The sequence below is a fragment of the Fringilla coelebs genome (assembly GCF_963513975.1).
Source record: "Fringilla coelebs genome assembly, chromosome: 4".
Lineage (NCBI taxonomy): Eukaryota > Metazoa > Chordata > Aves > Passeriformes > Fringillidae > Fringilla > Fringilla coelebs.
Window position 1 is genome coordinate 18536780 of NC_140032.1, and position 60948 is coordinate 18597727.

Here is a 60948-nt window from a genome sequence, read left to right on the forward strand (position 1 = left end):
CGCAGCCGCCGCCTCCCGCTCGGCCGCGGGTCGGGTCCCCTGCCGGCGGCTGCGCCCCTCTCCCCGGCATTTCCTCGAGGCGCGGGGAGCAGCCGGGCCCGCCCGCCGCTCTTCCTCGCTGCCCGGCGCCCCGGCCCGCGGCCCCGCCGCCGCCTCACCTCGCTCAGCAGCCCCTGCCAGTCGCTCTCGCTGCGGTGGGAGCTCATGGCTTCGGCGGGCCGCTGCGCCGGTGAGCGGCTCCTCTCGGCCCGGCCTTCGCCGAGCAACCCGCGGGAGAGGCGGGGACTGCGGCCACCTCTGCCGGCCCGCCCTGCCCCCCGAGCGCCGCCGGGACCGACCGCCGCCGCCGCACGGCCGAGCTGCCGGCGGGGCCGGGCCGCGGGGCAGAGCGGTGGGGCCCGAGCGGCACCTGCCGAGGGCTGTGCGGGAGTGTCCGGGGTGCGTGTCCCAGAGAAGGGTCCTCCTCTCCTTACGTGCGCCTCCTGCAAAACAGCTCGGCACTGCTGCCATCCCAGGCCCTGGACAGCCAGACTTCTCTGAGGACTGGTCCATAAGGGAAGCGGCATCAGGGAGGCTTTAGTATTATATATGTGTGTAACAAAATTACGTACACGCCTGTGTTGGATGTGTATTGTAAACCACAGCGGGAGGACAAGGCAACAACTTTCTCAAAACATGATAGTGGAACACCGCCCACTTTTGGCACAGATCTCCGCCGTTGCTCGGTTCACGGAGGTGAAAATAACCTCATGACCCAGGACCTGATCTGACTTCTTCATTTCCCGGTTAGCACAGACGCTCCTCCGTCAGCACTGAACCCAAGCACGGCGCCCGCACAGCGCTGCTCACCCTTCCTGATGGCTCTGCTCCCGCCGTGCCCTCCGCAGCTCCCACGGGACAACATCCCCACAGACCTGGTCTACCGTGAGGCACAGCGTGTGCCATCTTTATTGTACTCCTAACACGGCGAGTATCCCCAGGACAGGTTTTCCAGGCAGAGTCCAAGCGTAATTGCATGCCGTATTCAAGCAGCTTAACCCACAAGTACTCTTTGTTTTAAATAACACCACAAACAGCACAAGACAACTTGATAAAATATGGATGCCTTGTTCCTTACCACAATTTACCCATTGTTAAGATTTGTTTGTGGTTTGGTGTCTAGGAACAATGTCCTTCTGTTCTCTAACATGGCTTGGAGAGCCCCATTTGACAGCTTCACATCCCTTTGAGTGCATGATGCCTTGGCCTTGCCATTGAGAACATTTCTGTTCCAGGTGCTTAATTAATGGCTTATACAGAAGGAAACATCTAAACTCAACAGGAACTCTCTCTGAATGGAAGATTATTAATTTTAATAAATGCCTGTGGTTATCTCCAAATTAAAAAGGAAAAAAAAAATGTCCAGGAGAGCAGCTAGCTTGAGTATGGAACTTCAGTTCGATAGTTGCAAAGTTCATACATTTCACCTGCAAATTATTAATTTAGACATTTTCTCCAAATTTTGAACCATTTTCTCTTATATTAACCATTCCTCATCTCTAGGCATTCTGTAACTTTAATGCTGTAGAGGGTACATTTGTCTTTGCCATTTGTCCATATTTTTCTGTGGTTACATTGTCATGTGTGTGATATATTCCCATCCTGCATCTCCTTGCAGGCTTCTCAGCAAACTGTTTCTGAAAACAACACCTTATTTGCACAGACAAATAGCAAATAATGAAAATTAAATTAACAAGAACTATAATTTAAATCACTGCTTAAAAGAATTCTTAATTATATTAGAAACTCAAACATTTTCTTAGTCTTGTTAATAGTTAAAGTTATAAAACTGCTAGTGCAGATGAACCAAACAGAATCTTCTTCCCAGTTCTGCTTCTCATTTACTGAATTTCACTCCTTTGTTTTCTTGGTTGTGTAGCATGCTGGACTTAGAATACTCTTGCAGAAAGAGCACTGCTTTAAGAAAGATAACCCTTCAAAAGTCTTCATTTTTGAGGGATGTCACTCATTTTAATCCCAAATATGCTCGCACTCCTCACAAACATTGGGTTTTAATTTTTATTGATGATAAGTATTCAAATGAGAAGTAAATATTCAAGAAAGGTTATTAAAACAAAAGGAACTCTCAATGTTTTCAGCTCTTATGATTTTATCAAAAGGCTGATGAGAGCTGGTGTTTTTCAGAAAGCCCAAGCTCTTGTATGAGAATAACCACTTTCTTTTGAAGTAAAAGTAAGATGCAAGGGAAAAAATTAAAAATAAGCTGAAATGTGCCTTGAGTACATTTGATAGGATCAGAAAGAAAATAAAAGGACCCAAATATGTATTTTTTACTAGTCCCTTTCAGTTTCTGATATCAAAACTTTTGTCAGTTTCTTTCGCTTTTCTGTTCCTCTTTACCTTACTTACCCGTGGTTACTGCAAAACCCCAGTTTAACAGTCCCAGTTGGAAGCAGGCTATTTCTCCAGCCTCTAGGCAGGAACAGATTGAGATATGGGTCCTGTTGTAACTCAGGCAACCAAGTTAAGATGACAGGAAAGAAATACTATCACCCTAGTTTATAAATAGGAAACTGAAGAGAGTAGTGATTGCCTTGCCCAAGAAAACTGAAGTTTCAAACAAAACCAGTAAACAAAATTGCAGGTTTCATGAGCACTAGTCTGCTGTTTTAATTGCAAAACTAACAGGGTGTCTTGGTTTTTTTCCTGCCTGCTGCAGTAACTGCTTTTGCACCATTGCCTTGCTGGTATTAGAAGAACACAGTGAATGCCTGAGACAAAAAATCATCTCTCAACCTTCCTCTTCAGCTACCATCCCGTTGTCTTTGTCTCTAGATCTGTTATCTTCTCTGCTTTCTTCCTCTATACATTCACTAGATAAACTTATCTGCTTCTAGTGTTTCATCTTCCTTCTCTGCAATTCTGCTTTGTGATCAATCTTTCCCTTAGTATCTTGATTTCATCTGTCTTTTCACCAGATTACCCTCCACTTCTCTAAGCATTTTCTACATTTCATTAAGAAAGCTCCAAACTTTCTGAAAAACTTTTTTTGGCCTGGACAAATTACACATTCAGAATCAGATCTAAGCTACTGTGTCTCATTGATGCAAGTACTCAGGTAAACATATGTAAGAGATTTAAACAACAGTTTTCATTTGTAGGAGATTTAATCAACATTTCTAAAACACAGCGTTCAGAAATTAGCATCTGTGTCATAAATTAAGAAAGAAAATAGCCTGGGTTTGTATCCACGGGTAAGCAAATGAAGGGATTGCTTCAAATTTTGCAGCCTCTTTTTGTCAACATTTGTCTGCTGCACTAACGCCATCATTATGTCTATGTCCAACTGTAAGGAAATATATGAATAAAAACCCAGTGTAAATCCTTAAGATCTGGACAGGCTACATAATTGAAATGTAATGAAAACATGTAGTGCTTGTCTCCTGAAGGATGATTCGATCTGACTCTCCATGGCTGTTTCAGGGTTCCATTTAATCAGGGTTTAAATACCTCTTAATGAGAATATAACCTATCAAAGATAAAACATTCATTTTAGTAATCTTGGTAATTTATATTGGCATAATTCTATTTCATGTTCTTGCTAATCTGATGATAACCACATGCTCAAAACTTCATGCACACATTTTGGAGGAAGTATACTGTGTTTGTTGGGGTTACCATTATGTTTAGCTTTTGCCTATTCCCTTATTTGTTTTCTTTCCTTTACTTTTGCCTTTCCTTTTTTTTAGAGGCTGCTTTTTGTCCATTTATATTCCAGCTGCACCTTCTCAATTTTCTCGGGTTCATTGCCGGTTTCACTATCCTGTATCAGCTCTTCTACTTCACCATGCATGATCTGTCAGCAGGACAATATGATCTGCAGATCAGAAGCAGTTTAGCAGTTATTAATTTGTGTTGAATCCTTTTGTGGCCAGTCAAGTCCGTGAAGGACACATCTTAGGCAAACAACAAAGATCACTAAAATGATGGTGTTTCTCTTTTCCTTTTCAATGGTTTTAGACCTTCAATATATTGCTTTCCTTTGTGAATTAGATGCTTCCTGTAGCATTAAAATTGGAGGCAGTCTTTGTTTTCTTATTATGTTTTTCCTTTTTTAAGCTATCTTATGACGGTTAGTTGGTGCAACTGAATACTGGAATTCAGAGTAGAGTATCTGTCTCTTCTAGACAGAGAGATGAGAGAAGAGAATTTTGGGGAAGAGACAGAACAGACTATGAGCTGTACAAACCAACTCCAGGATGAAACTTGGTGTTGAGGTCTGGCCAAAGAAGTGGGGAAAACCAAGGCAAAGCAGCGGTTAAGAGCAGGGAGTACAGGTAACGGGCAGGATGCCCATGGAAAGAATTGAGGGGAAAGTTGTAAGATAGTGAGGCAGAGGAGAGACTGCAAATTTGGAAACAAAATTATTTTAGAAATGAACAAGTACAAAAGAAGTGTCCTAACTTTTAGATTTTCTGAATGACTGAAAATCTAAAGTCAAGAGTGTTCTGTTGTACAGATTTTCTAGTAGTAATATTTTATGCACAAGTTCATATGCAAGTGCTTTGAATAATTTTGTTTTAAAGCCTGATTTCTCCAAAGCCCAGTGATGTTGCAGCATCTAGCTCTTAGGCAGACTTCTGTCTAGAGAAACCTCTGGCATCCAAACACCAAAGTCTTCATTGGAAAACAGCTGATTCGGTTCTTCCTAGCTTGCCTAGGGTAGAAATGGTTTGGGTGGTGGGCACAGGTGTTAAAGCAGGTAATCAGCCCCTAAAAATTGCTAGCAAACACTCATTGCACGGAACTGTTAAGTTCAAGCACTCTCTTTTGTGCACATACATAACTTGACACCAAGTCTTCAATGGAGTCTCCAGAAACACCAGGCTGTGGATGAGGCTCTATAAGATGCTGGTGGCATCAAACCCAACTTGGACAAGAAGGCTCTAAGTTCTCTATAAGCATCTATAAAATTAATAGGTTTGATCCAGGCTGTACTGGAAAAGTTTGGCACTGTTTTCTGTCCTAGTAATAGCAAATAACCATGTAGGGTTTAATAACAAGTTATGGACCAGTAGAATTTGTGGCTCTTCCTACACCATAAGAATAACTCAGTAGGAACTAAAAGATAGCAGTAAAGAAAACAAGTATAAGATCTCAGAGCCTGTTTTAAGGCTTGTCATTACAGTTGAATAGAGTTAGTGTAAATGAATTCTGTTTTCCCAGAGGCATCAAATTCCTCTTGTCAAGACAGTCTCTCAAGAGAGACTTGAAAGTCTCTCACTGCCCTCCTGCATTATTATTATTTTCCTTAAAATTTTCTTGCTATTGATGTAACTAAAAATTGAGTATAAGATCAGAGAAAATATTTTGTCAAGGGACTCAGACAGGCACAACTGATGGATACTAAGGAAACATGTACTGCATTTTATTTTCCTCTGAATGCACTACAAAAATATGAAAAATAGTTCATTTTACTAAAAATCCAGGTGGTAAATTCACGCTACTTTGTGCTACTATGAAATTGAAGAGTGACCCAGTACTGCCATCAAATCTATGAGGGATTTTTCAGACCTGTAGGTTCAATTTTCAACTGGTGGGGTATGTCAAATACCTGAAAACTGTCAGAACATTGTAGTTACGTTTATTGCTGTGACCATACCAGACTCTTCAGCACGAAGACCGTCACTTTGTGTATGTGGTCAATACTCAGCAGACTGTAAGCAAAGAACAAAATGGGATACATAAAGTTCAGCCAGCTTGATCCTGTTCTTTCTAGTCAATTTAGAGAGAATAAAGAAAGCCCACTGGCAACGAGCAAAAACTGGAATTGAAACAGAACTTACTGAGAATATCATAGCAAAATCATTTTTCATTTGAAAATGTCTGGATAAAACCCAAAATTTCTCAGCTTTTGTGTGAAGTTTCTCTTGGTTCTTGAGGAAATTTCCCATCAAACCCTGACTGTATGCTTTTGAATGGCAATGGCACTGAGCTAAGTTTACCTGGTTTATGTTCAAATTACACAGACTTTTGGGACTTCAGCCTCAGCCTTTTTTAAGTGAAGTTTGGTGAGCGTTCTCTTACCTCCCTGGAAACTTGTCCAGTTAGTAAAAGCAGTTGAATCAAGAAGCTGAAGCTTTATTTCTCATCCCAGGAAAGACCGTAGTGGAAAGGATATAACTTCTCTCTCTTCACATAAATACTTAGTTATAAAAGTACAACAGATTTAACAAGTAATTAAGGGGTCTGTTTATATACTCCAGTTTTGAATCAAATAGAAAGAAAGAGAACCTTCTAATTACCACAAGAACCATTGGCCCCTGCTTCTCTCTTGTATGGGGAGAAAAGAGTCTCTTTTCTGCATCTTTTCCTTTGTGAATTCTAATTGTTCAATGTCAGATAATTGCTCTTATACCTAGTACTACCAGGTGGCTTAAGAGCAGTTTGCAAGTATATGCTTCCCCTTTAACTGCTGTGGACAAGATGTAGATATGTAAAAGATGTAACATTACTCCAGAATTTCACTTGGCTTATCCATTTAACTGATTATATTGTGATCTTACTAAGTTATTATTCCAGTGAAAGTAGATCTATAAATTTAATTTGTTTATTACTGTTTGATCTACCTTTGAATTTCATACTTTTTTCCTTTTTGTTCTTGGTTTGTTACTGTTTATTTTAACTTTCACTGAGAATGGTTTTTTCTCCCTCATGCTTGTTGGTAACAATCAATTTAAAATATAATCTCCTGGTCCTACTGAGAGGTCATATGTGGATGCTATGTTTACTTATTCACTCTAACAAATCGTGGAGGCATCAAACAGTCAGTACCAGGAAGAACTCCATAAAACTAGATAAGGTAGTGGCTGAGGGCTCTGACTTGTATTCAGCAGTGGGCAGAAATCACAGGCTGAAATGTCCCTCCCTGGCCCTTGCCTTGTTCTCCAGAGGCAACTTGTAGTGACAAATAAAAATTATGAAACATCTTCTGAATCACAATTTAAGCCAAACATATTGAAATGAATGAAAAAATGGATTTCAATCAATTTGTACATGTCATGCATATCTCTGGTACTTTCTTTAGCCATCTGGTTTACATCTCCTATCTTTTAAAAGTGAGATTCCTGAAACCTGCCAGCAGGGCACAAGAAGTAGTTTTATGGGTGTGTAGTAGCAATTTGGTGTGGTATCCAAAAATAAAGAGACAAAGACACTGAGGTCTCAGCTGAATAAGTCAAACTCTACATGCTTTTGCCAAAAATATTTCCTGCACTAAGAGTTTCCTTTGGCACAGACCTCAAGGTTTAAATCAGTATTCTCATTTAGTAGAAGTATCTTTGTTTTTAGAAGTACATTTAAAGGGTGGAATAAATAAAATTAATTAATGCTTTCATTGTTGGAGGTGTGGTCCAAAAGCATCCCACTGTTCAAGCAACTTCAAGGCTAGAAGCTAAGTTCTGTGGTGGAGCTTTAAATGCTATGAGGTATCTAATTCCCATCAAAACTTAAAGATGTGTAGCCTTTCTCCTTTAAAAGGAGCTCATCTAACGGTGTGTATTGAGTTATGTGGTCCCTCATTTCATGTTTGAACCAATCTGTGTACACAGAGAATGAGTCTTTATTGGAACATTCCTATTTTAGGACCCTCCTATGAGCTTGCTGTTCTCAGTCATATTTGTACTCAATTCTAGGCTGTTCCTCAGTCTATTCCTAAAACAAGGAGAAAAAATTCGCTCAGTAAGAAGAAATCAAACACTGTTGTTAAAGTACTTGCTTGGACATTTTGCTGATGGAGAGTGAGCTCTGTACTTTTAATTCTGCATTGTGCATGGGTTTCACTAACAGCACAATGCCATTTTTTTCAGCTTTAGTGGTTGGGTAGATTCTGACACACCAGGAAAATGTATCTGTTTCAATTTGGTATTTAACAAGGTGCACAGATGGTGTTAAAAAGCAGGTAGAAGTGGTTAATCACCTGTGAATTTTAGGCATTTTTCTGCTGTCTATAGAGGACTTGAGAACTGCATTTACTGCATGGGTTTCTCCACCGTGATTTGCATTTTCATGGTTGTTTTCAATCAATCACCCCAGAGTGGTTTGCAAGTCTCTTCATTCCAAAGCAGTGAAGACCTGCCCATGTCCACACTCGTAGCACAACAAATGATTTGGGACCTGAATCGTGTGCTATTCGGCATTCGTGTTCAGGCAAATCCAGACCTCATCGCACCCTGAATTGTTTCATTTTACTGACACCATCTGTTTCTTGAGCCTCAACCAATTTGTATTCCATTTCAAAAGTTGTCCCCTATGCTCTGCTTTCTGACCTTGCAAATTGATCTCCTGTACAGTCTGTAACAAATACTTTCCTGAAATCTGGATGAATTATGTCAATGATTTCATCTTTATCAATTCAGCAGTGCTTTGAAATGACCCTAATACACATTTGTCATACATGATCCTCCTTTAGCAGAACCAGGCAGCTTTCCCTTTACTAAATCAAATTCCTAAATGAATTGTAATCCACCTTATAAATGTTTCCATTATCTTGCTCACTACTACAGTCAGTCTTACAAGTCTGTATTTCATTGGGTCTTCCCAGTGTCTCTTTTTGACAGCTACTGAAGACACTAAACCATGAAATGCCTTTCAGGTAAATATTAAGTGCTCCTTAAAAGAAGAAGAAAAAAATTAAAGTCTAGTAAGATGTACTCCTGGTGTTCAATAGTAGTTTTAGAGATTCACTTAAATGAATGGAGAATAAAGGAGGATTTCTTTATTGCTGGCAGTTAGTGGCAGTGATGGATCATGGCATAGACATTCTCAGTATGGCCAAACAATTTCAGTGCACAGAATTTTATATAGCTACAGCTAAAATTCAATGAACTGATTCAGAAGGTTCAGGATAAACTATAACAATAAGTTAAACCCTTAAATCGATTTGGTATTTTAAAAAGATAGGGAGCAGGAGATGTCATCTTCCTTCACAGATCTAACATTAACTGGAACTGTAAATCCAGAGCAGAGTCGGGGTGGATAAGAGTATATAATGTGTGATTTAAGACCCGTCCTGGAAATCAGTGAGGATCTGAGTACACCAACTCTAAAACATTATCAGAGCATTATAAGGGTCCATCCAGAAAGTTAGGAATATTTTTTTTTTTTAAGAATAAAGATACATTTCAGATCTTAAAGAGGCTATTTTTGAAGAGTGCAAGGCAAGATGAGAAAAGAAAATGACTGTGAAAGAAGAAGCAGAGTAGCAGAGGCATAGATAACCACTCATCCTACTATCCTCTCAAGATACGAGCTGAGGATGATTTCTATCAATGACTTCCAAATATAACATTATTCAGCTTTCATTTCGTTGTCAATCTAATTTGAATGTAAGTTATTTGGAGCACATGGCTCGTTTGCCTTTGTGTTTGTCTGTAAAGCGCTGCTCCCCCAAGCCAGGAGAAAAGAGAATTCTCGGATTAGAGGAGATAACGTCCTCATTGAAAGTCCTGTGTACAAATGCTTGTTTTCTAATCACCTCTTTGAAACCTACCCCTGTTACACCACACAGAGAAATTCTTCTTCAAAGTAAGAAGAATTGCAGCTTATTTTTTACTAACCCTTGAACAGCCCCTCTGCTTTATGAGCAATGGGAGAAACTCCTGCCAATTTACATTAGATTCTAGGGGAAAAAACCACCTGAATCCTAGGGTTTGGCTTTGGTGATGATGACCTGAAGTTCACAGAACTCTCAATATTGAGCAACATTCATGTCTGAGATGAAATCCTGAATTCTCACTGAAGTGAAATAGAATTTTTTCGTTGACCTTACAAAAGCCAAGGCTTCAATTCTTTTTGAGACAGGAGTTAATAAAGTTTTTGCATTCTGTGGTATGGTTACATGCAATTGAGTGCTATAAAAGATAGCCCACAAGTAATACAGAAAATACTATCCCTGGATCTGCAAGATCTAAGAGAAAAGAAAAAAAAAATGAAGCTTGTTATGTGCTGGCAAGTCCACCTTCTTTATCTTAACTCTAAATAAAAGCATAAGAGTTTAACTGAAGGACAATTAAAATCTGAAAACATGCTCTTTATTAGCCTACTGAGTAATTTTCTAGATTTCAGCTTCCCTTTCCCATCCTCTCCCTCTTTACAATGAATCTACTCTAAATCTCCCTGGTTTTTGTTGCATTGTATTTTTGTCCCCCTCTTTGTATTTATTTTTCTTTCTGCTCTTTCACTCTAGATGGGCCCTTTCTGTATCTGACTTTATTTTATGTGTCTGCCTGCCTTTGAGCAGGAACTAGTTCATAACTATAAAACTCCAGACTGGAGAGGCTTTCCCTGAATCCCCAGATCCACCACTGGCCAACCCATGGTTCCAATCTCATTCTCAAACAAGGACAGTGAGCGCCACCGTCTCTTGTTTAAGGCTGACAGTTATTTTTGGGCATAAGCTACATGTGCAGCTGGATCAGAAGCCATTGCAGAGCACTTGTGAGGCACTACAGCACATCCCACATGAGCTCCCAGTAACACAAGCCAAGGATAAAGTCAGACCACAAGAGTAACTACTGGCAGCAGACTGAGCCCCACGCTCACTGGGGTGTAAGCACAGGCTGTGTGTGACAAATATGGGTCTGCCAGGGTGGTCTTGGACCATCACCTTCCCAGGAGAGATACATAAGAGCTGGCTCCAGCAGGTCAACCTGTGTCTCTCAAAGAGAATTCACTCTGCTCTGTGTGAACAGAGGTCAGGAGTATGAGGCAGGACTTAAAAAAATGTCAACTAATGCCAGCACAAGAATTGACCAAACAAAATGAATACCTACCATAAAAAGCCAGGGATGTAAAAGGTATAGACTTGAGCTAAGCCAAGTGCATTGAACATCCAAGAATACAATGGGAACCAGTTGAACATTTGAAGACAAATACCGGCTCCACCTCAACAGAAAAAAAAAACCAAAACCAATAACAAAAACAAAAAACCTGCAAGAAATCAAGGAAAATTAAAGGGCTAAAAAGAAAAGGAAGCTATTAGTTGGGGGAAAGCCAGGGAGTGGTTCTTGCCTTCACACACCAGGATGAATATATTGGTATGTTGGTGGTGTGTTATGTTCTGGCTGTGGGAGCTGGACTGCCCTCTTTTCACAGCAGCAAGAGGTGTGTTCAAACATGCGATGCAAAGCGTGGCTAGTCCAAGAGCATGGAGCAGGTCAGCTAGAGGTGCTGGTGTGCAGCTACAGAATGGCTCAGTGGGGAATGCTGCTCACCAAGCAGCACAAGGCATGAAGGACAGGCATGATGCAGAGGAACAAGGAGAATAATGGTGGTTTTAATCCTTTAGAGACTAAAACACAGCCAAGCAGAGGCTGACAGGTAAAAGAATTAGCCTCTTAACAACTTACAAAGGGCGCAGAAACAACTTGGATGACACCAAGCTGACCTGAAAGCACATTCCTGTGGCAGAGTCAAAGCACTAAGGCATTACCTGCCAGCAAGCAAGTCTGAGTGCAGGCACTAAACAGCTCCCAAGCAACAGGAGAAAGCAGTACAGGAAAGCTGAGGAGAGGCAGATTCTCAGGAGAATGCTGGACACAAAGGTACTCAGCTCCCAGCCCATGTGGAGTGGTCCTGGCATGGAAAAGCAAGCTGCACACTACACACAGAATCAAGGGTTTTACATGAATCAAGATGTAAGTGAAAAATGGCAGGATTTTGTGAATTTTCAAGGGTCTAATTCATAATTTTTGGGCTCCAAGTGAGCAGCAGTAGTATTACCAGTTCTGTTAAACATTCCCTGCTCAAGGATCCATTCCACATATATCATACTTTTTCTGAATTTTACAAAAACTAAGCATGGTAGAAGACGACACGGGGAAAAGCAAATTATGATAAAAGGATGGAAAAACTTCATGAAGTTTAGCAGTCCACAGGATAGCATTTACCCTATGGCTATCTACATAAAGGCAAAGAGCTGTCCTGTCCCATGCAGGCTGCACCTGAGATGTTCTCCCACAGACATCTTGGGGCAGCAGGGCTGTGTTGGTGTGTGTCACCTGGACCATGGGTACCACGCCAGCAAGAGGCTGTGTGGCAGTGAACTCCTCTATTGCATCTCCTGTTGGGTTCATGCCTGCCAGTGCAGCTACCATTTGTCTTTTCATTTTAAGGTAGTGATTTAAATCCGTTCCCAGGTTTTATACTGGCATAATATTAGGGTGAGAGCAGTTAGTAACCAGTGGGGGAAAATACACTGCCACAATAAATAAATAAAAATGAGGTGTTCTGTTAGAGTATTGGGGCATTTCAAGCCTCAGGGGTTATTCACGTAAACGAATCTTGTGCTTATTCTGTCAGGGAACACAAATCAATAGCACATGAAAAAATAAGAACCAACAGTCTTAAAATCCCAGGAGAAAACAAACCACACAAATCAGATCCCATTATAGATTTCAGGACCATTCTCTTGATCAGAGAGAATTTTTCTTCCATAAATAAAGTTGTTAAAGGTGACCCCACGTTAGAGTGAGAGTTTTGAATTTACCTCCCAAAACATCTGAGGTGTTTGAAGCACTGTTTTTCATTTGGATCAAGCCCAGAAGGTCTGAAAATATGGTTTATTTGGAAAGCATGTGAAGGTTTGATTGATCCCAGAGCTCTGTTGGCATAAAGATTTATTGAGGTGCGCTTTCAGGAAAACATAGTTGACTGTCCAGTGCTGTCACCATGAGCACCACATTCCCCACAAAAACTAGCAGCTTCGCTGTGACTCTAAATAACTAGTACAGATTTTTTAAAAATTCTATAAAAAGTGATTGCAGTAAAGAGAAATCAGTCTTGATATCAATTTGATATCTTGATATCAATTTGGCAATCCAAATATCTGGTATTTCCCTGCTGCCCTGTCATCTGCTCACTAGAGTCACAACATGGAGGGGTTTCCTGCCTCTTTGTCTCTGAATCCTGAGTTTCTATTAGTTCACATTTTCCAAGTGTTAGAGGCATATGAAAGCAAGATGTTGAAACAGAGGAAGACTTTTCCTTGGTCACTTGAACCTTGGATTTCAAGTGTTCAAGTGAAACACTTGAACAAGAGACCTTAATTGCGTGAGACCAGTCTAAATTACCCACGTTGCTTCTAATAAGCATGGGTTACAAGTTTAGTTTGAATCAGAATGGCTTTCAGTCTATGAAAAGCATGCTTTGCATCTCACAGGTACGTGTAGTTCCATAGCAGAGAAATGCAGATTCTAACCCTATCTGCACTAGCCATATTGGTACCCAGGTACCTTACCTTGCTTATCTGTGTTTAGAGGTCCTTTTTTCAGCAAGAGAGCATCACTTTAGTCTTTCCACAGCTTGTTATGTTGTTTACAATCTTGCTCAGACTGCTGTTGAAAATGCTTTTTTCGTTTTCCCAGTATGAAGTTACAACATGCTGTTACTGTTTACAGCAAATAGGCTGGCATGACTGTGCAAGCTGAGGAAGAACACACGTGCAGTGGTAGATTTGCTATAATGCATTCACAGAAACTTGAATATTTACTATTTTTAATAGTTTTACTATCAAAATAGCTCATTTTTTTAAGGAAAGGAAAAAATTCTCAAAAGTATTTGTGGAAAATGTTATGAAAGTAAATAATTTGGGAATGTTACCTGCTGCCAATAATCTCTTAAGAACTGGCCTGATTTTAGTGACCTCTTAGACGAATACAATACTACCAAGTCTGTTTAGAGGTTGTATAAACTTTCCAGGAAAAAAAAAAAGGAAAAAGCACTAAAAATTAGTGCAAGGAGAAAATATAATTCTGATTAAATTACTTCCAATTTCACTTTTACCTATAGAACTCAGTCTGTCAGATTCTCTACAAAAGACATGGTCTAACCTCTAGGGAGCAGCCACACTTATGACCCAGAGCAGGAGGCTGCTCTCTGAAGATGTGAAATTGCTTCTAGGTATTTGAAGCCCACATGGTATTTTTTGTCCTGCCTTTAGTTCCTCCAGCATAGTTCGTGTATTCATGTATGTGAACTAAAACATGTTGCTCCCTCTTGGTAATACAAAAAACCTTGTCAACTAATGCATCAAAAGCACTTTTGTGTCTATCATAAAATCACAGAACTATAAAAACAAACTCTGGAGCTCATTTAGTCCAACACCTCGCTCAAAGCATGGGAAATGTCAAAGTTAGGTCAGGTTAACAAGGCTTTGGGAAGTCTAGGTCTGAGTGTTTCCAAGGACAGAGATCCTACAACCTCCTTGGGCAACACAGTGTTGCACCACAGTGAATGAATTTATTTCCTTCTGTCTGATGATAGAAAAAAGTGATGACCTGATGGGGTCCCTCCCAACCCTACCTGGTCTGTGATTCTATCTAACCAGAATGTCCATTACAGCAGCTTGTGCCTATTGCCTCTTGTTCTTTTGCTGTGTAATACTTAATCAGAAGAAAAATTGTACTCTGTTCTGTCTAGCTCTACACAGACCTACCCATATTACAAGGCAGGGAGAATGAAGATATTTTCTGGCCATTAGAGCTTCTCTTTGCAGGCTGCCTTAAATTAAATTACACTGTTGATTCTCCATCAACAAAAACAATGGCTGAATTCAGTGGTTTTATTGATGCATTACACTGGTTTCAGATACAGGATTTCCCATGCCACAAGGCTGCCTCTATAAGGATTAACAAGTCTTCATCTCTGTGGTAGAAACACTCTGGATTTTTCACGTTTATGAGAAATATGAGGAAGTAGTGATAGTCACTCTCTTTTACTTTTTCCTTAAAACATATGTGGCAAACCTGTAACCACTGAAATAGCCAGTTAACTGTTATAAATGCATTTATATTATTACATATAGGTAGAGTGTGTGGATGGGAGATTACTGTACAACCTTAGTCTAGGCTGGCTTGCTTAATTTTTGTCCTATTGAGTTACAAAGAGGGTCTGAATTATCATATTTTCTTTAAAAATTAACAATTTCATTAATCATAATTATTTTTTACACTCATAGGAAAATAATAAATTAGAGGATGACACTGATAATACTGGATGATTAGGAAATATGACAAAGGCTGCCACAATTTCTTATCTCTTCTGAGGTGCCTGCTTCTACCTAAGAGCAGTGGAAGAGGTCAGGGCAGCCCTCAGACTGCTTGGCTGGATACTCAAGGGACCTATTGGCATCCTGCTGATATTCCTCTCAGTCTAGCCCTGAGTGACTTGATCATGGACCTATGGACTTGGGGTAGAATAGAAAATGCAACTCAGGCCTTCAGCATCATGTCCTGAGGCCTAATCGTATGCCGAAGTTGAAGAGCTCCAAGTGTCCCTTTCAGCTCCAGTGCACTAGAAATACTCATGCACTCTCTAGAGGGACCGAGGGGGTCATAGCAGTGCTAAAGAAAAAATTATTTAAAGGCAGAGATCAGAAGCATTGCTCCTTTTCCCGTTGAAGTCATTAGTAATAGTAGCCCCTTTTCTCTAGATCTGGAATTTTTATACAACTACAGTTGGAGAAAGGAGACTTTCAGAGCACTTGCTTTCAGAGTCTTGCTTTCTGTAATGACAAGACTACATATGGAGTACAATGTTCTCAGCTGAGCTCTGGTTCAGATATTATTGACTGAGGTGAAATAGCACACATGTGGCAGCTAGATATTCACTTAAACATCACCCTGATCAGGAGTACACTGCAGATCAGACACCCTCCTATACCTTGAGACTCAGGGCCCAAATCCTATTAGTGGAGTGGTGCAATAGGGAGACAATCTTCTCCCCTGGCTCCTGTGTCATGATGAATAGAAGGGAGGAGTTCAGCCCACTGGTGGGGATATGGACCCACCGTGCAAAGCAGCTAGGATGGGCTTCCATGATTCAGTGAACATTTCTGTGAGCATTACACAAGATGTGCTGTGGGCTTGCTTTTCTTCTCTTTGTTCCATTGAGCACATGTGCTGTAATTTCTTCAGCATCTACGGGAGCAAACCCAGAGCTGCTGCAATGTAGGGAAAAGGGCAGAGTTGGGAAACCGTGGAGTGAGGCATCCTGTTAACTAGAAGGAGGGGCAGGGCTTAGGTCATGGACCTTGGCATGGTCATGGACCATGGTAGAGGCAGCTTGAGCATCATGAGGTCCCAGAGGGGAGGATGTACCCCTGCTTCATGGGTCATGAAGACCATAACAAATCACCAGTCCCTTGAGGACTCAGACTTGCCAGCACTGCATAAGCATACCATTAGTGCCTTTAACTCTGAGTGTCACTTATGTGCTAGGGCTCTTTCATGCTTCCCTTTCCTGTTTGCAGAGGCTTGTTTAATTTTGCTAACGACTCTGAATGAAGATAAGGCCCGTGTGTGTAATAACAGACTAAAATTAAACTTCAAACAAATTATCTGTTAGGGTTTAGGAAAATCTTATCTGGGGAGGAATTAATCCTTGCAGCTTGTTTTGGGGCTTTAGCAGGCCACCAGGGATTTGAAAGAGAACAATTTTTCAGGCTGGAATATACACAGCAACTGGAACAATGTGCATAATTCCGTGGATATGATAAAAGAGAAAAAATCCCAAAAAGGCATATAAACATCTGAAGTTCTGCTCCCCAGCCAGCATGAACTGACTGCAAACTAAATGCAGCTGCTGTAGATCATCAACTGTCACTGTCAAAGCCCTGGTCTCTTTGTGACTGATGTCCCTGCTTCCTTTGTCACTGTGTATGAGGACAATTCTGTGAGTCAGCTCTTATGCCCTAGTGCTCCCTGCTGCAGGGTTTGGAAAGCAGCCATTGCACCCTCCCAGGGACATCCGGTTGCTCTGGAAGATGATGTTGCTCAGTCCAGCATATTAATCAAAACACAGAGGGGGCATGAAGTGCCTGTGGGGGTTACTTTGCTGAAAAACTGCTCACGTGGCTCAGCCTGCTGTTGGGAATGGGATGAGAGGGTCCCATTCAAATGGGGCTGGCAGAGACTGGAAAAAGTTAGCCCCATTTGAATGCTACCACCCCATAAAGGCTTGAGGGATGTAGTCCCAGAAACAATTTCAGACTAATACTTTAGTTTTGAAGTTCACTATTGTCTGTCTGGCAGACGATAAAGACAAAGACAGGAAGACTTCTCAAAACATCTTCTTACCCTCATACCGCAGAGATACCTCAAATTTTCTTTTGCAAGAGGTTCTTGGTAGAGGTCTTTAATCATCTTTTTCCATTCATTTTTTCTTTCTTTCATCTTAGCTGTCCACACCAGTTGAAAAAAGAGGGCGAAAGAGCTGTAGGAAGAGGGAATAAGAGAGAAAAGGAGCTTTAACAGCCAGGAGGAAATAAATGGGTGGTCTTTGGAAGCATAAACTAGATCAATAGTGAGGAAAATCACAGAGGAGAATATCCAAGGTGTTTTTTTGTTTTCTTCAGGATATTTTTCTTGCAGTTCTGGGGCATATATTATGCAGGGTTCAGAGTGGAAAGCCCTCTCACAATTGCACAGCAGTACTAGAAGAGAAACTGCTAGAAAACATTGTCTTAAATTTTCCTTATCCTCAATCACACATGGGGTAAGATGCAAGTCTTAGGTGGAAATATGCCGTACCTGAACTCTGCAAAGGTTTTCATATGCTACTTATTCCACTACTGTTTTGGGAATATTTGACTACATTGCCATGCTGTCAGATTGTTATGGTTTGGGGTATGTAGAGCAACCAAATAAGTAATAGAATGGGCTAAACCTGCATCCTGAAACCCCAGAAGACTGAATGCACCCATTAGTCTAAAACATCTGACCGTATACCCCTTTACAAAGAGGAATATCTTACTTGACAGAAGGGAAAGCAGTCAGAAACCCAAAACACAGCAGGAAAGCATAAACAAATAAAGAGCAAAACATCTATTCCCTCTCTTTGATAGGTGGTTCCCCATCCATCTACTATTCCCCCTCCATGTAGAAAACACCTCTTTGGCCACTCTTCCTTCCCACCCACTCTTCCCTCCTCACAGAGGAGCAATAGTCAATTTAGCCGTAGTCCTTTGGTATTTGCAGGTCTGTTTCCCACCTGCAGAGCCCCAAGTCAGTTCTTGACCTACCATAATTATGCAATTTGTTTGGAAGTTAAACAGCTGAGACCTCACTGAAGTCCAGCTCTGCTGTACTCCCCAGCCAGCACCATCTCAGCAGTGGTACATGTCTGCATGGTTACTGCACCCTATCTCTAGGCCTGTACTGCATCAAGAGAGGAGCAGAGATGGCTGAGCACAATGTGTGGTCTGCCTGGTCAGAAACCACCTCTGTCTCCAGAACAGGGCTCCCTCCTCTACCTGAGCTGCTCATGGCCCTATCTTGCTTATCATAAATCTCAGTTGTCAACAGAGGAATTGAGAAATAGGGAAGGAAAGATCTTTGAAATAATATTTTAATTTCAAAGAGTCAGAAAGCAAAAAGGAGGAGCTCTTCTTTACTTCTGAATTCTCTGCCAAAGACACCAAATTTACAGACACTGAAGCGCAGTGGCACACCTGCATCAGTGTGCAGTGCAATGATGCCCTGCCCAAAAAAAAAAAATGTGCAGCATGGAGACCTGAGGATCTAACAGTCCAGAAGTGCTGTGTTGGTACAGTACTTTGCCTCAGCCATGAACCCCTGTCCAGTGGGCAAATTTCCCTGGTCTCCCATTCCTCTTGGTCCCCAGCAGTGCTGTGATCACACGGATCAAGCATGTTGCTCTTGGCGTTTATCTCACCTACCTAACCACTGGCCTGGAAGAAAACCACCGCAGTGTGCACCAGCTGAAGTTGTTCTTTCATGTTATTTCTTGAAAGATATTTAACAACCTGTTAGCAATCAATACCTGCATGGTGTTTCTCAGTAGGCAGCCCGGCAGGATGAGGCAGAAATCCCTAGCAACATGCAGTCATTTTTTAGTCCGGACTTTACCTGGGCACAGAGGTCACTGCTGGGCAGTCTCCAGTTCATGCAAAGGGAATATGTAATCTTGGCCACATTTCAAATGTGTCTGACCTGAAGAGTGAAAGACTAGAGACAAGAGGTTAAGTAGTTTGGAGTGCTGAACTCATGGTATAATAAACCAGCTCTTTTTTACCTTCAGTTTCCATCTATAACACCCATATAGGTCTTGACAACAAATGTCATATGTTTCATTGTAATGGATATTACTTGCAAAAGGCAAATATGTTTCCAAATGACTCAATTTGCTACCATGAGAGACAATGGTAATAATCTGGGGTTAAATACAGAGAGACAAAAGAAAGTTCTCTTGTTGGAGTAAATACAATCTCACTGCTTTGCATTCAGTTTTACAGGGCTCATGAATATCTTTGCTTTCTGTAACCTTGTACATTATTGAAAAAAATCTTTCATTTGCTTCTACTCTTTGCAATTTCTTCAGATATTCTATTTCCTTGCATCTGTAGAAACTGAGCTGTTTTTTGTGTGCTTGACAAACCATCAACATCTGCTTGTGAAAGATTTCGGAGAGAGAAGGAACAGTAAAAAACCAGAAGATAGAATCCTTTCCTAATAGTTTTTCTTTTGATTTTCAGACACTTCTGTAATAGGATGTACCCAATGGTGAATTTTTCTGAAAATATATTTAAACTGAGCAAATTCAGATTTGATTTGTTGACACTAGAGAACAAACTTGGTGAAAGAAGTAGTCTGTCTTGCTCATAAGCTACCTCAGACTGAAGCTGTATTTTGATTTGAGAGCACAAACAGAAATAAAGAATTATGCAGGATTCATTCCTCGTGCAGGTCAAGCCTGTAACTGGAGGGTTGCCTGTCACATTGAGGTGGCACATTTCAGTACCTACTCAAGATCATGCTGCAAAAAGCAGGGAGTGTGGAAAGGCACTGTGATCATTTGGGCATCTCCTTTCCCACACAAAATGGTTTGCAACTGTGCTGTGCCTTGGTTTCTCAGTGACAACAATTGCCAGGTTTTACCAAGCAAAGGAAGAGAAGGTCCAAATCCCATCCCTCAGGGTTTGCACCAAGTGGAACAATCTTCCTCCCAGTTAATCTTGCTGAATTGTTCAGGTAAATCAGGTGTTTCTGACAGAAATTTGCTTTGTACATAATAAGATAAAGGAACAGTTGCCACATGCTGGTGCCCTCTCCAGGTGGGAGGAGCTGCTCCCCAAGGAGCTCCCATTTCAATTTTCTGTTGCCAGGAAGAATTCAAATCCACTGCTTATAACATTCTGTCTTTTCCCCAAAGACCTTGGCACCCTCAGATGCTGCCTGTGTCAAATATTCTATTCTCATTTCCAAGTGTGGGCTCTGGGGATCACCAGGACTGGGATCCAGACCCTGCCTCCCCTTGGGATTGGGGAGGGTTGAGCTTTCCTATCACCCAAGCTGTTACAAATAATAGAGGGCCTGATAAGCATTCTCCTTAGCCCATGCGTGGGGATGTCAACAGCTGTCAACAACTCATGAGTTACCTCAGATAAAAGGGCTTGTGAAAGACCATTTTTTTTTCAGTTGTTATGACTCTAGATAATTTCTACAGTGTTTAGCTCAGTGTCAGTGTTCATGGATAGCTACAGATAGTTGGTGTTCTTCAGCCTAAAGGGTAAATCCTGAGCTAGCTGTCAGTGTGGACAAGTGAAGGTGAAATACAGCAGGGTACCCATAGATGAGCCTGAGATGTTTTTAGTGAAGACAAACTTCATGCCTTGGGCTGCACTTGGGAGCAGAAGTGACTCACCCTCTTCACTAAATTATACCACTATGTGGGGCATGCATCAGACTTCAGCAAGCTCCCAGTTATTCCAGAAATTAGTGTACTGTGCCAACTCATTACTTCCTAAATAGCTCCAGTGTCAGTGCTGAGTGGTGACTTAACTGACTGCTGACATTCACTAAGGTCACTAAGCTAGGTCTATACTTAGGAACACTTTGGTGCTGCAAATGACATGGAATTGATTTAATCTATGCAATGCCTTGTCTCTGATGATCCTTCCAATCACAGGTCTGACCAACATGGACAACAAAGGTAGAAGACAAAATTAATATTCAGCTCGCTAACTAAAACCTGGGGAGGCATCTCAGTAAAGCAAACACTAAAGACAGCACCCATAAGGAACTGAATAGCAGCTGAAAATGTGAACATTCCTGCATTTTTTCCTAAGGAATCTAGTGTGCCTCTACTGATGACTGCAGTTAATGTGCAGCATTTCTCACTGCAGAGAGCTGTTCTTGATTAGCACAGCTCTCTCTACAGTTCACATATTGCAAATGGATCCTTCCCTCTCAGTGCTCACTGAACTGGATCTCCCTGAAAAGGCCCAGTGCCTATGGCCAGATGACAAAGACATGTACAGTTCCATTTGGCAGCCTCGAGGCTCCAGCATCTTCGTAAACTCCCAAATTCAAAAGGCAATTCTCACCCCCTACCCCTACAGCTGTTAGCACATCAGCCAAGGCACAAGAAACTCTTTCTTCTCCTCTGCCCACCACACCAAAGGGTCGTGATTGGCTCCAGCTGGCCCTCATGGATAGTCTATCAACAATATCAAAAGACAAATTATCCTCAGCTGACCTGCAGATGTTGCTACCAGAGACCCTACAACAATAAAGATAAATATCTCAGCTGTCATTTAAGGGGAAATGGCATATGGTTCTTCAAGTCTGATGATTCAGACATAATGATCTCCCAGCAATTATGAAGATAGAGGCAAAGAAAGAAAATTGAAAGAAGATAAACTCTCTATTACCTTTCATTTTACCCCCAAATCTGTCTTCAACCCTGTCTGAGAAAAGCAAAGGGACCAATCACTATTTGTTACTAGCAAGGCAGCATAGGATTGGCAAGTGTGCCTGCACATATGTGCTTCCTGTTTTAAGCCAAGGGTGCCAGAAAGGTATTAAAGTGTCAGCTTGTTTTGTATTTCACTTTATTCTCTTGGCTTAGGTCAAGTACATCCTTAATGCACATTGAAAGAAGCCATGTGAGAGCCATGTGTCTCCTGCAAAGCTGGAGTGGGCTGGCTCAGGCACACCAGCTGCCCAAACCTCTGTAACTGCTCCATCATGTGGGGTGGGACTGGAATTCAGCATGGGTGCGAGCACAGCCCTCTCCACATAGTTGTCAGCCAGGATTTCTTCTTCATTTTCCAGCTCAAAAAGCAGTGAATGTTGTTGTTTGTTGGGGATTTTTTTAATTCTACCTGCACCCACCTTCAGCCAGCAATATGCTCCAATCTCATCCAGTCTGTTTTTGGGACAGAGAAGGAGAGCTGGCCAGGCTTTCACAGTCCCAGCTGTGTGGGGGTTTATAGGACAAGCTCCAGATATTACAAATCATAAAAATCAGGTGGTAGATATCCCTCTGATAGCTGCAGTGAGTTTGTGGGGAGTAACTGCAGAACTCTGTAGTTACTCACTTCATTAAGTCTTAATTGTAACGATTGCAAGGTGCAACCCAAGCACCATAATCAGATCCTGAGGTGACAGAGGCACAGATAATTGTAATAAGCCTTCCTCTGAAATGAAAGGCCTGCAGTTTTCTCCCCAGATGCTAATGGCACAAAGCAGAGTCAGAAAATGCTGTCAGCAGGAATCAGGAGAATATGGGGGTCCAAGGAGACCCCTGGGCTTCAGAGTTTGCAAATAGTAGGCAGATGCTATTAACCAGGGTTGCTGATTTAACTTCTGTTTCCTCTGCCTATTTCTAGCTTGCTCTCAGAAGCATCCCAAGTAAACCTACACCATCCTACCCTCATTGTTTTCCGTAAAACTCTGGAAAAAACTTTTTTCCATATTGGCAAGACCAAAAAGAAAGAAACAGAAGAGAGATAGTATCCACATGCAGCTCTCTCTGTCCATGTGCCAGCCCAGGCTCCATCCACATTGACCCTGCCAGCTTTAGGGGTGGTGAGTACTTACTTGACCCCTTGGCCTTTCATTCATGGGACTAAAATGAAGAATTAACTGTCAGGGCACACCTGCAACTGGAGGATGAGTCAGCCCCAAGGGGCTGCTGAGTCAGAAGAACTGAAACATCCACTGAAGTTGGAAAATGAGCATTCTTGTACAATCCAGTGCTAATGTCCAAGCAGGAAATAGAAATGAACTTTGGAATAGAAGTCAACAATTACCAATGAATAAAAATGGGAGGAATGCTACCAGAAGCCCTTCATTCTGGTGATGTCATGGTTCCCAAATGCCCTTCAGAAATGCAAATTGCCTACAATGTAATAAAAAGGGCATTTTCTAGAGTGTGCAGAGCTTGCATAGTTTAATTAAGCATAAACTAGGGTGACTCTTGAAAGGAAAATGATGTGGATTGCATTCTCTGGGTGACCTTGGAAAGGCATTTATAACTTTCTCTATACGGCAATTAAGTAAACTCACACTTCATATGCTATCACTCCCATCCATTCCTTTATTTAGAAAGATATTTTTTATTCTCTCAGATTCCCTGATCTCACATTGATTTATCTCTGTGCTTAGAAAATGTGATTTGTTTCCCTCAAGGTAACTAAACATTTGTCTGCAGCCTCACCATCTCTAGTTTTCTAATCTCTACTTCAATATTACTTATATTAAACTTCTGGCACCTGCTTTCCTTGCTTTCCACCAAATTCAATCTAGTCTACTTCACTGACATGGCAAAAGTGGAATAAGGAGATGCCTGCAGAAATTTCTCATCCAAACTTATCAAGACCAACCTAGTGGCCTTCTCTGATGGAGTGACTGTGTCAATGGACAAAGGCAGAACTACAGGTGCCATCTATCTGGACTTCTGTAAAGGCTTTGACATGGTTCCCCACTACAACCTTCTCTCTAAACTGGAAGGAGACAGATTCGATGAGAAGACTGTTTGGTGGATGAGGAATTGTTTGTATGATCCCATCCAGAGGGCTGTGGACAATGGGTCAATGTCTGGCTGGAGATCAGTGGGAAGCAGTGTCCCTCAGGAGTCTATCCTGGGACAAGTGCAGTTTAATATCTTCAATAATGACATAGGCAAAGCAATCGAATGCACCCTCTGCAGATTTGCCAACAACACCAAGCTGAGTGGTGCAGTTGACACAACTGAAGGACAGAATGTTACGCAGAGGGACCTGGACAAGCTCAAGATTAGCAGACTAAAGGAAACCCCATGAGGTTCAAGACCAAGTGCAAGATGCTGTACCTGGTTCATGGAAACCCCCAGAATCAATACAGGTGGGGGATGAAGGGATTGAGACCAGCCCTACAGAGAAGGACGTGGGGTCACTGGAGGTTGAAAAGCTGGACATGAGCCAATAGCCTAGAAAGCAAACTACATCCTGGGCTGCACAAAGTAATGTGGCCAGCAGGCTGAGCGAGGGGATTCTCTGCCTCTACTCTGCTCTGGTGAGACCCTACCAGCTATGTGCTTCCCAGCATGGGAAGGACATGGACCTATCGGAGCAAATCCAAAGGGAGAAGGACACTGACCTATTGGAGCAAATGCAAAGGGAGAAGGACATGGACCTATTGGAGCAAATGCAAAGGAGGGCTACAAAATGGTCAGAGGGCTGGAGCATGTCTCTTATGAAGACAATGAGAGAGTTGGTGTTGCGGGAGAAGAGAAGGCTCTGGGGAAAACCTCATTGTGTCCTTTCAGTACTTGAAGAAGGCTTATAGAAAAATGGGGACAGTTTTTGGTAGGGCCTGTAGCAACAGGACACAGGGTAATGGTCTTAAACTAAAAGAGCATAAATTCAGAGTAGATGGAATAAATTTTTTAAGATAAGGTGTAACACTGGAACAGGCTGCCCAGAGATGTGATGGATGCCCTCTCCTTGGAAACATTCAAGGTCAGGCTGGACAGGGCTCTGAGCAACTTGATGTAGTTGAAGATGTCCCTGCTAGTGATGTGCGTGTTGGACTCTTCATCACACAGTTCTGAGACAGGAATAGCAATGCCTTATGGGGGAGTAGGTACTGTGGGATAAATCAGGTTTTTGTGGTTGCTGTTTGAACTTCTTTCACAGTATCAGTCTCTGATTTTGTGGGGGATCTAACATTGTGTGGCCAGCTGGTTTTGTCAATTCCAGGGTCATTTTTGAAGTCCATTAGATCATCAAGCCTGCAGTTTCTCATAAAGGAGGCTGACTATATGGGGAAAACAAGAGTAATCAAGTGCCTGGCTTGCTAGGAAATAAAAAAAGAAACACAACCAGCCTTAGCTCAGCTCCATTGCAACTGAGATAGGGAGTGAAAAAGAAATCCCAGTAATTCCTGGCTGTGAGCAGTGCTGCAAAGAGGGAGCAGTGGTAGCAGCTCATCTCTGTGGGCCAAGAGAGAGTGGGACTGAAGGGATTAAAGGGACTCTTATAGCTGTTCTTGCACATCCCTTTAGCTTGACCTTTCAGAAACACTCTGCTCTGTCTTCCCCTAGAAATTTGTAGAGGAGTGACCATCCTGCACTGCTCTTTAGGAATGCTTTCCTCTTGGTATCTTGCTATGACTTTTAAGGAGTAATAGATACTTTCCAAGGAAGACTTGAAGAATATGGTAATGGGTGGAAAAAAAAAGTTCACCTAGCAAGGGCAAAGAAGGCAGGGGAAGGTAGGCAGGGAAACAGTGCTGATTTGCAACTGATGTTTGAGCTATGATGGAATTTCAGTGAACCACACCACAAGGGCTGCTGACTCATAAAAAGGTGGAATACCCAAAAGGAAAGCAATGATCCCAGCAATTGCATCCCATTATGGTATGTCAGACATGTCTTTGATTGCACAAGGCTATAATTAGTTACAGAGAGTTGTGCTGTTTCTGAAGAACAAAGAGGAAACAAAAGAATTACCCTCTGTCTTAGTGACTAGCAGGATCAATGGACAACACTCAAGGCTTGCTTTAAATGAAGTGTATTCACTGCTGATAGATTTACAGGTTTTTCAGTTTCAGAGTAACTGTCACTGATTCAGTAAAATTTAACAAATCTTAAGATTTTGTTTTGCCCAGAGCAAATATCTGAAAGTCTTGGAAGTAATTTTAGGGCTTGGTTCCTATTTAATCAGCATGTAAAAAATCCACTTAAGTATCGGAAGTTGTTTTTTTTTAATTATTTTGAAAATCATGATCTCTTAACTTTGTAGTAAGAAAGGACAGCTCATGAACAAAACTTGCAGCAATAGCTGCGTTACTTACTTGCTAACACTAGATGGGGTGTAAGGAAAGAGTGAAGGGGAAAATCAGGGAACAGCAAAACCTTGGAAGTCCCAACTATCTCAGGCACAGAAAAAAGATTTAACTAATCTGAGCATGGCTTTCTCCACCTTGTCAAAAGCCAAACCCGATCATAAATAGACAGGGACCCGTTTGCCCACCCTGTCCATTCCTCTGGCAGTGCGGATCCTCGCAACGTGGGTATTTTAACATGTGTGACACACCACTATTAGTCACATTAACTACATTTTATTCATATATTGAAAGAGTACATACACATGTCAGTAGCATAGATTACATCAGCTCCTCTTTACTAAAAAAAGCTCAATGTATATACAACCTTAAAATGCTCCTGCTGTAGCTAGTGCATATTAAATCAATGCTTATATAAACTAATGAACTTTACATAGATTTATGTATTTCAGAATGCATTAAAAATTATCAGTGGCATGTTCTGTTATCCTTTTTCACTGTCCTGATGGTCTAATGTTTCAATGAATTATGGATACGCATATTTTATTTACTATTCAAAACAATTTCTATTACAGAATATAGGCAATGGAGACAAGCCCATGGTTGCATTTGGAAAGGCAGAAAGGATTTTCAATGATTAGCAATTTCTGTTTTTATGCCTGCATCTTGCAGCTTTTCCTTGGGAGCAGGAAGAGCAGAACAAGGCTCTTTTTGAGGTCTTGCCTTTGTTTATTCCTGTGAAAAGTACCATAACCTTTTCTTAATTCACTTGGTGCTTTTTGTCCTCCCTCTTAGCGGCTTTGGTGTCCTGTGCATGAGCTCAGCAGAATAGGCAGGCCAGTGCCTGGCTCCAGGCTCTTCCTGAGGCTGGGAGGATGCTGAGCTGGGCTTTTTGATCAACCAACACAGCTACTCAAAAGAAGCAGCAGCCTGCCCGCAGAATTAATTTCCCTCACTCTCTTGTTCTGGTCCCATGTGAATGAGCTAGGCTCCTGTGGATCACTTTATCCTCTTTATTAAGCCTCTCTCTGCAGATACCATTTTAATTTAATCCAACTTGATAGCCAAGTCTCAAAATCCCCTTGGCTCTTGAAACAGTACAATCTCCTGGTATTCAATACACAAGCCTTTTTCTAGCATCCTCTTGCTTCCCTTCAAGGATCCAATTTCTCTAAACCAGCTTTTCACTCTGACTGATGCCCCTTCCTGAGTGACTAGAACTCACAGTTGAGCCCTAAAAGGAAATGCTGGTGCACTGAGAAATGCCACCCTCATCAGAACATCTAACTCTAGTGAAACTTGCATGCTTGACAGAAAAGCAATACAAAATGCTTTCCAACAACGTAGGCTCAATAAACGTTGCTTGCCAGCCACATCCACTTTAAAAAGTAAACTGGTAACATAGTAAGAAGTTGCATTCACTGGCAGACATGAGTATATTTGTTTTGTCAGATTTCTTAGCTTAATCTAGGAGAGGTATTGTTAAACCCTGTTGCAAAGCACTGGTTTGCATCTACTGGTGTTGATTGAACCCCTGGGACTGACACCACACTGGGATTTGGAGGGCAGCACTCAGTATCTCAGAGGGTGGGATGGGCCAGGTGGCCAGTGTAGCTAAAACTAAAACCAGGCTGAACAACTCTGTAGGAAAAAAAACCCTAACACATAATTGAAAATCAGGATGAGTTGTCTCTGACAGACCAGTAATAACTTCATTTCATAGCAGAGAGGCAAAAGTTGGGGAAGACTGTGACATGCCAGGTCACTGGTAGGTTATGACTCCTCGTGGGACTTCTTATACCTAATCTTCTTCTGCAGCACACTTCACACCCTGGATATTGGAAAGCCTATGAGAACATCTCTGTGATCACAGGCCATGTTTCACATGTCCAGGGGAAAAATGTCAAACTCACTCAGCAGAAGGATGGTGAGATAGGCCTAAGTATGATGGAATAAAGGACAGTTTGCTTTGCTCCTCCTGCTTTATGCAAAACCTCCCTATTATCCAAGGCAGCAAGCAACAGCAAGACATGATAAAACAACCTAGTAGACTAAGTGGTATGGAAACTTAAAGAAATATCTTCTGTAAGTGAGCAAAAAAGAGCTCTGATACACAATTTTGTTGAGTAAGGGGGGCAAATAACCTTTCCCAGGAAACAGTCCCTTGCTGTTATCTTGGGAGAGGCTCTGTGTGCCAGGATTGCCCTGAGTCATTAGGATGAATGGCTTGGTCTGTAACCCCCCAAAACACCAATGAAGCACAGTCTGTCCACATGCTCCTCTTTAACCTTCAATGGATTGGCAACAGCCTGGACTCACCCAGTGGAAATCCTTCTTGGAGGCAGGATCAGCTCCAGCCTGAAACAGCTGCAACAGCTTGGTTTCAGATGACTTGGTGATACTGAAGTCACAGTTAGACTTTAGCCAGAAGGAGCATTTCCCAGCTACAACTTTGATGTCCTAAACCTGAATTTATTGCTAATGAGCTGTGCTGTGGGGGAAAGACTCGACAATAAATCACCTCATTGAGTACAGAGCAGCTACAACATGGAGTGCATCAATGTCAATATGTGCTTCAGGCAAAGCTTAAGCCCTGCCTTCTGGAATGAGAGTTCACAACAGAACATACTAAACCCCCAGAATCTACTGGGAATCATCAGGAAAAGTATGAATTAGGGCAAAATAGAATGGATACCTGGAAACAGAGAGTGGGTGCTACTTGTAGTTGATTTGTTCATGGCATTATGCAGACCTCTGGTATTTTCTGTCTGTATTAACTTGTTAAGATCCCACAGCCCTGAAGAGACACACTCTTCCTAGCTACCTATTTACTGTGGGCTGGGCTACTTGTTATGCACAATTTATTGCTGAAAAAAGTGAATAATGGTAGAAAAATGGCCATAGATTTTGACTCTCCCTTCAGTCTGCAATGAATTATAATGATGTCTTGGATTTACTGTGAACCAGAAAGAAAGATTTTGAAGAGAGAGCTCAGTGTATTCTGGAATGTTCCTGTTTGCTTTTACAATTCATCAGCAACCACGAAGAACAGGCTCTAATATTAAAACTTACACTACTAAAATGTTACTTTAGGAGTCAAGATCATTTTTATGCTTTGTATGGCTCAGTTTTTGTTTTCTTTATGAGATGTTCAACTCAAGTTTTCTGGATTAAATTTAGATCATTTTCTTAGATGTCAACATTAATTCTAATGCACTGCACTCCTCTTTGAATGACTGCAGATTGCAAAGTGTCTTTGAAAAAGGATAAAATGGACATGTCATGCAGTAACCAAGTAAATGCAGTCCCTGATTAATATGCAAGTTTGAAAAGTTCAGAAAATGTCATCGTACTCCATAGGTACACCCTGTTTTTGGAAAGGTCTCTTTTTGTTTTGCTTGTGTATAAATGTCATTCTACATAAATTTCACTCTAGCAGCTTTTCATAAACTCAAGTCAATGATGATATGTTCAAATATTTGAGTGTTTCCTTTAAAACTAGAGGCAAAGAAAAAATCTCTTCGATCTGTTGACACAGCTGTGAAAGACCGTGGTGCTTGCACGTAGATTTCTTTAAATAATCTGAATATCTTCTTTTCACCATCCCACTGGTAAATCTGGGAGAAGGTGTAGTCACTTCCCAAGGCTAGGTAATAATTGTTCTTGAAGGAGAAAGGCTGCAGTGTCATGGCTCCTCGGGACGGAAGAGCCTGTATCTCCACAAACTGTTTGCTATTCCATTTCATAACTCTGGAGTCACCAATGAATCTCGTGAGTGTGATGTAAAGGTCATCTTGTATCCTGAAACTCTTCACAGCCAAGACATCTTCCATGTTGGGGATTTCACTGTGTGGAACAAACTTTTTGGAGGCTTTGTTCCACTGGAGTATAATGGGCACCTGGGAACGGCTGGAGAGGATTAAATGTGATTTCCCATCTATATCGAGAAACTCAGCATCAGTGTCCCTGAACCACTCATGAAGAGACTGATACGAATAAAATCCTTTGTTATTCCACTTATACACTGTTGACAAACCTGCTTTAGAGCTATCTGCTATGACAAAAAACATTTCGCTGTCTATCTCAAAAAGCTCTATATCATTTGGCTTGGAAATGCGAGATACTTCAATATCCTGGAATTTGACAAACTTCGTCCAGCTTTCATCAAACTTGTAAATGTGTGAGCCACCAAAGAGCTGTGCCACCACCACAAAGACTTGGTCACCAACAAGAATGGCTTTACATCCCACTATAGACTGACCTATTGCCCAAAAAAGAAAACAGAACAACACGTGTATTAGCTCAGCACAAACCATGCTTTACACCACAGACATTATTACCAAATCACCCCTCCGCTTTTTTTAAACCTGCACCATCTCAAAATTTTGTCTTCCACTACATTCCATCAGAGAGTCTTTTCAAGCTTTTTGTTTCCCAGTAACTGGAGAGATGACTTGTCCCGCCCTGCAATGTGTGCAAGTATGATGCACCATAAAATGCTGATTCCTTTTTATGCAAAATACTTTTTATTTCTTTGTTTGTTCAAACATATGGTTCCTAGTATCCAAAAAATTATTTAAGCTAAATTCTATTTTTTGAAAATGACAAGAATTTTTACCTTGCTGTTCATCAGATATCTGAAATTCTCTTATTCTTATCTTTCTATCTTAACTAGAAGAATGAAATATAGTACATTTTTCTTGCTCCAAAAGGGTTAGAGTCAGCTCTTCGTTACTGTACATAGAAATATTGATGCACCTTGTGGATATATCACCTGACAGCAGGATGAAAAAGATAAATCTAACTCTGTAGTTTGTGTTCGGTATTCTTGAGATTTTGTAAAACTAGAAATATTTAGCAATATTGCAGTTGCCAGATAGGTCAGGTCTTTAGAATGTCAAGTTACCACAAATAACGAGTACCACCTCAAAAAAGTAACAGTGAGACTATTACTGTAGTTGTTGTTGGAAGCAGAGAGGAATTCCTCTGTGAAGCGCACAGTTTAAGTAGAACTATAGCTGCACAAGCTCCCCAGTACATCCTTGGTCAGTCACTACAGGAGATTTACCCTGGCTCCTGTGCTGGTCCCCTCCCTGTGGCTTTCAGAGCTGGCCTGGGATGATCTGCCACCCTCGCAGTGTGGGAGAGCTGGGAGTGCCTTCACCTCAAGTACAGCAAGGGATCTGCAGCACAGGTGTGAATGGTCAAGCTGATCATCCAGGCTCCCTCTGATCTAACTCAGTCAAAACACAAACTCTAGAAGAGCTTTCACCTGTCTCCTTCTGCAGAGGACAGCAATGCTTTTCTCTTCATGTTCCCTGTAAAGGCAACCTTGACAACTAGCTCAGCTCCATAAGCCCATGTTGTAAAGCGCTAAATTTAGATATCCAAATGCCAAGCATATGGTTAGTAGTGAAATTCTCTGTGGAGCTGGCTTCAGAGATCTACAAAACACTCTTCAGGCTCTGCAGGAGGCTCTTAATGTGCCTGTGTCCCCTGGCAAAAATCAGCTCATGTACATTTTAGAGTCCAGAGCTCAAGCTCAGACCTTCCAGGAGCAAGCTCTGGGTGTGGAGCTAGGACACAAGTCCCTTGCAGAAATGTCTCCTAATCAAATCATTCAGAGGAAGGTGAAATTCACCTGAAAGTGTGTATCTAGTGTTTGCTACCTTTGCAAATGAGTCAAACTCTATTTCATTTCCAGACTTTTCCTAGGGCTCAGCTAGCTCTCTCTGGGCTGTTGACTTCTCAGTTTACATCCCTGGTATATATTTACCCTAATCTACCAAAACACAAAGAAACCTAAAAAAGCAACATTTTTCATTTCCAAAACTTCCTGACAGAAGGGTAGCTTCTTGTAAAATTTTGTTAGTGACAGAGCTGATCTGAGGAGGTAAGTGCTTGCTGCCTTTGTAGAACTCCACACCAGAGGAGGACGCAGCACACTCTATGTCTCCCAAAATATAAGGTAAAAAATAATCAATCACACACAGCAAGGACAGGAGGGAAAGATGTTCCTTTGATAATTTAGCTCCTGTGTATTCAAAACCTCTGGCTTTGGAGTATCTGGGAAATCAGGCAGCAGATAGCTTTGAAGACTCTGTCTCTGCTGCCATGGTGTGACTGAGCACCCCAAGTGTTGGTTAGGGACAGAACAGTTGTTAGAAAATCAGCATTAGAACATTACCTGGTGTCCACACAGGCTTTTTGTTTGATCAGTAATCTAGCCAAGATGTTAATTGAGCATATTTGTAAATTGAAAGTAAATGCTGAAGCCTTACAGCACATCTCTTTAGGTGACAATCCCAGTTTAAATATTTCTGTCATTTTCAGCTGTCTTCCTGGTCAGCTCACCCTACAAGCATCCTTCAGACCTGTTTCCTCCTACATGCAATAGATTCTTTTCCTATTTTGTTTTGCAGGCACTTTGGCAAGATCAAGTGCTCCTTCAGCTTCTGCTTTAACTCGCTGTATGACTGAGGCAGTGAATGCTGAGCTGGGCCATGGTGTGACATTCATGGCAAGTGTTTGTGCCTTCGGAAAAAATTGAGATTAGACCAAAAAAAAGCCTAGTTTGTGTGCCACAGTAAGGCAAAATGTGCATCTATTAACAAGTTCATTACTCCATGGAGCCACTCATGTCCAAACATCACTCACTTCAATCAGCCAAATTCAACAGAGATTCAGGACAAAACCCAATAAACTGATCCCATCTACAAATCTTATCCAGTTCATCAGTGAGTGGAATCCCAGTGCTCATATACCTGTGATGTTGTCGTAACTCCTGAAATTCATTTCGATGTGGTCCCACTCCAGCACCATGCAGTTCTCCATGCTGGGCTGTGCAATAGCTACAAACACATCATTCTTTGAGTTGAATGTATCCACTGAAACAGACTGGTAGGGCAAAATCTGGTGGACAACAAAATCTAGAAACACAGAGTAAGTGGTCACTGATTAGAATAATGTACACTGAAAAATGAGTGAAATACTCTGGATTTTGTGTAACACTATCATGGAAGTAGCAGTACTCATGCCAGGCACACACCAACAGGGAAAGTGTCTCCTGCTTTAGGTATCATGAATTGTCCTCTGAAAATGTATTTGTCAAGGAGATCAAATAAGTAAATAGTGAAATAATTCAGATTTTCCAGCCAGGCTGGCTACTATCAGTGAAATAGAGAAGTCTCTTTCCCCACAGCTGGAAGTTGCTTTCCCGTCAAGTGAAATGGCCTTGCTAGAATCACATTCAAGCTGAGAGACAGCAACTACCAGCTGAAGTCCAATAACTTCTTAAGTCATGCAAATTTAATCACTAGCAATTTGTGTTATGCTAAACCAGGCAGAAAGTGAAATGATATCTGAAGTTTGCCTGGGGATAACCCCATTTTGCCTAGACCACAGACAAAATGGTGTAATCAAAAACTCGGTTAGCATAATGTTTTATGGGGCATTATAATGTAGTTTAGGCATAAAATACAACCAACCTGAAAATTACTATCCAGTGGAAAACTTATACTAGACAATAAGACTGAGAAATTGGAGCAACCTGTAAAGATAAGGAGTGTAACTCCAGAATTAAAGACTTTTTCCTCAAAAATTAAGTGCCTTTGTAGACTTAACTTGAAAATTCACCCTGGGGTATGTCAGCAGTCACCACAGAGCCAGTGTAGGGCAAAGTGAGGAGACTTGGGTCTGAGTTTAACATTTGACCAGACAGCTGTGCAAGATCTCTATTATCAGGGAAAAAAAAAGGTGTAGCAGAGCTGACAAAGCACTCAGGTGTAAAATGTGGAGGTTTGCATTGAAGTAATGTATGGATATAGATAGTAGAGAAGGAAAGGCATCTTCCCTATGATGGCATTTCTGTGCAGAACCACACACTGCTCGCACTGCTCTGTTTTTAGCTCCATTTGCTACACGCCTTTACCGTGCACTCCTCTGCTGGAAGGGCCTGAGCATCCAGGGATTTTGGTGAAATGGTAATTAAGTCCTCACTCAAGTCCCTTATTTTGGTGCATTATGAAATAATTGCTTCTGAATGAAGAACCCTCTGTTTCTGCATGCTTGAAAGCCTTGCCCTTGAGAAGTTACACTTGTGGAGAATAAAGATAGATGACTACCATTAAACAAACAGAGCAGATTCCACAGCTGTGAAAGAAATGACAGTCTTCATTCTTCGAGAGGCTATTATAAATAGAGCCTGGGCTTGGTTCATAAATGCTGGTAGGCAAACAAGAAAGTTATCTTCATTCTCACTGGGAAACTAAAAGGGCTGGGGAAAACTGACACTGAAGTATGCAAGAAGTAAAAGGAACTGACCAGTTATAAAAGGATGGAGCAGGAGCAGATACAGTCACACAAAATAAAAATATTTTTTAAATCTTGAGGAAAAAAAAAAAACGAAACAGAAAACCAATCCTGAAAAGACAGCTCTTGAAATCTGAACAGTTGTGAAACCCTTTGGGGGAATCTGTGCATTGAAACAAACCAGGCTGTATGTGAAAATGGGTAGGGAAATCATTTGTAATCAGTAAAAAGCAATAAACGGTGGTTTTAGCAGCAGCTGGCAATACCAGACTGTAATGTAGAAGAGGGCTACACAGTGAAAGTTGCTGCCACATCAGGGTTGCAAAAAATTCTAATACAGCAAATCCAGGACTGGGGGAGGAGCCCTTTTCCAATCTCTTTCTCTTTTAAGCTGGATCCCCTGGATGGGAGAGGGGAGAGGACACAGCCCCTGCGTTCCCCCTGTGCTGCTGGCTGCATGAGCTGTCCCTCTCTGCCTCCCACCCAATACACAGCTTTGCTCTCAAGTGTTTTTCATGCTGTTTTCTGCTGGCTGAGAGTGGGGGTGTCCCCCTGTCCTCCAGTCACTTGTTCCACCTCTGCTCCCTCTGTGGTGAACTGGCAGCACGGTGTCACAGGGAGGGGCCCAACACTTTTATCGGATGATTTTCCTTCTGGCAGCCTTTGCTCAGGCTGATCCCAGCACACAGGAGCACTGATGCCAGCACAGGAGAGGAGGAGAGTGCAGGGAGCATTACAGGACACTAAGGAAAAATGTTAAGTGATGGTCTGTTTGGGCAGCTGCTCCAAAACTGTATCCTGCCATTCAGTCCCATTCTCCTCACATCCCTTCTTCTGCTGCAGGTGAGGCTACCCAGGACCTGGGTGTGCCAGCAGGGAGTGTTAACCATCCCTTCCCCTCTCCCAGCACAGGACATCTCCAGCACAGGAGCAAGAATGGAGGAGTACCTATTAATTTGCAATCTACCTCCCTTCCAGACAGTAGGGAAAGAGAAGATCACCTCCAGAAGACAATCCCAGCTAGGTAAAGAAAGGGGAAAACAAGCTTCCAAAGCTCAGTGAGATGATCCCTGCCTGCAGGTCTGGGCAGAGCAGGTCCCAGGCACACACATGGCCTGTTTCCAGTGTTTCCAGGGGCTGTGGGAGCCCAAGGCCTGTTTTCCAGTCTCCTGAAAGTGAGTTACGTGTTCCCCTGTGGTGCTCACAGCCACAGGACAGCCCCCTCACACACTGTTGAGGAAGAAAGACAAGAAATGAAGTGAAATGGCTTAACCTGCTTTCATGATGCAAGCACTGAGAAATGGAAAAGACAGATGCTATCACAAAAAGAGTTAAAATGCAGGTCACCAATACTGTCAATCACTTTCTCTGTGAAGAAGCAACAGGACCATTTTGTTCTTTGCCTTTTTATTTTAAATTTGGCAGCACCTCTTTCCATCTCTCCTGTTGCCATTGTAGCAGTTCAGCTGATGCAATGAGCTGACTGGGCCAACCAGACACACATTTTACCAAGCAAACTGCTTTGTTACTACATCCTGCATCCAGTCATGCTCAACACTGAGTACTGGAGACCAGAAATGATGGAAAGTCTGATCCCAGCTGGCAAAGGAGGGAAATACTGTACTAGAGACTAACATGAATGAAAGAGTTTTGCAGAGCCCTGCCCACCACTGACTGGGAAAGGAGAATACACCTACAGTATGTATTCTAAGGCTGTGACTAATCTATCCTGAAGGAAGAAATATGGGCATATTTACACTCCCTTTGGATCTGGGGGAGGCAATAGCAGAGAAGGAGAAAACAGCCGTGGCCTGACAGCACAGACCACCAAGGTCAGACAGAACAGAGTATGACAGCTGCATGCTGTGCTGTGGGAGCTCCTCTGAGGGCATCTGAGCAAACATTCAGCTGGGCAATCCTCACCCCATGGAATGCCTTCAGTTCCCAAAAACTCTGCAGCACGTGGAGCTAGTTAGATTCATGCTTGGGGTAATTTCACTTGCATCAGACAAAGGGACAATGGAGCAACTTTTCGTCACCTGGAACAACTTTACAGTGTCTGGTACTAAAAAGTGACAGAGGACTGGTGGGTCAGGATAGGTTTGAGGAGTGGGTAAGGCTTTCTCTTATGCACTGTTAGTGCTACACAATGGCCTAAACCAGATTGCAGTGAAAGACAGACTGCTTTTACTTTGCATTGCTGTGTCTCTGTGACTCGGCAGACGTAGGAATGTAACCTTGGGGCTGTTCTAAACTTCATTGCTCTCCTGTGTTTGACATCCTTTTATGCAGCAGCTTATTGCACTTTACCTCTACTGCTCTTCTGACATAATTTTGAATTCTGAGTTCATTCTCTTTTCCTTCACATATTGCCATCAAAGCACCTTTCATACCTTTTCCTGAAATTTCATTTTACGTTACCAGTAATCACCTTTTCTCTTGTCTTTTAATAATAATGACTGACTTGATGACAGATGAGAACTTGCACACCTTTGATATTACTGTCTAGAAAAAAGGCAGAGCGCTGACATCCTATTCAAAGAAGATGAAAAACAATACCCACGGCTGATATTTTCAGTTATATGATGTGACTACATTTAAAGATAGGTAACTGCAGCAGTTTGGGCATAAAATATAAGCATAACCACATGCAAATTTCTCTTTGCTCCCTTCAGCATGCTTTACATTACCTTAAAAAATAAAAAAATCAAGATCCTAGGCAAGACAGTAGTCAGAATATTATTGGACTTTTCAACTTAATGGAGTTCTGTGAAGAACTTCTGGCACTATTGCCACCATCTTTGATGCTAATAAATAATGATTTATCAAACAAAGATAACAGCTATAGCCACATTTTTGAACTTATTTTCATTGCTTTCTGTGAAATACAGAGATTTTGGGAAGCTCATCTGCCATAACTATATGGCTTTATTCCAGATAATAGAAAGCATTCTGTGATGAAAATTAAGCCACAAATTGAGTCATAATCAAGTCTTTTGGAACATGAATAGGCAGAGCTCTTCTCCCATTATCACTTAATCCAAATAAAAACTCAGTACATACTTTGGCATCTAAATGTAATTTTCCCATTTTGTACTTGTTCTAGTACTTGGAAGTGCTTTGTATGTAACCCTTTCCTCCCCCCAGGTCATGCTCATAGAAGCAAAAGGGCATCATCTAAACTTCTGATATTTAACCATTTGTAGTGTGCTTAGAAATATACATTCTGAATACCTGTAGTGGTGCATTCATAATCAAAACTTGTCACATCATTTAACTTCTTATCCTGATATTCTGCTGGACCAATACACAGGACATCAGAAACAGTGGAATTTGTCATCTTTAACCACAAAAACAACCACTTGGCTTTGCAGTCACACTCAAATTTATTTCCCCTTAAATCTCTAAAAAAACACACAGAAATAAACATATTTGAAAAGGTTGATAGCAATATGAGTACTGCAGAACTGTCATCACCTCGACATGCTGAATTTCAAAATATCTGAGTATCCTTCAATTGTTCTGAACTGAAAACAGGGAAGTTTCTTAAGTTTTATCTGGACTCCTTTATCATGAGCTCTCTTTCACTGGGTTTTTTGAAAAACCGTTGAATTCTATGGTCATATATAATCATAGCAATGAAGCACTGTATGATTCATGTGTAAAGTTACTTTTTTGGTAAGCTTTCATAGGATGAGGACTGTACTGTAGTACATCCTGACATTCAGGTTGTCTGCTGCAGGCCTCCTTTGCACCATTAGCCACTGACACAGAGAATTCCCATTCCTTCACTAAACTGTTCCAGTGCTGCTGGTTGACAGAGCTGCCTTGCAGACATAAAATACGGATGGAAGGCTTGTATCTTTTTGAGTCACTGCTGAGGTAGAGTCAATTTAGCTTCTTCCTGCTCATGTATGTGCAATTTCAGCACTGTACTTGTTCTTTGATCCTTTGGCAATTTCTATGGCTTATGATTTTACTTTGCTGTTCGGAAAAGCCAGGCCAAAAATAGGGGAATCCTAGTTACACAGGGAAATGCTTACAGAATGTCAGCAAGGTGCTACAACTGCACAGAAACAAGGAAAAGAAGCTTTTTTTTTTTTAACTAATCCCTTGTACTAAAATAATCTCAGGGAATATGCAACAATAATAGGGAAATATGCTCAGAGAAACTGTAATTTTAAAATTCATTGTCTCCCTTTCTCTAAAACACAATTTATAAGACATCAGAAAGAAGTACAATAACACAAGCTATGTACAGCATCATGAGAAGCACCAGTGATTTAAGAAACAGCAGTTACTTTAGAAGAGTCTATCAAGCAATTATACAATGAAAAACAGCTAGGACAAAAAAATACCTTTTTATTTTTCTGTTTAGATACTAGATACAGCACCACACACCCAGAACCTAAAACTGAGAGCAAGAGTGACAGAAGCAGTAGAAAGATTCTCATTACTTACAGTTCAATTAAAGAATCTAAATCGCTGAAGACATCCCTTGGCAAAGCTTTGAGATGGTTATTTGCCAACGAACTAGAAAAGAAAATTAGAGCTTAGTATCATTGCCATCTCTTACCTTGTAATTCTTACCAAGTCTGAGCTCACTTACAGGTTGTTAATTATCCGGTACTGTCCAGCCACTGGCACTGTTAGAAGTTACCAGGAACGGCATTAATTATTCTCATTCAAGGATGGAGATTGCTTGAAGTTCACATGAAAGTAAAATATTTAAAGCTTTTTTTTTTTTTGCCCAGGTGCAAATGTAACCCACAGAGCAATCACTGAGCACTGGAAAGAAGCAGGGATGTTCATCATGAGTAGGCAGTGTGGTGGTGCTGGTGGTACCAGCGCAGCACTGGGGGTACCAGGGGCATCCCACACCCAGCTGTGCCTGCTCACAGGCAGCCCAACATGTGGCAGTGCTGCCCAGGCAAGAATTGCTCTAGGACTGGTTCTTAATTTATGGAAAGCATGTTGCTGACAGCAGGAGGAAGCTGACACAGAGGGAAGAGAAGTTTTCTGTGTAGCAGGAAAACCGGTGGTCTCCCAGGAGAGTTTTTTCCAAGTAGAAATTACTCTACCGAGTGTTTAATAACTTACAGGTGAGTCAGGTCACGAAGGCCACGAAATGCATTTCTTGAAATGGTTTCAATTTTGTTTCCTTCAATAAATCTAGGCAAAAAAAAAAAAAAGTATTTTAAAATGTTCTAAGTAACATTATTATTGCATCATCGTGCTTTAAGCTATGGTTGCCAGATGCAGCATGTTTCTGGGCAGCTCCTTCAGACTGAAAGGTAGGAAGTCTCAGTGGAGTTGCTCATGTTCCCTTTTCCCCCTTTCCTTGAGCAGACTGCAAGGAACAATGCAAGTCCCTGGCATCACAAGGGATAGCACATGACACGAATGCCCAGCAGAAATGGAATAAAGCGAACAAGGCGAAAAAAAAATTCTTCTCTTGGTAATCCTCTCAGGATGTGTTGTGTGAGGCAGGGGACCTGTGTAGGAGAGCCTCCTGAGGCAGACTTTAGAAGCTGAAGTCCTGCCTTCCCCTCTCACAAACCAGCAGCATTTTCAAGCAGCAGGCAGCGCAGAGGTGCCAGGGCTGCCCAGGCTGCAGACCTGCTCTGATGGGTCCTGCTCCCGTGGCTGCACACTCACACAGTGCCACCTCGGTGCCCTCACAGCCCTGACTTGAACTGCACACCTTTGACACCTGCACAAACAGCAAGACCACTGCCTTGGCTCAGTTCTGCCTGCCACAGCTCAGCTCTGTCCAGCTGGGACATCTCCTCTGCAGGCTGCCAGCTGCACACAAGTCACGGCCCTGTGCACTGGGGGAATAATGTCAGGCACATATTGATTCCAGCAGCACGCTGCTCCTCCTGACTGCACGTCAGCATTTCAAGAAAGAGCTGATATTTGAGCATCTTGACCCCTGGGCGCTTGAGGACACATCACCAAATACACCATGATCCCTGCAAAGTGATTGCAGCCAGGTGGCCATCAAGATATTGCATGGTACAGCTATACCTGCATGAAGACAGCAGTGTGCTGACTTTATGAAAGGCTTATGAGATGAAAGTGCCTCCCCTATTCCTAAGCTCTGTTTGCCCTGCAGAGAAGTTAGAGGAAAAATGCTATGATCCAAGGTCTCTTCTCAAGAAAGTGCTAATGGGAATTCAGGAGATGACAAGTGCTCTTGGTTCTGCAGCATAGGTGTAGGAAATATCCTTCATGAAGTGACCAGGACCCTGACTGCAGGCAAAGGGTGTAGATGAGAAAGTGTTGTGTCTACATGGGAGATGTCAGAGGCAGGTCGCCTTTCAGAGCTGTGTGGAGCCACAAATTCAATCCACAAGAGCAGAGAGCCACCCTGCCTCCCTCCTGACACCCTCACTGGCGGCTGGCACCCCTGCACAGCACCGGCTCAGCGGTCCATGCAAATAAACAAGACTACACTGCTACAAGCTGGGAGTCAGGAATTTGCCCGATCCTTGAAGCACCAAGCCTCGTCTCCAAGAGATGCTACTCTGGGAATTCCAGCCTGTTCACCAGCAAAGCTCCTGTCTTTATCAGACCTGCCTTACCCAGACTGCGCACAGTCAGCTCAAGGGTGCACTGAATGCCATTATGAGTGCTGCAAGAGCAGCAGGACACAGCTGGAGAGCTGTGATCTGTATGTAGGTACCAGCTGTGGGTGCTCCCCTGCTCCTCTCTGGCCAGAGACTTTGGCTTTGTACACACAGACTTGTCACTCCTGTTTGTCAGTCAGGCTTCCTTCTTCTCTACAAAGTCTGGTCCCTGGTAACTAAGAGACATGAGTTATGGAAGCTTTACTGGTTTTACTGGCTGCATGGCCAAAGAAACAAATCACAGAGAAAGGCCACTCACAGCCAGTTCCCAAAAGGTGGAGGGGTGATTTGCTGGGAAGAGGAAAAGCTCTATGGAATTGGCAGAAAAGGCAACCACAACCATTAACTGAGACCGCTTGTTCAGCTGCTGAAAGAATTTGAAACTGTAAGGCTTTACCAGTCTTCATCCTGCTCCTGGCTTGCAGCTGGTGGTCAGGGACAGAGATTTGCCCTTTGACCCTCTGAGGAGGGCAGGGTGTTTTATTCAGACAGGGATCTGGTTGCAGTGACCAGTACAACTACCACCATGTATGCTATGCTGCTGGGACAAGCCCATCAGCACTTGAAAGCAGGCTGCTAATGGTACAAAAGAAGTGTTTTAATTCCTTTTTAAAAACTACTGCAAATATTTTTTTCACTGTAGACACAAGGAAAAGAGAATGCTTAGATAACTTGCTATCTCTGAAAAATCCAGATGTAGCTGAATCATGGATTTTAGCATATACCATTTACCATTAGCTGCAAATTCCATTGTTGGCTACTCCACATGTACAGGCTATTAACCCTGAATATACCTCTTCAAGATTTTAGCAAGAGTCAGTTTTATGAGCATTGGTCTTTCTGTAAAAAGGACAAATGTTTTCCACAGGTACATTTCAGCTGGGAAAGGTGGGTGGAATGACGATTTTTTTCAGGCTGTACTCATAGTTTCAAGCACACCAGCTCATACTGAGTAACACAGAGAAATGCTGTCCTTTGGAGTGTAAAGGGAGGACAGCCTGGTACCAGGGTTAAAACTTTTTTTTTAAATAAAAAAGGTTGAATGGAAATTTTAAAAAAAGAAAAAAAAAGACCAGAAAAAGAAAAAAGAAAGGAATGTAAAAATCACCTAAGTGAACGATATAAACAAAAGGAGAGTTAAATAATTTAAAACAAGAATAAAAACAATTACAATAATTTATATCACATGAAATGTATGTTTATATATTTATGTATTTATAATTAATAACATAAAGATAAATTCTATAAATTAAATAGGGTATCAGAAAAAAGGAGAAAAAAGGCAAAGTAGGAGACAAAAGCTGGGAGAAGAGAAGCAGAATCAGGGTTGTTCAGGGCAGTGCACCAATATCCTGCAATTCCTGCTCAGGCCACCCATAGGTCAGAACAGGCTGCTCCACCTCTTGCCCGAGATTCAAATCCCCTTAACAGGGGTGGCACTGTTCTTGAAAGCCTAGGCAAGCTCTTGCTAAGCAATGCCTTTTTGGTGTGCTGTAATTGCACAGAGATACCTTGTATTCAAGGCATCTTTTAAAAATGCACTGTAACATCTGAAAAATCGTCAGCCACCATAAAGAATATGTGCACAGGAGTGGAACATAAATCCTTCAGCTCCCCTGCTCTTGGGAATAACAGTAAAGACCAAGAATCTGCAGCAGGAGTCTTGGCAACTTATCAAAACATCTTTATTTATAAAGGACATAAAATACCAGACTTACAGGTATTCCAGATGGAAGAGACCAGCAAAGGCATCATCTCGTATAACAGTGAAGGAGTTGGAGTTCAGCAAGCTGAAAATGGAGAGCAGGCATTAGGAAAGCACATTAAAACTTGACACACTGGATTATGCCTGTTGTGTTTATTGCCCATGACCAAACTAATCTTACTGACCTGAGCTCATATCACCCCACCAATGCAGCACACATAAAATACTGTGGAATGGTCTATTGAAAAAAAATTAAAGGCATTACATGATGGTAGTTAATGTCCACTACTCCCCAGGAAAAATGTGCCATTGACCTTGGCTAAATGTAACCTGGTGCTCAACTCAATGGTCCACTGAGCAGAACAAGCCATCATTAGATGGCAGGTCTGCTGAGTGTGGCCCCATCCGCTCACCACCCCTCCAGCCCCACTGACAACCTTTAAGAGTCCATCTGAGCACCAATCCTCAGCTCCCAAGCACCAGCTCTCATTTATGCAGCCTCACTGGGCCAGAGCTCACTCATCCCATGCTCCCAGGGGGATGGATGCTCCAAGCCTGACCTGCAGACAGGGGACAGCCTGCAGCGTGGGAGGACAGCAGCCAGTTTGTCAGCTGGAAACACAGACATGTCCAAACCACTGAGAAAGAGAATCCAGCTGCGGTGCTGCCTCCTCCAGGCGCTGCTTTGCCCTGCTTCTGCGTGAACTTCAGGGACAAAACATGTCAGAGCTGCCCCAGAGAGGCTGTCACCTGAGCCAGCACAAGACGGCCAGGGAGAAGGAGGTGATGGAGGCTTTGCCAGCAGAGCTCATTCCTTGCTGTATTAAAGCACAACAGGGGACAATCTCCAAACGTTGGTGTTCAAAGGCAGAGAGGGCAATCTCCTTTCAAGGAAACAGCGAAACTTCTAGTTTGGTCTAAAATATTAACACTACTCAGAAGAAATAATTTTTGGAAAATCTCAGAATTTTCCCTATGAATGAATATGTCTGCACTAATTGCTTTATTAGAGCAACTGATTAATCTTCCTTTTGTATGGTTTTAGGCATTTTACTAAAATTAATTTAGCAGACTAATGAACATGAAATGCAAACTTTCCCTGTGATCCCTGGATATTATGCTAATACTAGACAAATGCTCCTTAAATTATCCCGAAGAAATCTGACAAAGATGAAGACCACCATCAAAAATAAATCCTTGCATTACTATTTTACCATGATTACTGCCACAGAAAACATTGTCCTGAGGTGCCCATGTGCTCAATTATGCATGCAGCTCTTTGTTATTTAATCAGTTTTTTCTCATGTTTTAAGGAAAAAGTTACAAATTACACTAAACAACAGAATTTGTTAGTGCCCAAGGTGGTGATGGTGACCACCTCTTGCTCTCACATCTGACTTACCACATGAAGTGACATGAGCAACTTCTGCCTTCCTCAACAGCACACCTGTGCCACACCACTCTACACACCCCACCATCTCCAGAAAATCTACTGCAGCTAAGGAAAAGGGACAATCTTCATCTGCTCTTCCTCCCTCTTCCTAGCAGCACCATTCAAACCAAGCCAGATTCCCCCCAGCTCTAATTTTCCACCCACAGCTTCTCACCCATGGATTTCTCCCTTTCCTTCCCAGCTGGCACAGGTCCCTGTTTGCCACCATTTATTGGTGGGCAAGGTGCTCGTGCCCTCTGCGGGGGGCTCAGCGCTGACCCCCAGCTCTCACAGAAACTTGGTTTTGGGAACAGCTTCACACTAAAGGAGGTGAAGGCTTCCACCCCTTGCTTTGCCCACTTTCATCCAGCATTTTGCATGGAGTGCTGCTCCTCCCAGTAGGAAGACATCCTTTGAGTCAAAGGAGATGGGGAGCCCAAGGAGAGGAGCCTCACCATCAGCTGCCAGACACCTTTAGAGACCACCTCTCACTAAGACCAGTTTTAATATCTAGTTATGTGGCAAGCACTCAGCCTGGGTTTCTGGCAGGCTTTGGATCTTTTTGCTGAGTTTTAATTTGCAGTGTATCTTTGCCTGGGGGCGTCAGTCAGTCCTTGTGGGGTGGAGGTGTGGAGGGCCTGCCTGGGGTCAGGCATTCCGGACGGGCTGCACGGGCTAGGCAGGACACAGGCTCCTGCTCAGCCCTGCTGCAGACTGCCAGAAAACTGAGTACCCAGGCTCCCCAGGGGGCTGTACCGCACTCTCTGTATCTTCCCTGCTGCCTCCCAGGACAGCTAAATTAAGCAAGTTTGCTCAAGCTCCTGGAGCAGGAGGCGCACACCTAACTGCAACATGGGCACGGCCAAGCAGCTTGCCGGGGGTCAGGAAGGAGGGATGGCTGCTGAGTGCTGGGAGCTCCAGCACTGTCTCCTGGGACAGAGGAGTGCTGGGCCAGGAGGCAGCTGAGGGGCCGCCCTCCAAGGGGCACGATGAGTGGTGCTGCAGACAACAGCAGCACTTCACACACAGAGGATTCCCTCTAAAGTGCGTCGAGGCAGCTCTGCTCACCCCTTTGTGCCCACTATGTCACAAAGCCAGCGCAAGACTCCCGGGCGCAAAGCGAGCAGGAGTCAGAGCCGCCACAATGTAACTCTGGGGGACAAAACTCAGCTTTTAACTTACTAAAGCTGAAGTTAAAAAAAGAAAAGAAAAAAAGGATGAACTTAGGGCATCATAAAACATTTCCCCCCTCCTTTAGTAACTAAATTCACATCTTATGAAGTGGTTTCTGAGCAGAAAACGCATCCCTGAGCGAAATGTTATGAAACAGCAGCTACGCTGGGGGACTGTGCAAGCTGGCTTCTCCCGTTTTCACCCTTTCTACAAGAGAAAGGGAACTCTATTCAGGGAAACGGAGAGGCTCTATGCTTAAAGGGACTCTATTTAGGAGGAAGGGGTGAAGTGCTACTTGGCAGTGCTCCTTCCCAGTGCCATACTTACAGCAGCTGCAGGGAGGGCAGGTGAGAAAACATCCTGTCCTTGACTTCGGAGAAGGTCCCGTTGACCAGGCTCCTGGAAAAAGAGATGCCACCCGTCAGGCGGGACCGCCCCGCAGCCCTTCGCCGCCCTCCCGCCCGTGCGGGCCCCGCACTCACAGGGAGCCCAGGCCGGCGGGCAGGCTGCGCGGCGCCCCCGCCGCCCCCACGCACAGCGCCGACTCCCGCCAGCAGCTGCAGGGCGGCCCGCAGCGCGGCGGGCGGCGCGGGGCGGCGGGCGGCGGCAGCGCCAGCAGGGCGGCGGCGGCGGCGGCGCAGAGAGCGGGCAGGAGCCGCAGCGGGACCGCCATCCCTCCCGGCACCGCCGCTGCCCGCCGGCCGCTCCCGCCGCCCGCCGCGCCCTGACATCAGCGCGGCGCCGCCTCCGCTGCGGCGCCGGGACGCGGAGGGGGGGTCCCGGCGGGCGGGGCGAGGCGAGGCGCGGCCGGGGCACCGCGCCCGCCGCCGCCCCGCAGGACGAAAGGCAAAAGCCCCGCGGGAGGCGGAGGGCACGGGTGGCCCCCGCTGGTAGCTCCAGGGTGATGCTACCCCAGGAAATCGGGGGGAGCGTTGAGGCGCTGGAGCGTGTCCAGAGGAGGACGACGAAGCTGCTGAAGGGTTTGGAGCACAAGTCCTACGAGGAGAGGCTGAGGGAGCTGGGGGTGATTTGCCCGGAAAAAGGAGGCTCGGGGTGGCATTTATTGCTCTTTACAATTAACAGACAGGAGATTGTAGTGGGATGGATGTAGTCTCTTCCCCCAGGTAACAAGTGATGGGACAAGAAAAAGGGCCTCAAGTCGCACCAGAGGAGGTTTAGATTGGTATTAGGCAAAGTGTCTTCACTGAAAGGGTTTTCAGGCATTGTAAGAGGCTGTCTGGGGAAGCAGTGGAACCACCATCCCTGGATGTGTTCAAGAAATCACAGAATCATGGAATGGTGTGGGTTGGAAGAGACCTTAAACGTCCTCTAGCACCAAAACCCCTACCATGGACAGCTGTCACCAGACTAGGCTCCTCAGAGGCCTGCCCGACCTGACCTTGGACACTTCCAGGGATGGGGCACCCAGAACTTCTCTGGGCAACCTAACGTGTCGGTGTGGTGCTTAAGGACATGGTTTAGTGGTGGATCTGGCAGTAGGGCGTTAGTGATTGTACTCGATGGTCTTAGAAGTCTTGTCTAACCCTAATGATTCTGTGGTTCTAGGAACAGCTTGAGGGATATCTAGATCATGAAAGAAGCGAACAGATGATGACACCACAAAACTCCAGTTGCTTGCCAGTAGTGTGTGTGTGTTAAGTATGCATTAATTGAATCATGTTGTGTCTGAAGGCTTGAAAGTTTTCAAAACTGCCTGTAAAACCACATTTGTGGCGCCCCAATTTGAACGAGACACGTCAGGCACATCAATAAAAGAATTACTCTTGTAACTTTGTTACAAGTTACTTGTCGTGTAACATCAAATAATTGCTTTTTGTAACTCTTGTAACCTTCACTATCCTTTGTGTCCAAGCCCCTCTCCTCGATTTGCTTGGGCCAGGTGAAAAATTCCCGTGTCCATTTCCACTGCGGCAGCTTGTGCCTGCTGCCCCTCCCCACTACCCGCACAGTCCAGCAGAGCCTCCTGTTGGGTGCTTGAAGACAGCAGTGAGACTCCTCTCCTTTGTGCTGAGCAGACCCAGGTCTCCATCTCCACCCATACACAATCCCCGCGGCAGGCAAAAATTCAGAAAGCGCGAGCAACACCTGAGCTAGCAATTTAATTAATTTATCATCTGATTAGGCAGAAACAAGAAGAGAAATTGTTTGAGGTCAGTGTTAGTCCCAGTTTTCTTTGCCTCGTTTAATCTTCTCAGTGATTTCAATGATTTGTGTAATACATCTCTTTGCAGGAGCTGTTATGCACCGCATCTGCATTTCAATTCTACAGCCACAATAATCTAAGGATGTTTATTTCATTGGCAAGCAGACAGAAATTGTTGTGAACTGTTAAAGCTGCTGGATTTCCTGTCATTCTCTTTCAGCTGGGCCACTGGTGCTTTATATCGATGTCATTGAAAGTGCCAGAAAAAAAGAATAATAAAAATTATAAGAATGCTATCAGAAATCAAAAGGTATTTTACTGTCTCTCACAGTGTCCTTCTGGACAAAATATCCTGCATGCAGCTAGAAAAGTCTGTAGTAGACTGGGTGAGCAGCTGACTGACAGGTTAGGCTTGAATTGTTACACTAGATGGGCTTACATCAGACTGTCATCTGTTGGGTCCATAGGGCTCCACTTTAGGGCCAGAGCTCTGTAAGGCTTTTATAAATTATCTGAACACAGGAAATGAATGTACATTAAATAAGTTTGATAATGATACTAAACTAGGAGGAGCTGTGGTCTCTCCCCAGGTGAGGAGGCTCTGCAGAGAGATGTGGGTAAGACTAGAGGGCTGGGCACTCACCAAGCATATGAAATTTGACAAGAGCAAGTGACAGATTCCTTACCTGGGACAGGTGATCCTGCTTATACATACAAATCAGAGGATGAGCCTGGAGAACAGCCTGTGGGAGCAGATCTGAGCATCCAGGTCAGTGAAGAGTTGGACATGAGCCAGCAGTGCCCTGGCAGCCAGGAGGGACAGCCCTGTCCTGGGGGGCATCAGGCACAGCATGGCCAGCTGGGCAAGGGAGGGGATTGTCCTGCTCTGCTCTGGGCTGGGGCGGCCTCACCTCGAGTGCTTGGAGCATTTTGGGTGCCACAATGTAAGAAAGGATATAAAGTTATGAGGCTGTGTCCAGAGGAAGGCAACCAGGATGGTGAAAGATCTTGAGGGCAAGACTTAATGAGGGGTGACTGCGGTTGCTGGGTTTGTTTGGCTTGCAGAAGAGAAGGCTGAGGGGTGACCTGAGTGGGGCAACAACTTCCTCCAAGTGTCAGCAAAGGGGCAGATGCTGAACTCTCTGGTGATCAGTGACAGGACACAAGGAAATGGAAGGAAGCTGCATCAAGGGAAGTTCAGGCTGGCCTTCATAAAAAGGGTGCTAACTGAGAGGCTGCTCAATCACTTCTCCCCAAGGAAGTGGTCATGCCTCCAAGTCTGACAGAGTTCAAGGGACATGGATCTGGGTGCCACTTAGTTGTATGGTTTTGGTTTAGGTAATCCTATGAGAAACAGGGGGTTGGACTTGGTGATCTTATTGGTTCCTTCCAACTTGAGTTATTCTATGATTCCGTGAAAAAGACACAACAATGACTTCCCAAAGCAGCAACAAAGTAATGATGCTCCCGTGAACCAGATAAGACATTTCTCCAAGAGGTGTGACTGCTGTGGCCATCAGGGATGCCACTTTGGGAAGCCTCTGGTACATTCACTGTTTCCAAGTGCCATTCAGTTTCTGTCAGGAAACACAGAGAAACAGGCTTTGGGATTCAGCATCCTACAGGGTTTTAAATTCTGCAAATGCCATGTTGGTATGTAAAGCACGTTTTCTAAAAGACACAAAGCTAAGACCCCAATTCCACAACTCAGTTCTTCAACTTTTATTCATGCTAAGCTATTTCCTGCAGACATCTAAAATTCCCAGGACACTTCGAAAAGAAAACTATTTACCTGCTAGCTCTGCCCACAAATAATTTTGCAGACAGGGTGTCTTCTGATTTAACTGATTTAAATGCAATTTATTTGGTGATCCTCCCTAGTGAGGGGCTGCCAGGCACAGGCCACCCTTGCTGCTGGTCTTGAAAGTGTCAGGGGGGTTCCTCATGAGTCAGAGGAGGATGAGGTGGAATGAGAGGCAGGTGCAGCAGGGCCAGGGTACTGCAAAGGAAGGCACCTCAGAGAAGTGTCTGGGCTTCATCAGAGGCTGAGGAGAGAGCCTGGAGCACCAGCAGGACACAGCAGATGGTCCTGTCCTGCTGAAATTAAAAATGAGTGATTGTTTTGGAAAATTCACATGACAGAAAACAGGTATTTGAGAGGGTTAAAACTACAAATATGCCTATAGATAAGCACATATAAATTTCCTTAAAAGAATATTTAAAAATTGCTTGGTTTAAAAAGTGATGCTTATTTTATCCATGCAGAAGTATAAAAATGCAGTAGTATAAAAATGAAATCTTCTCTCTTTATTGAGAAGAAAATAGAAAATTGAGTTTGATGTTGAAGTAGAACATCAAAGAATGAGAAATAATACTGAAATGTGCATTTTGTTGCTTTCCTTCAAATTCCAGCTCACAGACACAGGTGATTTTTATGTAGACTTGCAGAAGCATCCATTTAAGTCATGCCACAAGTAAATGCAGTCAGCTGCATATGAAAGATTGTGCTATTCAATACCCATAGATAAAATGGCATTTCAGATGGGCAAAGAAGAACTCAGGCAGCATGTCAGCAGGCATGATATAAAAACTGAACAGACAGAAGAGGTGCCAAGGCTGTGCCATGCCTTTGAAAGAGTCACTGTAACCAAGAGTGCTGGGGAGCACGGGGATCCCCTGGGCACACCTGCACAGGGGGGCATGGGATCTTCTAACTGAAGGCTAAGTGGAAAATACTCTGATTCCCAGGTGAGCATAACTGAGACATCTCAACACTTTGATGGATGACATTATCGCAGTCATTTCTTCTAGCACAGCAGCTCTTTTTCTTCTCCAAAATTTTGGATGTTTATCTTGAATTGCAAAGAGAAAATAAACCAGAAGAGCATTTAGGAGCACATAGATATTAAAATAAATATTTTGATGTGAAAGCTTTGTTTCTTCAAGATCAGGAAGGCACTCCTCACATGTTCTCATTTTCAGTTTTCAATCCCTTTCTCATAAACCCCAGGTTAATTGAGTAAGTATTAACATAGAGGCTTTGACTCTATTTTTTTCTGTAACTTGGACAGTTATAGCTGGAAGGCTGCTGATCAGGTCACCCCATAGGAAATGAGAGCACGAAAGGGAAAAAACATCAACATTTTGACTGAAAAAATTTAATTTCTAGTGTAGTTTGAAAATAAAACTTAGTTTTGTTGGATCACAACACACCACCTCTCCAAAGTAAGAAATTTGAAAAAAAATTGTGGATGAGAGTAAAGTATGTCAGTGGAAGTGTTCCCACTATGAGGACCCTTAATTGCTTGTGACCCTGCTGTGAAGAAGGTATGGAAAAATTAATGCTCTGAGCAATATTCACCTTGCTGAGTGTTTTCCTTTCTTTCTTCACTCATGGTTGATGTGACCTTTTTGGACTCCAACTGCTAGAGGAGATGTACAGCAACATGCAGAGCAGGTTATTATTACCTTGAATTTTCTCCAGCTCTCAGACCAAATGTTTAGTCTGCTTGCTCAGGATTAAATGTCCTTTGCTCTTGACTTCTGGTCCAGATTGCACACCTGGTATGTTACTGCAGTTTTCCTTTAAAGAAGCACAGAAGCAATTTACTTTGTTGAAATGTAGGACTACAGGATAGGCTTTTATGAAAACAATTTTTAAAAACATTCTCAGAAATACAAAAAAATACAGGTTGCCAAATTCTACTTTTGGAGAGCTAGCATGTTCTCTGCACTGGCACTGTGCTCCCCAGCCCCAGTCTCTTCCACTAGTAGCATGCTGCAGGCTCTGTGTGGTGGAAGTGGTTATTTGTTGAGAAGGATGAAAGTTTGACAAGATAGTCTCACAGATATGTGTGCTTAGCAGAAAGATTTTTAAAGTGGAGTTTGAAGAAGGAATAGAGTTGGAAGCAAGTTTTGATATAGAAGAAAAGAATTGCTGAGCCAGTCTTACTGGGTAACCAAGGAGGCAAAGAAAGATGCATCCTTTATATTTTTTATGGACAGAAAGACTATGGCATTGGCTACAGAAAAAGTGGTCCACTTCTGGGTGAATTATGTCCTTTGAATTCAGTGAAAAAGAGTTACTGCATTTTTTTCCATGTTTGGACAAAGCTCAGATAATCTGCAGCCCCTCAAAAGCATAGGCACATGAAAATAAATGCTTAGATACCCCATAATTTCAGATAACCCAGAGACAGGGAGGCCATGGAAGAAGGAAAGCAGGCTTTGTGGGAATCATGGCAAAGGACTATTAAACAAAGGCTAGCTTTTGCCTTGTATATATCTGTTTATGGACAAATTGTACAGTCAGATAATAAATTCTATCAATTGCCATTAGATCAACTGCAGTTCCTTGACCATTTCACCCCAATTCCACTTATTGATTTAATGTGCACTGAACTACTTCCAGCCTTGCCACTCAAACCAGGATTGCTGGGTACAGCACCCTTACAGAATAGACAGTCACTACATTTTGGAAGAGGACAAACTCTCTGCAGTCCCAATTTCCCTGGAAATGACCCCATATTGGCTCCTGCACATTTGAGATGAACCTTAAGGTAATATCCATCAAATAACAGATAACCTCTGTGCTACAGGGGGAAGCATCACTTTCACAAATAATGTTCTGTTTTTAATGTTACATTACGTTAGAATAGTTTAGAATGTTTTATATTTATAAAATAAATTTCTACTACAACATGCAACCTAATCCAGCGCACTGAAAAGCCTATGCCAATATACCAAAGCAAATAATGCAGGTTTAAAACCTCAGGTATTAAGTAGATAATGCAAAATCATGATATGCAGATCTTTAATTTACAGTAATCATAACATCGTTGCCCACCTTGGCAAACTACGTCACTGACTACAGTTTGAGCAAAAATTGCCAAGTGCATCTCTCTTACATTTGTCAATCAGTTCAACAAGACTCATTTAAATTGCTTTGAGACACTAAAAGCACTCCTATATAACAAGATCTGGCATATTCATATGTGTATTTTAGCAATTAAAGATGTGCTGAGGATCTCAGTGCTTACACTGCCATTCCCCTCTCAAGGCAACACAAAGTCCTTGCTCAAGCTTGTGAGTGACAAAATGATGAGACTGACTTGGATGATAACTTCAGGTGTGTAATTCTGAGTGCACTTTTCTATCCCTCCTCTGCCCACAGCTGATTACCCAACTTGGGGAAAGCTTCCTGATGTTTCCTGATGTTTCCCAAAGTCTTGTTTTTCACCCAAAATGCTCTTGGAAAAATTTGAATCTTTCCTCTTGGTTCTAATAGGAGGTCCCCTCCCCAGCAAAGCAAAACTGTCATCTTGGTTCACCCCACTACCAAAATGCATCAGAAGTGCAGAGGGTGGGAGGAGACCAGCAGAGGATGAGGAGTCAGTCAGGAATCTCAAGAGAACTTGGGCCATAGGTGTCCATGGCCACCCCATGGTGGGCTACATCCAAGGTTGCTTACTCTGTTGGCTGCTGCCAATAGACATCACCCTCTGTTACCTTTGAGAGGTCTTGGGGAGAATGAGAGGTCCCTAAGACCTGGAGGAGAGCAAATTTTGCACCTGTCTTCAGAAAAGACCAAAAGCATAACCTGGGGAATACAAGTCAGTTAGCCTGACTTTGGTCACTGACAAAATCATTGAGTTCTCCGGGAACCCTTTTCTTCAATGGATGGTATTTACCTGAACATGGCAAGGCTTTTGACACTGTCTCCTGTGATATTCTTGCATTCAGACGAGGCTGGACGGATGGGCAACTGGTGTCTAAAAGCAGCTTGGATGGCTGGGCTCCAAGGGTAGAGTGAATGAACCATCCTGTGCCTGTGGCCAGTAACAAGTGGAGTGCAGCAGGCATGTGTCCTGGGACCCTCATCAATGACACCATGAGTGCACTCCCATCAAGTCTACACCAAGTGGCTGCACCGTTCAGTAAATGGGAGGGCAGGTCTGCCATCCAGAGGGACCTGGGCACACTGAAGGAATTGGCCAGCAGGAACGTCCTGAAGTTCCACATGGATGAGTGCCACATCCTGCACTTTGGAAAGAGCAGTCCCTTGTAGGGACACAACTGGTGCCCAACGGGTTGGGAAGCAGCTCTGCCCAGATGGACCTGGGGATATCAGTGGGTACAAGCTGGGCAGGATCTGGCAGTGTGCCCTGGTGGCGAATGTGGCCAGGTGTCACCAGGGCTGTATTAATGACAGTATGGCAGGAGGTCAAGGGAATAGCCCCTTTGCTCACCAGTACTGAGACTGTGTCTGCAGTCCTGGGCCCAAGTTTTGATCCTTTCAAATAAAAGGAAGAGGATGATGAGCTGGGGTGAATTCGGCGAGAGTCTACAGTCTGGTTGGAGACTGGAGTGCTTCCCTCTGAGGACAGGCTGAGGAAACTGAACCTGTCCAGCCTGGAGAAAAGATGGCTTTGGAGGCACCTAACAGCAGCCACCCAGCACCTATGGGGAGAACAACAAGGAGGCAGGGCCAGGATTTTAACACACAGAGACACATGGTAGGAGAATGAGAGACAGCAGAGGATGAAACAAGAGAGGAGCAGATTGAATGTGTGGAGGAAGGTTTTCCCTACAAGGACAATCAGACAGTGCAGCTGCCCTGAGAGGCTGTGCAGTCTCCATCCTCAGGGGTTTCAAGAAACAACTGTATCAAGCCTTGAGAAACCTGGTCTAACCTCAGAGCTGGCACTGCCCTGAGCCGAGGTTGGACCAGATCTCCTGAGGATCCTTTCAATGTGGATCATCCTGTGACCACAGGAGTCTGGTGATGGAGCCCTGTTTACAGACTCCATAAACAAGGATCCTGGTTGTAGGTGCTATCACTGAGAATAAGAGATGCAGTTTTGAGGGTTTTTTGCTTCCTCTAAATTTAAATTGTCATTAAAAATGATGGATTATTTCAGCTTGGTTTTTTTTGCATCACCCAGATATATTCATGTGTATGCACACCCATATATATAGAAACAGAGATTGTCTGTGCATTTTCCTCTGTGTATTTATCCACTAAATGCATGTTTTATAATCCTCAGTGTTTTGCAAGGCTACAGGGTAATCTGCTTCATTCAGTAGTTACTCTTGATCAGGAAATGCACAACAGCCACAAATGCTCCACAGCTTGGTTGCTGGGTAAACTGTAGCTCATTTGTATTCAGCACACTGTGTAAAAGTGATAAGAAGCCAAATACTCCTAGGAAACAGCACAAATGAAATACAGCACGCAGGAGGCAAAGTATTTATAGAAACAAAATATCAGCATTTTCCACACATTTACACAAAGCAATTTCAGTCTTTTCATAGGAAAAAAGAACATCTCTGGCACTCATTTACTCATTTCCCTGCAGTCATATATTTTGGCCAAAAAGCACTGACTACATGGAAAACCTTCAGGTCATAGCAAATTAAAGATCAATGACAACCTAAAATAGATGCTGTCATATTTTCACTCCTAACATGTCTTTGCAATAAGAGCATTGTTTTAGCAAGTAAATAACGTGACATTTCTGCTCGAATGGGATTTTAGCATTGTGGCTGAACCCTGTCCGCAGATCCCCAGCCCGTTATGAGAGAAGGAATTTTATCTATGTTTAACTCCTTGGGACCTCTGAGTTGATTCACTGAAGCCCATTAAGTGCAAGACAGAGGCTGCCCGTTGGAAAAGCAGCTGACCACATCTCCCTTTGTGTGCCCTTCTCAGCCACAGGCTCTGTCTGGGGCGGGGAAGCCTGGCTGTGCCCAGCTGTGACGCCCACTGCAGCCCTTGGGACAAGCCCCCTGTGCCAGCAGGGCTGAAACGCTTCAGGTGTGCTCAGGGGAGCGAGGGAAGGGCTCTCCCCACTCGTGTCAGGCTGGCTACACTGGCAGAGGCAGAAGCAGGTCAGGCCAGGCCCCCACTGTCCCCCAGTGCCTGGTGTTGTGCCACTGTCCCCTCAAGCCACTGAGCACAGCCCCCTTCCCCTGCCTCTGGCACGCAGCTGACAGAGTCACTTGTCCTCTGTCTTTGAGTCAATAGGTAGGAAGAGAGAACTGTTTTTAAAGTGCAATTGATTCCTCAGTCTACCAGTGATGTTTTGAGACTCTGGTTATTGTGAGCCATCAGCCCTCCTGTCGCTTATATAGCCTTATGAGTACCAATAAGCCTATGCAATAGTTCTTATGGACTGGAGCAAAATCCCAGTTATTTAGTAATTCCACAGTAAAAGGATTGAATAGGTAACCTTTTTTTGCATTAAACTTAGAGAATAAACCCCCGCGCAACTAATTTCAAGTATTATTTCCATTTGGCTAACGTGAGTGAAGGATGGGAGACATCACTAGTTGTACCTTCTCCTAAGATCCCTTGGCTTTAATGATTTCCTATTTGTGGATTTTGGGGGTAGGGCTTTGGAAATTCATGGAAAATATAAAAAAAAATTCCATCTGGAGTGTGAATTTAGCTTTATTGACATTTTATTATTGGAATTTCCATTAGGAACATTGAGAATCAGGAAAAACAAGAGAAAATGCTGAAACTGTATAGTACAAAGCAAAGAAATAAAACAGTGGAAAAAAGCATCTGAACTTGGAAACAGCAGAAAGACCTAAAAATGTCTTTTTGTTGCCATAACGTACAACTGAGTCAAAAATGTTTTAGACAGAAATTGTCTTATCTAGTAGCAGAAAATACACTAAATTTAATGGTACTAAGTAATCATTTGCACATCTCTATTTTAGCCTCTGTTCTCTTCAATCTTTACCAACACTGAATAAGCAACAAAACACGTAGTAGTCAGTCCAGTCCAGTGATTTATAAAGAGAAAAACAAGGCTTGGACAGCAGTGGAGGCTGTGCAGCAGGAGGCACAAGGTGCTGTTGTGTTCATAGTTCAACAAAGTATTTTCTTGAATGTATACCTACACTCACAATGTCTGCAGGTAAAACAAAGACATTTACAATATGTATTTCTGCAGAACAGGTTTTGTGCTCTACACCAGCCTGCAAAACTTCAAATCTGTTCCTACCTGGCAGAGGATTGACAATATGTACCAGTTCTAGACAAGTCTGAAAAAATGGAATAAACTGGGGTAAAAAAGGATGCAGTCACAAAATGTATCAAAAGTTGATCCTGAAGCAGCTGCAAAGCAGCAAATCTAAAACCCTTCCTGGCAAAAAATGTGGAGGATTTGCAAGTTATTTGGCTTAGGAGAAATTGGTGCTATGGTGTTTCTAACAAAATTTCTGAGCGCTGTTCCTTTGGGCACTGGAGGGATTAAGGAAACAAAGATAGTTTCTGGGCTTCTAACAAGCCTTTTCTAGGCAGCCTATTTCCAAAACTGCCTTCCTGGTCTTGGGATCATACTTATTTTGGGTAGGTCTGGCTTTCTGCTCAGTTCTGTGCTTTACTCTTCCCTTACACCTATAGTGAAGGACCATTAAAGTTTCTCTCCACAGACCATTCTGCTTCTTCAGTGAATGTGTCACACATTGTACCTGGTGCTGATAGTAAGTGAAAGATGTTTGCTTCACCAATTTCTGTAAAACAGCTAGGTTTGTCTGAAACCTACCAGAGACACTGATGAATATTCATGCTCAGGATATTTGTTCCACCCTTCAAGATGCTTACTGATTTACTGGCATCTTTAAAATTAATGTGTAGGCTCATTATGTTTTGGATCATGTGGCTAAACCGATCTGGTTTCCCCAGAGCTGTAACAAGGATGTCAATGTTTCTCAGTGTGCACCCAAACATAATCTCTTTTCCTCATATCAGATTTCTGTTTCCCATGCCAGGATCCTTTTTATTTTTCAATACTCATAAATCATACTCATGCAACAAAACAATTCCTTTTATTGTGGAATCTCTTACAGGGTCAGCAAGATCTTATCTAGAGCAATGCACACACGTTAGAAGCTGAAGTTTAGAAGCTTTACTTTTCAGTTAAACTCAAAAACACAGGCTGGGAAAGTAAGGTTATACCTCTCTGTACAGGGTGTAGGTGTAGAGCACTGAAACTTCAGTAATGTATCAGATGGACCTTGGAGGGCACAAGGCACTTCCTTCCCACAGGCAGGAGAAGGGATCAGTAACAACAACTAACTCAGGGTAGGCTGGAGGGAAAAAAAGAAAACCTGACTTAGAGAGGGACTTTTCATCAGGAGCTGTAGTGAGAGGGCAGGGAGTAATGGGCACAAATTGAAAGAAGGGAAAGTTAGGTTAGATACTAGGAGATATTCTTTACTGTGAGGGTGGTGAGACACAGGAACAGGTTGCCCAGGGAGGTTGTGGATGCCCCAACCCTGTCAGTGTGCAAGGCCAGGTTGGATAAGCCTTGAGCCACTTGGTCTAGTGGGAGATATCCCTGCCCCTTGCAGAGGGGGCCTGGGACTAGAAGATCTTTAAGGCCCATTCTAACCCCTTAACATTCTATGATTCTAAAATGCTATGATCTGAAATACTGCTTTTTTTCTTCCTGGCAGTTAGGAATCAAGCCTCTGGGGATGCAGTCTCTTACCAAAAGTGTTCTAAGAGATCCTCTAAGAGTCAAGAGGGATCCAAGGGACATGGACAGACCATGCTGTGCTGCAGGGGTGCTGGAATTGGCAGCTTTCTTCCTCTTACAGGGTATGCCCTGCTCCAGACCCAGGCTGGCAGAAGTACTGCTTAGAGTTAAGGCTATTGCTTTTTATAGGCAGCACTGGAAAAAAAGGTTTTACCAAAGCTGTTACAAAGGCAAACATGCACCTTGAACATCACAGCTATGAGAGGAGGTATGTTGGTCTCTGATGTGGAGGCCTGGCTCGTGTGGTCCCACTGGTCCAGCTGTCAGTGGCACTTTCTGGCTCCTGCATGGGGCTCAGGAAAACACAAAGTGCAGGCTGGCAGCTGTAGAGTGATGAACCTTGCTCTCCCCATCAGTGCAAATCTGATGTCATGGCTGTCAGGAGAATCATCACTGGATAACTGCAAGCTGGAATTACAGGATATTGCCCTGAACCAGTCACTGAAAGCAGAACACACCTATCAGTTTGAATTCTGAATCAATGAGCTAAAAGAATATCCTTGCTTAAGATAAAAGACTGGTATCACCAGATCTGCTCTACACCATTTGACAGATTTTGCTTTATGTTTATACGACCTTTTCCTTTCTTTAAGTTTTTGCTTCTGCATTCAAAAGCAGAATTTTATACAAGTTCTAGTAAAGATGACTTTGAGTGAAAATGATTCATTTGTTTTGGAGCACTGTTAAGACCCATTTTCAGAAAGAATGGAAAAATACAGTCATGATAAAAGAACTTTGAATGAGGACAAAGGTAAGCTCTTTGGGAGTGCAGCCAAAGCTCTGGGTGTGGGAATCACGTTCCCAGAAGTTCCCACTTGACAGCTGGCTGCAAAAGACTGGAGCATGGGGAAAAACCAAAGACTAGTGTGCAAGAGCAACTAAAGGTCAGAGCAGCAAAGAAGGAATATGAAAATATGAGATCATTCTGTTGGGAATTGTGTATTTCTCAATGAAAGTCTTTGAGAAAGATCCGTCAGGAAAATGAGGCATGCAGGAGAATTTGCTGGAGAAACAAGCAGGAAGAATTGCAGTGAATTTGGAAAGAGTAGCACCACCTATTGGTGACCATTTGGGGTGGCAAAATGCTGGCATATTCCCAATTACACTTATGCAGATAAAGGAGAAAAGCTGCTGCTACTGTGACATCTGTTTTTATGATGGCACCTGAAATATTTATTAAGATGGGAATTTTAGTTGCTCTTCTTGCAGCAGATAGTTGATGTCAATTCTCTATAATGCCCTAAATACTTGACAGATACATAGGTTTGAGCTTAAAAAGACATGATTTGGCCAGCATTATATCTGACCTATTTTAAATTAAAATAAGAGAAAACCCACGGAAAAACCTTTCCCCTGTGTCTCACACTTACCAGTATTTAAAAATACAAACAAAACTCTCCATATGCACTAACAAGCATCAGAGTGGAAAAGACTACAAGACAAATATCTGTAATAAAGAACTTGGTGCTTTCTCTCCAAAGTGTCTAATCAATCAAAACGTATTTTGCTCTGCATATTTGCCTATCATATTTGCTGACTCGTGTGAGTAAAGCTTATAAATATTGACAGTCTTGTGCTTTTTGGGAAAGAAGGTTTCAAGTAAGGAGCCATCCATCATAGCATCAGCGCTCTTAGGAACTGTTTAGAAATAAACTAGGACTTCTTGGGTTGTTCTAGGGTCCCTCAGCTATCATTTATCATTGCTATAGGAATGGTTACTGGATGGTTACCCTCAGTAAAGGGGTTTCTATCCCAGCACATGTAGCTTGGATATAGTGCAATTAATTTGTCTATTCCCTGTGCCCATCTTCCTTTATTTACTTTTTTTTTGGTGTTTAAGTTTGTTGCTTTGGTGCTTTTTTTTCTTTTATGGTTAGCCTGTTAGAAACCTCCTCTCAGAGGAAGCAGACTTGTGTGCAGTTCAGACAGGTTAAACACTAATGGGAAGGGCTTATGTGGAGAGAGTTGATTAAGGTCTGTCAGGAGCTGCAGTTGATGCCCAGGTTGATGCCAAATACCAGCAACAGCCTCAGCTTTCCCAGAAGTTCACTTGCTGTTTGTCAGCAGCTGGTAGCATCAGGCGACGTTCCTGCAAGCTCTATTAACATATAATTGGATACGTTCAGTGGTGCTCCCAAAGAGCACTGTTTCATCTCTTGCCTTAGTTATCTTTCCCTCATTTAACAGCTGGTTGAATGACAGCTACAGGCAAGAGGGAGCAGTTCAGCTGGGGCCTGCCTGAGCCCCGCCCAGCTGCGTGGCAGCAATCAGTGATCAGCCATCAGCGGTCAGCGATCAGTGATCAGCCATCAGTGATCAGCCATCAGCAGTCAGTGATCAGCCATCAGTGATCAGCCATCAGTGATCAGTGATCAGCCATCATTGATCAGTGATCAGCCATCAGTGATCAGCCATCAGCCATCAGTGATCAGCCATCAGCAGTCAGCCATCAGTGATCAGCCATCAGCCATCATTGATCAGTGATCAGCCATCATTGATCAGTGATCAGCCATCAGCAGTCAGCCATCAGTGATCAGCCATCAGCCATCATTGATCAGTGATCAGCCATCAGCCATCATTGATCAGTGATCAGCCATCAGTGATCAGCAGTCAGCCATCAGCCATCAGTGATCAGCCATCAGCCATCATTGATCAGCCATCAGCCATCAGCCATCAGTGATCAGCAGTCAGCCATCAGCCATCAGTGATCAGCCATCAGCAGTCAGTGATCAGCCATCAGCCATCGTTGATCAGTGATCAGCCATCAGTGATCAGCCATCAGCCATCAGTGATCAGTGATCAGCCATCAGCCATCAGTGATCAGTGATCAGCCATCAGTGATCAGCAATC

The 60948-nt window shown here is 43.0% G+C and overlaps 2 protein-coding genes across 4 annotated transcripts in view; both read right to left on the bottom strand.

Annotated features, from left to right (window-relative positions):
* Positions 1-304, bottom strand: part of CCDC149 (coiled-coil domain containing 149) — a 121063-nt gene extending 120759 nt beyond the window's left edge. For all 3 annotated transcript variants that reach the window (XM_084204810.1, XM_084204809.1, XM_084204808.1), the window contains exon 1: positions 159-304. In XM_084204810.1, the coding sequence (XP_084060936.1) occupies positions 159-206 (48 nt within the window). In that variant the 5' untranslated portion in view covers positions 207-304. The remainder of the gene's footprint in view (positions 1-158) is intronic.
* A 29268-nt stretch (positions 305-29572) lies between these two features.
* Positions 29573-46054, bottom strand: LGI2 (leucine rich repeat LGI family member 2; the record flags this gene model as incomplete). Its single annotated transcript, XM_084204790.1, has 8 exons — positions 29573-30390; positions 32894-33058; positions 37674-37843; positions 38901-38972; positions 39540-39611; positions 42790-42861; positions 45709-45780; positions 45864-46054. 8 exons carry the CDS (start codon positions 46052-46054, stop codon positions 29573-29575), a joined length of 1632 nt encoding a protein of 543 aa, XP_084060916.1.
* Positions 46055-60948: the final 14894 nt, after the last annotated feature.